The sequence below is a fragment of the Urocitellus parryii genome, chromosome 10 (genome assembly GCF_045843805.1).
Source record: "Urocitellus parryii isolate mUroPar1 chromosome 10, mUroPar1.hap1, whole genome shotgun sequence".
Taxonomy (NCBI): domain Eukaryota; kingdom Metazoa; phylum Chordata; class Mammalia; order Rodentia; family Sciuridae; genus Urocitellus; species Urocitellus parryii.
In genome coordinates this window covers 29,555,266-29,615,274 of record NC_135540.1, presented here as the reverse complement: position 1 = coordinate 29,615,274, position 60,009 = coordinate 29,555,266, and the positions used below count along the sequence as shown (strand labels likewise).

The 60,009-nt window shown below is 35.1% G+C and overlaps 1 protein-coding gene across 1 annotated transcript; it reads right to left on the bottom strand.

Annotated features, from left to right (window-relative positions):
- Nucleotides 1-6,916: 6,916 nt before the first annotated feature.
- Nucleotides 6,917-49,773, bottom strand: Gucy1b1 (guanylate cyclase 1 soluble subunit beta 1). The gene is made up of 14 exons (XM_026384673.2): nt 49,692-49,773; nt 48,972-49,045; nt 34,047-34,147; nt 32,201-32,319; nt 21,529-21,726; nt 19,100-19,330; nt 18,226-18,342; nt 17,150-17,283; nt 13,751-13,948; nt 11,498-11,735; nt 10,317-10,457; nt 9,621-9,775; nt 9,159-9,285; nt 6,917-8,059 (listed from the first exon to the last, which is right to left on the bottom strand). The coding sequence occupies exons 1-14, from the start codon at nt 49,692-49,694 to the stop codon at nt 8,036-8,038; spliced, it is 1,860 nt and encodes a 619-aa protein (XP_026240458.2). The 5' UTR covers nt 49,695-49,773; the 3' UTR covers nt 6,917-8,035.
- Nucleotides 49,774-60,009: the final 10,236 nt, after the last annotated feature.

Here is a 60,009-nt window from a genome sequence, read left to right as displayed (position 1 = left end):
GAATATAAGCCTTTTATACTTATAGGGGCCAGTTAGTGTTGAAATGTCTTTCCTATGGCACATTATTTGGTTTGTTCTGATCTAGCCCTTATGATTGCTGTCATGTGACACATATCTAGTTTCATCATGTTCTTCTCTAATTCAGCTTTGATTCCTGCCATTGCCCTGAGCCTCTAAATCTTGTTCTTCAATGCTAGTCATAAGATGCAGGATAAAGCCACCTGCTATATCTTCTCTGAACTATTTGCTCACCTGTTTGACTTCTGCACCTGAAACATAATCATCTTATATAAAGACATCCACCAGGCATTTACTACTGTTTGCTTGTTTCAGATTCAAGAAGCGTTGACACGTGGTTGGAATCCGAACTCTAGTATCCAGTTGCCAGATACTAACTGGATCAGTTACTGATTCTGTTTGACTTTGCAAATTACCCCAAGTTCATACACTCCAGTAATATGAAGACGATAATGATAGTTTCTATGCAATGAGTTGCTACAAGGATTAAACACATGCAAAATATGCAAAACTGCATTTGGCACATAGTGACTATAGCTTTGTTTCCTGATCATCAATTTTGCTGCTGATCTAGAATTTCCTAAGAGCTTAAAGGGCAAGAGGGATTCTGTCCCCATTTATTGCAACTCACTCATGTCTATTAATTTTGATTATACATTACAATACAGTCTAATATTTAAGGATATGTATATTTTTAAAAAGGAGCTCTGTGACTTTTATTATGGTATTAACATTATTTTTTATAAATTATTTTTAAAAGGACTTTAAATGTCAAAAAATACAATGAACAGTATTCCATGAATTTGGAATCTTAAGCATTCACGAATCAGGAACAAATATTGGTTAAGGGTCCCAACAGGCATGTGGTCCCTGAGGTAGGGGCACTTGCTCCCTCTGAAGTCTAAAGAATTTCTATAACTCTGGAACATTTTGTTGGGTGCAAATCAAGAAGTGTGTAAATGTTCTAATATTCACCTTTTGTATAATGCTCTCTCAGCTAACACTTTGGTAATATTCCTCCTGTCAAGTGCAGAAAGAGTAGGTTGGGTTGACAGGGAAAGGACAACCTTTAACAGGAATACAAATGAAAAGAATAAATGTAATGTGGGTGGTAATTGAATGATGAACTAGATCTTTATAAAGAGCCTTCACTTTGTCAAAAGATAATAGGTGTCGTTTAGTGCTTTGTAATTGCTTCTCATTAAAAAATTGCAAAAGAATTGTCAAGTGAAAATTTAAGATCTTTTATTATCTCAAAATATTAAGTTGCTAAAGTTAGAAACCCATAAAAAGATCCAATTTCTTTTTCTTAAATATTTTCCTAAAATCTCCCCTATAGAACCATTTTTTTAAAATATTATTCTTATCACCATTTATATTACGTTGAGGAATATGGAGTTGAAATATTCAAAGTAAATGTTCAATTTGGAGCTACATATTATAAGTCAAAATAAAAAGTGCAAATATGTGTATATATTTTTCCTTTATGCAATGATCATTTTCCCTTTCAATTACTCAGGTAATTTTCTCCTTTTGTTTTCATAAATAACAAAATTGGCTCAATTTGTTGGCACGAGGAAACAAAACAATAATATATGTAAGATGTCTTTGTTTCTTATGGAAGATCTGAACAGTTGCCTGTATTACATCTAGTCCAATATGATGACGCCTAGATTTGTGTGACCATTAGGCATGTGGAATGTAATTGGTCTGAATTTATATATGCTGAAAATGTAAAATACACAATGCATTTAGAAAACTTACAGCAAAATAAAGAATTTAAAATACCCAGTTACTAATTTGAAATGTATTGCATGCTGAAATGATATTTTGTTTATATTGTGCTAAATAAAATATGTTATTAAAATAAATTTCTTTCCTTCCTTTCTGTTTTTTGAAGTGTAGCTACTAGAGATTTTTAAATTTAAAAACTCACCATGTCATAGGTGACTCTTTGTACCTTACCTTTTATTTATATTAGACTATTTGGATAGAAACTACCCTTATAATTTTCTAGACAGACTTAAAAATTATTGTGATTTGAAAAAAAATTATACTAGTGTATCAAGGAATGATATCCACCCTGTTATTTAATATCATATCTCATATTTACAGTGGAAAACATAAAATTAGTAAACAGATGTTAACCAAGAACATCACTGCACATGCAAATTGTCACTGTCTAAACAATTTTAAATGCCATACACCTGAGTTCCAAATTTCTGCCTGCCTCTAGCACTCTAAGCTAATGACATCCTTTGATAGGTTATTAGGCTTTCTTGTCAGATCCTGAACCCCAATTCTTCATATTCCCTAATAATTGTTTTCTTCAGGTCTTATTCTCATCTTCTCTCAGATTTCAGGGCATAAACATCTCATGGGCCACAAGTTCCATGTCTATGTAATGATTTTTGCATAAAAATAAAGGAACTCTCTTCAGCTGTGTTATTTGTGCTAATACATTCAAACTTAGATGTACAATGTTGGGTGTGCTGTTGTCCAAAACTTTATGATTATATTTTCTCTATGGCTATATGTGAATTCTATTGAAGTGTATTCATGTGTTGAAGAAAGCCACAAAAGGGACGGTATTTATTCATCTTTTTCAGGGATGTGTTTTGTGAGTTAATACTTGACTTTCATAAGACTCTTTTCCCCCAATGACTCAAAAATATTTGGTAGACAACTTCAGTCATCACTCTCCAAAATAGGCAATCTATTTCATTAATCATAGTAGTGACGATGCCCAACCTTTATGTAATACTCACTGACACTTCCCATCCCCAATTTTTAAGAGGTAGTTTCCAATTCAGAAGGATGATTAAAATTTGAATACTTGAGCTCTGTCTGGGATATAGACTGTACCACATACACCATATGGACTGGAAAAGAATGATTGAATAAAAGGACATTTTATCTTTCTATATAATTAAAAAACAAAAACCTTCATTAAAGAATTTGAACTTAGGTAACATAATTAGGTCAATCTCATAGGATACACTTTTAGCAAAAACACCTATATTAATACTCATACACTAATCTAGTCACTCTGAATTTAGCTTGAATACAAAGTCCTCACCAGATTTATTTATTTTGTTTATTTCTTAGAAGCCGGCTTTCAAACCCTTCAGTAGATCTACTCGGTATTTCAAGTCTGCTAAAATTAGTATAGTCAAAACTTAAGATTTTATTATGAAAGGGTCAGACCAAAGTCATAGCACAAGTGCACTGTCATTTTTACTGCCTATCCTCAACCCCCACACACAAAGAAGGAATTTTGGAGCAGCAGTTACTCTACATACTATCTGGACTGGAAATATTTTTATAGATTAGAAAACTGAGTGATAAGGAATTAAAAGACTCAGGGCTGGCCTTGCTACATTGAATTCAGGATCTTGCATCCTGTCCATTGTTTTGTTTTGTTTATCTTGCTACATTTCTTCTCTTCAATATAGTAAAAGTAGTAAGAACTAGAAGTACAGTTTTTATTAATGCAAAATAGGAGTTTTTCAATTTTATTCTTGTAAATGAGCAGTAATTTTTACCGGCGTTTGATAGCAGATATGACCTATCAGCAACTTAATTTGCTTATAATAATACTGTACAGATCTACTACTTCTGTTATAGGTTACTTGTTCTAGAAAATTTATACAACTTCCTTCAGAATTAGCTAAGACTATTTGGTTGAAGTTTCTGAACAAGTTGTGTGAATGGATTTGATGTAACACAAATAGACATAATGGGTGGAAATAATTATTTTTGAACCCATTAGGGAGTTAGGAGTGAATTCAAGTCTGCACACAGAAAGTGACAGTTGACAGTTAAGATGGTGAACTTTCCTATCAGAAAACCTGTTCTTTCTGAACTTTGATTCCAAATAGCATTATCTGCTGCCCTCTGGTGGTCCCATGAACCATTGTCTGGGACTTCGAAAAAAGTAATTATCACCCCTTCACAAAGAAAATATGAACAAAGAAAATATGAACGTACCATTTCATAAATCAGTAATATATTTTTTAAAATGAAGCAAATGCTTAGTTCTTAAATTTTATATATATACACATATTTAATACACTTATCATGTGTATTAAGTATACTATATATGTGTGTGTGCATTCAATTATGAAAGCATAGAAATACACACATTTCAAAAAAAATTTTTTTAGTTGTAGACGGACACAATACCTTTATTTATTTATTTTTATCTGGCACTGAGGATCAAAGCCAGTGCTTCACACAAGCTAGGCAAGTGCTTTACCCCTGAGCCACAACCCTAGCCCCCCTGCCCACCCACCCCACATACCTTTTTAATTCAAACCAATAAACTTCTGTCTTTCATCACATTTGATTTTAGTTCTGGGCAGAGTTTCACTGAGTTTGTTTCAGGATTCAGCAAACTTAAAAACATATTCCCTGTTTTTTCTCATTGACCCTCTTGTTTTCTCATGACACCTGCTGTCCCTGATTTAGCTTTAACAACATCTTTTCTCAATGATTTGTAAATTTACGTTTCTTCTAATAACTCCCAAAATGGTAAGCCAAAGTTCTAACTCTTCTGATTTCTCTACATGTTAATTAGACCTAACAAGAAACCTGGTGAGTGTTTACTGTAATTCCATTTTGAAGAAAAGATCTGAGACTTTAGGAGAGATTATAGGGCTGGTAACTGGCTGTTTGGAAATTTGAGTTGATGCAATTGGAACAAAATATGCTCTTTTCTCTCTACACATGTTAATGCCACCTACAGAGAATAGCCATTTCTCTCTTAAAAATATTCACAAGAACTTCAAACCCATTTGTAATGTTCTATCTTTCCCATAAACTCATTTCCCCATCTTTATTCTCCATCCTGTTTAATGGGTACCATCATTTACTTACTAACCAAGCCAGCAGTCCTCTACTTGACTCTTACCTTCCCCTCAGCCCCATTAACCCATAGGTATTATGTCCTTTTAATTTTGAGCCTTGATCACTCCTCAGTTAGCTTCCTCCCCTGCTGTCACCTTAAAGCAGGCCCATACGCAAAGTACAAACAGCACCTTAAATACACACTTGCTCCTTCCCTTTAAACCCTACACCAATGACAGCATGATTCTTTGCATACACTAATAAAATAATGGAATTTTAAAGTCTCCTCTTGTTTCCAACAACACTTGTTATTCCTCGCCCCCTTCACATCTACTCTTTAGCTCCACTGCTCAGAATAATCCCTCCTTCCCTTCACTCAACAAAAGTTTGTCAAGTGCTATTTTTGTGACAGATTCAAGGGATATTAAGGGAAAGAGCCTTAAGAAACTTACAGCCTAATAGAGAAACAGATGATGTGTTAACCATTCTAGGTATTTCAGGACAACAGGGTACGCAGAATCTAAACTTGCTTTAGAGAGTTTGGAAAATCTCCAATGAAACGTTAATGAGCTAAGGGTTTAAAGAGAAATAAGAGTTTATCATCAGAGTATGGACATAGCATTTCCAAACAGAACAAATCATGCTTGCAAAGGTAGCAATGATCAGAACAGGCTGTTAAAGGTGATGATTTTTGTATCATTGCTAAGTGGAACAGCAATGAATAACAATTATGTGACTTTAGGTAACAGGACAATTTGGATTTGTGAAAGATTACTTTCTCAGCGATTTGGGAGTGTGGAGTGGAGAAGGTGAAAACAGGAAAAAGGGAGTTTATAAGGAAGATCTGGCAATTGTTTGGGAGATGATGAGTGCCTGAACTAGGAATCTGTAGGCATAATAAGCAGATGTTAAGATACTTCCAAGGGACCAAAATTGCAATGTTGCTTCCTCAAAGGTAGCAATGATTTACTCATCAATACACTCTGTTAATCATACTTGAGATAATTAATAAAGGAAAAAACATTATTTTGGATTATGGTTTCAGGGGTTTCAGTTTGTGATCTCTTGTCCCTTTTACTTTGGGCCTATAAGAGCACATACATCATGGCAGGAGCACATAGCACAGAAGATCTGTTTACCTCATGTCATTCAGAACACAAAACAGAGTACAAGGAAGGGGCTGGGGCCCTAATATCCTCTTCAAAAAAAAAAAAACTTCCTCCCACTAGGCTCCACCTCCTAATGGTCCCAGGCCTCCAGATGGCACCAAGCTGAGAGTGTAATACATGAGCTTCTGGAGACACTCCAGATCCATACTATGGCATGACCTAACTGCCACAATGCCAGCCTCAAGTAAATGCTCAATAAATACACATTGGATTCTGGGAAGACAGAAGTATCACTGGAGTTGTTTTAATCCTCCTTAATCTCTCTTCCAAACAGACATAATGTGCATTTTCATCTCACCCATCTTCTCTCAAGTTATTCATTCCCTCAGTATTCATTCTTTACGTTGAAGACACCTCATGATTATGAATATTAAATATCTTAATTATTTGTACACATCTGTTAACCTTAAAAGTTTGTGAGCTCTTTAAGTATGCTGATGCCATTTCATATTTATGTGTGTTTGGCTTCTGGGACTAGCCTTTTTCTTTTTTTTCCTGTCACTTTGTTGATACTAAAGAAAAATAGCATTTAAGGCTATTTCTTCCCAAGATGAGCCATTAAAAATTTATGTGTACAATGAACCAAAATGCATTCTGCTGTCATATATACTTGATTAGAATTAATCAATTAATTAAAAAATTTCATAACTAAAAACATACACTGTGTTCAGAGTATGCACCTACCTAGCAGCAAAAAAATTTAAAGTTATGACAATAGTAAATACAAATTAAACTTTAAAATAAATAAAGTTATAAAATAACTCCAAAAATAACACAAATAATGCACATGGTGACATTGATATCATCCAACTGAAATAAAAACAGTCTAGAGAGAAGTGGAAAAAATAATTTATTGCAGATCTTTTACACAATAACATTGAACATTTATACATATATTGAGTGTGCTGATATGAAAGACTAAAGTTAAAGATATTTTTACACAAAAGTAGTTGCACTGTATTTTATAAAGATAGATATTAATAAATTATCAGACACATTTTAAGAGTAACAGGCCAGTTATTCCAACAGGAATGCATTCTAGGTTGAAATCAGACTAACAATTCTGAACATAGTGCCCTGGATAAAATCACATCCTTCTGAGTAAAAAACAACAAAAAAAAGCAAGCTCATTTCTGGAAGTGAAAGGTTAAGAACAGCTCTATAGCAGTACCCATCAGTGTATTTCCAGCTTTATTCCTGGACACAGCTAGAGTCCCTGACCTGTAGCCCAAGCCAATGTGACATCTCAATGTGAAAAAACAGCTTTTTATAACAGCTGCAAGTGGATAATGTGATTTTATATAAGGGATACAGGAGAAATGGGAGCACTTTAGAAGAATTATGATTGCCATGTGATCTGAATGGCCAACCAAACACTTTAATAGCAGAAATGTATATTTTGTATTTCCAAAAGGAAATTACCATACTTCAAAATAGTCACTCTTAGCGTGGTATATTCATTCTTACTTTGGAAGTCTGAAAAATAAATGGCATTTTTTCCTAAAACCTAGAATTCAGTCCTTTAGAAAATGATTTCTATAATGACATACACTGACATGATATAAACTTTGTTCTATGTTATAGTCATTAAAATATACATATAGATGTGGAGTATTGAACAGATTTGGTAAATAATTATATATATATCTCCAAATACTGCTCTGTTTCATTTAATTAAATTCAACAACTATTTATTAGGTGCCTACTACTTGCAGATCACCAGTAGGTAATGCTCACAGTAGATTTTGAGACACATGAAGCTCACATCATCCACATCAAAAGCCAAACTTTAGATAGTATACTAAAACCTTAAAAATAATCAAAAGCAGAGCTAAAGTTGAATAACAGAGCGAGATATATCTAGGAGAAGTGCTTGGGATAATCAGATAAGACAGTGACATCTGTGTCCATCCATAGGGAAGCATGGCTCCTTGGCTTGGCACATATTAGGAGACAATGGGAACTTGATCTGCCGTTCTTTTCATCTCCCAATCTGAGATTCAGTTATCATCCTGATTAGTTTCCTTTAAAAAGTGAAAGAAATGCAGAATTAATTTGTAGTGACAATAAATCTTGCAGCATCCCTCTAAATACATTTTTGTGTCTCTGGAAGTATGCTTTGCATTCATATCTACAGTGTCTATAAACCATTTACAATACGATTCAGAGAAGAATTATTCTTAGGGTCACCCAGCTAAGAAGACTAACACTTGAGATATAGTTTATTTTTCAGAAAAAAATAAAAATGTTCATTATCATGCCAACCTCATAGGCAAATTATTCAAAAGCAAAAACAGCTAAAAAATAAATATTTAAACACTTGGCATTCCATTCGGTTTGAGACTTGCTATACTCTAAAAGGCAGTTTACATACACAGAAATAAATACGATTAAGTAGTCTCACCCGCTCTGAAGAACCAATAACGTAACAGGGGAACAGAATGTCACACTTGCTTCTGATGCTCTACCTCGTGAGGTGGAAGAGGCTAGATGTACCCCTGGGATGAACTAGGCCACTGCAAGGGGCATGATTCCACCTTGGGTATGCTCAAGTCCAAGGGCTCTGGTTAGAGTACAACCACAGTACTTGCAAACTCCTAAAACTTCCCTACAGAATTATTTAGAGTCTGGCAAAACATAAGTCATTCATTCCACTGGAAGAAATTCAAAATGGACTTGAACTTCAAAAAAAATCTCCAAATGCCCCACAGGGAGATACTTTGGACCTTAAGCTTCATGGTTAAGAAACCTCCCAGGAACTGTAGCCCTTACTTAGTCCTGGTGGTGATCTTAGAACTAGCCCAGCTCTGAGGGGACCTAGTATGGAGGGTGTCCCTTCACAGCCCACTCAGTCACATCTGAACTAAATTAGGAAAAGCAAAAAAGGCAGTCCTTCTCCAGCTGGTGCTTTGGTTTTAATTTCATTGGAGAACAACCATAAAATATCACCTACAAGTTACCAGTTGATCTAACTGGCTCATATAATGTTTCAGTTTTTTAACCCTGTCTTACTTAAGAGTTAATTTCTATAAACAAAAATTCTTTTCCAATGAAACACACTTCTAGGGATTATGATTGAACTCCCCATTTTATACTCTGTCTTAAAAATCAGGTTCGTCGTACCTCTGTCCCTGTATTTTTTCTGGAGAGGAACCAAACTTGCATTGGTTCTTTTTTGCCCTTCATGGACACTGGGCCTCTGTGCTCCAAATGGAATTGTGGATCTGAGTTTTCTGGAGACATAAGACATCTAAAAGAGAGGGAAGAGAGAGTAAAGAGAGAAGTAGATAAAGATTCTTGGGAGAGGGGTCATGTACCCAAGTTTACAAATAAAGACAGCAAAAGTTTCTAAAGTTGTATTTCAAGACACTCCAGTTTTTTAGTAATAATGATCATGTTAGGAGTTCCTAAGATGGTGTAGAATCATTTCAAATGGGAACAATGACATAATCTTCTTAAATGAAAAATAATCCCAAAGCAGGGGAAAGAAGTGGAGGTGATAACCACTTGAAGATTAAAAAAAAAAAATCACTGAGTTAACACATATGCAAGAAACTCAGTGAATACCAAGGCTTTTCCCCTTACCTGTAAGTGTATTCAGAAACATTTATTTTCCCCTTTTCGCCTGTAGTTTCTGTTCTGCTTGTGAGGTTGACAGTGTTTCCAAAGAGACAATATCGGGGCATCCTCTGTCCTATGACACCTGTCACTACTTCTCCAGTGTGTATCCCTATTGTTATCTGCAGAAACCAAAGCTTTGCTTTAATAACTTTGATCAGTAATATGTGCATTTTTGCTTATTTTGTGTTATGGAATGCAGAATCATCATATAAAATCATAATAATTCTCTATAAGAACTTCAAGCACATTACAAGCAACTTCAAAAACTGTCACCAAATCTTGTGTCCCAAGAGAAACATTCTGCTCCAAAAGAATCATTTGAAGTCTGAAGATTGCAAAGATGTGAACAGGGCCACTTGCAAGACACACAGTAAAGAGATTTTAAGCAATAAAACAAAAGAGATGAGAAGTTTAATCTCATTGTCATGACTTTTCAGTACATGGGACAAATGAGATAATTTCCAATATGAGAGAATGTAATACAATGGGTTTAATAAAAATACTCTGGAATTTATTGTCAAGATGCCCTTCTTTGCACATAGTAATGATCTCTTGCACAAGAATATAAATTCATTTCTCTCAAAGGTCTACTACCAATATTACACACACACACACACACACACACACACACACACACACGTCTTTTTTTTTTTCACTAACCTGAACAGATTCACCATCTACTTGAACCTGGCCAGCAATTTCCATCATGTCCAAGGCCAGGTGGCAAATGGATCGTGCATGGTGGATGCAGGGCTCTGGTAAGCCACTCACTGTCATGTACTTATCACCAACGGTCTCCACCTGACACAGCACACATAGTCAGATGTCCACTGGTTAGCATAAAAATGATACTTTCATTTGTTACTATAATAAAAGACAAAAATCTCCCCAGAGTTCTCAATAACTTTAAGCTCTCCTTCCTCTTAATTATATTAAAATCCTAATAGATTAAATTCTAACAAGAAGAAATCTTGGAATTATTTGGAATTTATGCACTCGGTACTTGGAGTTATGAATGAGCAGAGAAACAATTAGTTTCCTCTAGTAAGCAATTAGTTTCCCACATGAGATCCCCTTCTAATTCAGTAGAATAATGTATTACCTTATTTCTCCCTGAAATGTGAGACATTTTGATGTCATAAGTGCTCCACCTGAAGTTCAGTGATTTATTATGGTCCTTAACTATTTATTCTTATGATATGCTCAACAAGTGCTACATTGTGCCTCAGAAAATGACTATAAAATAAATAGTCCCTGTGAACTTATGTTACCCTGGATGCCTAGAGATGGTTTAGTTAACATTCTTGCCTTTATAAAGCACTATTCCACTGACTTTCATTTTTCCAATATTTTATTTGTTTTTAGTTGAAATAAATGGCAGAAACACTGAATAAATGTTTATCTTCAAATTGATATTATCTGAAAGCAAATCTGAGTCCCAAGGTCCTGTCTAAAGCTCCCCGACTTCTTTACAATGCAAGGCATTTATATAATTCAGTAAAAAATGTCTTTTACAGAGTATTAAAATGAATGCTATTATTTCTACTAAATGTGATAAATGATCTGCATGGTTTTGTTACTCAAGTGCAAATGAACTGCTGAAGATTTTCTTTTAACCAGGGAATCTTCTGCTCCATAAAACATTGAGCTTGGTTACATGAAACAGAAAGTTTTATAACAAGAAATAATTATTTAAGAAAACAGTAAATAGTGACTACGTGGAGGCTTACTGACCCAAGACTGCAGCTATGGTCTAAGAATAGGGATAGTAGTGCTTCTGAGGGGGAAGTTCAGAGCTCAGATTCTGAACAGCACTGCAGTGGGTTCTGATGAAGACTTGCCTTATAAACAAAGGGATTTTTCCGTGAATCTGTCAGTGTGTCAAATCTGGTGTAGAGGTCGTTGAGAAGGTTGACAATCTTCATGGCCCCTTCTCCAGATGCATGCTTGCTACAGAAAGCATTGAAGCCCACGATTCCACTGAAGAGGATGGTCACGTTGTCATATCTTTTGGCAGGCACTGGACGCTTATGCCTCAGTTCATTGGCAACGGATGGAGGAAGGACAGAATACAGCAATCTGTTTGTCAGGGTTAGGAGAAAGCCACTGTGAGAAATGCTGATAATACTTTAGTGTTTTTGCTGGTCTTTCAGAGAGCACCAATGCCATTTGCACAGGGTTTTGATAAGAAACTTCAAAATTAGTATCACACACTTTCTCTGTATGTATATACATATATAACACACATATACATATGTGTAAGTATATATATGCATATATGTAATATATGTATATGTATGTGCATATATGTATATATACATATAAATGTACGTGTGTATACATACATATATATGCAGAGACAGGAAATATAGAACATATTATATCATTTGTTATTCTAATCACATATATTCCTAAATCCAAGCCTATTCAAACCAAATCAAAATAAGACAAACAAATTAGCAGGCAAAACAAAGGATTGGCAATGGAAACTCAGTTTTCATATATATCCTGTTCCTGCTATTATGACATTCACAGTTTGAAAGTGGCCACTATCAGTGCCTAAAACATTGTATGTAAAACACAATAATAGAAACATGTTTACTTCTCATGAACAAGCAATTAATCTCAATCTTTGTAAAGTAATAAATGAAACAGCACTATTCTGCAGTCTCATTCACACCTCACTTCTTCAAAGAGGACATTGACAAAACAGGTGGAAATTGGTTTAGACAAGAAAACATCTTCTTTCTGTAAGCAACACTGAAAATACCACCAAGGCATTGGGGATTGTCCCTTTAGGGACAATTGTGGTGAGCACACAGGTGGAGGAGGAGAGGTGATAGATTAAGGAGATGAGCAGAGACTTGTGGGCTCTTAATAAAAAGAAACAGGAACAAATGAGGTCACCTCATCTTTTCCCTGCCCAAAGCCAAAGGTGAAGTTTAAATATGCAAAACAGAGCTGAGCTCTCAATGTTTCTTCTAGCCATAGTGGAATGTCTCCAGTCTTGTATTTTAACATCTAAACAGATAACACCTTATAAAATATTAAAGCTATCTTTGAATAGTAAATGCAAACAGAGTAGAATTATTTAGCTTTAAAGGAAATTAATAGTGACTGGTTTATAACAAAATCACCTTGGAAACCCAACATTTTGTAATCTAATCTAATCTAATCTAATCTAATCTAATCTAATCTAATGGAAGGATTCTTGAAGCAAAAGAACTCTAAAAATAAAAAAAATAATAATTTCAGAAAGTCAAACCCACCTTGGGGAAACAAAACAAAGAAATCACCCTGTGATTAGTACTTATCAGCTACACAATTCAAAGACAAGCCCTTGTTACAGTTCCCCAAACTCTCTGGTTTGGACTCCAGGTCTAGTGTGGGAATTGAACGCTCTATTCAAATTGACAATTTAGGGGGAAGTGAGTTAAGAACTTTTTTCAATATATTATATAGGATATATGGACATTACCTCAGTTTAAATATACATTCTTTGGATTATTAGTTATCTATGTTACTGCTATTGTTTGGAACTAACATTACAATCTTTCAGATTCATCATTCCCAGTCCCTACACTAATTTAGAATACAAGAAAAGACATCTTTGAAATAAAACAATTAATTCAAAGTTCATTGTTCAGCACCCACCCAACCCTTGGACCAATGAATGTGGTCAGGATACAACTTTTGCATGAATTCAGAATTTGATTTCGATAATTTTTACACTTTTCTGAGAGATATTCTGACCTCTATCCTTTACCTTGATTTCTAAAAATAGAAGACATATTCCTCTTATCTTTGAGACTGATATATTTTCTTATTCATATTTTCTTTTTACAGCAAACTATGGCTGGGAATGTAGCTCAGTGGTAGAGCAATTGTATGGTAGCCATGAGACACTGGGTTCCAGCCCCAGCATTTAAATAAATAAATAAATATTAAGTAAATAAATAAGAGCAAAGTAGAAGATTTTACCTACTGTTCTAGATATACATCAGTCCCATGATTTTTAAGCCTTGTTAGCAATCTTAACTATAGTATCATCATAATATGAGTAAAACTTTGTCCTTATTTAATCATATTCTTACGTGTCTGTCTTTTTCTTTTCATCTTCCAGGGCTCTTAATGTGAGCTGCAGTCTGTCCGTGAGAATTTCCAGTTCTTGGGTTAGTTTGTATTCCTCCCTGAATTGTTCTCCCAAGAGAACAAGGTCGCGGGTGGCATCGTGCAGAGGGATGTCACTCAGATACAGACCTCTCCTTGTCAAATCATCCAGGTTCATCACACTGTCATACAGAGAAATAAGACAAACTCACTCCCAACTCGTTCCCGTGACAAGATCAGCCCTGATTACTGTCACGGAGCATCGTCCTGATAACTCCTACCATTCAAAGGCAGGCTGAAGAAAAAAATGATGGAGAATTGAATTAATAATATGACTTTAGTAACTTAGATATTTAAAGATCTATCAAAAGACAGTGAGCTCGAGATGCATTTTCATCAAGTTGTATTTTTTGGAATCAAAGAGTGTGCAGAAAATGGGTCTATGGAATATGCTTAATATGTACTTAATAAAAAGTTGCTATTTATAATTTTCTAGAATTTTTCCTTATTATAAACAAAGGAGGAAAAAATCTATCTTAGCAGAAATGATGCTTCTTTTGAGAAACTAGTTCATTTTTTACCTATGGGTTCTATGAATCTTATAACTGGCTGTATTTATCATTTGAACACAACTTTTAAAAGTTTACAATATTTATTACCCATATTCAACATATATTTTATGTACTTAAGAGCCCTTTTGTGCTATTCTTACTTTTGGTTTTCAGTTCTTCTTCTGTGCTTATTCTCTTCGACTAATGTTTCTCATTTTTTGAAGCATTATTTGACCTTGCTGAATCCTACTGCACTCTTTGTAACTTGTTATTTTTGGAATGACTTAATAATGTTTATTGAGTCAGCCAATATCTGGTAAGTGAAAAGTACATGGCTCTTAAAAATTCAACTCACAAATCTTAAGGTTACACTATTGGTTTTAATTCTGTAAATGCAAAGGAATTCTGGTTACTATGAATAATAATTTCTCTAAAATGACAAAATCAGGTTATGACTTTACTAAACAACTTTAAATTAACAGAAGTTTCCCTTGCAATAAATTATCAGCATAAATGTCCATAAATCTAAGCAAAAATTAGCATCACAATATACAAAATAAAATAAAGATCTTATTAATGAAGTAGAGTCTCTTTAGATATTTTGTTAAATGGAATAGGTAAGCTGAAGCCCACTTGTAGAAATAAACCTATTTAGAAAAAGGCATTGGCCAAATGGTATGTAAGACCTGCCTACAAGCAGAGAAAAAAAATGGATTATTATAAGTTTAAAATGGAAATGATTGGTAAAAAAAGCTCAGAATGAGTTAGAAAATTTAATCAAATTATAAGTATCTCATTGTTTTAAAAAAGTTACTTTAGGGCTGGGGATGTGGCTCAAGTGGTAGCGCACTTGCCTGGCATGCGTGCTGCCTGGGTTCAATCCTCAGCACCACATACAAACAAAGATGTTGTGTCTGCCGAGAACTAAAAAATAAATATTAAAAAATTCTCTCTCTCTCTCTCTCTCTCTCTCTCTTAAAAAATTACTTTAATGAGCTAGCAAAACATTGTTCCTCAATTTAAACCAATCATTCAGAAATTATTTATCGTACAAATAAGACTGCTTTTACTTGATCTCTTGGTTTATATAATGTGAGAACAATCTTTCTGTACACATGAGCAGGTCAAAGAATGTCTCACTATAGGACAAATTTCTAGATATGGCAGTGAACAAATATACTTCAAGCTGGCTGTAAATTTGGTGCAAGCCTATAAATCCCAGCCCCTTGGGAGGCTATGTCAGCAGGATTGTGAGATCAAAGCCAGCCTTAGCAATTTAGTGAAGGTCCTAAGGTCCTTTTTATACTTTGTCTCTAAACAAAGTATAAAAAAAGGTCTGGAGATGTGGTTCAGCATTTAAGCACCCCCAGGTCCAATCTCCAGCACAAAACAAAAATAAACAACAACAAAAAAAAAAACCACAGTACACTCCAAAATTTCTGCTTCTGCTTTTCAAGATACCTTTCTTTCCATGAATAGAAATTGTATCTATTCGTGAGCTGTTGTTCTACTGAAGCTCAACATAGAAAGAGGCAAAGGAGGAAAAATGTGGATGTGTAACCGATGTGATTCTGCAATCTGTATTTGGGGTAAAAATGGGAGTTCATAACCCACTTGAATCTAATGTATGAAATATGATATGTCAACAGCTTTGTAATGTTTTGAACAACCAATAAAAAAAAGAAAAAAGAAAGAAAGGTCCATCAACAACTAATAAAAATTTAAAAACAACAACAACAACAACAACAAACTAATACGTATTGATAGCAGGTGAGATACTATTAGATCAATTTAGTTTATTTACATCCCATAATTTTGCCTCTTTTATTTCCATAACATGTAATTTCTAGAAAATATCTTCATTATTCTTATATTGTCATATATATTAACATTTGATTGAATAATATGTAATTAATATTTAATACACTTAATTATTTAATAATATATTGTTCTTATATGTTAATACTACAGTTATAATATTAAGAGAGGTTTTTACTAAGTTTGTTAGATTTTTCAGAAATTATAATGTAGTATCTTTTAACAGAAAGAGATCATGGTGAAGTTAAATTAAAAATTTAACCAATAATCCACCAAAAAGTGCTTTCTCAAATGTGTTAGTAGAGAATACACATGTATTTTAGTTTTACAAAGTTAGAAATATACAAAATATCACCTAATAGCAACCCCCCACAGTTATCTTTTCCTGTTGTTCTAAAGCAAATTTAGATATATTTTTTATATTCTGAATTCCCATGCATCTTTTAGTAAAATATTTCTCAAACTGTAAAAATACCAATGCATATATTTGTTCCCTTTTGATGTTTATTACAAACAACATATTCTACATAAATTTCAATTTAACAATATATGTTGAGTAGTGTATCCTATAAAATGGTTACATAATTTTAATATGAAATAACTGAAATCCAAAAATCATTAGCATCCTTCTACAATTTTTGCCCACATAGTATAGAAAGGTTCATTTCTGGGTGCCAAATGTACCCATGCCTTTATGCCATCATATTGGATGCTTTTATTTTTATCAAATCTCTTGAATATACAAAAATATATAATTAGCTAACTACAGATTAGATATTCCATGATACAGTGGCATATAGAACTTTGCAAACGGATTTAGACATGACACATAGATTGTGTGACTTCTTCTGAGTGCAACAAATGTGTAATGAGATCATTTTTGTTAGAGAGAAGTTATAACAAAGGTTACATTACACTTTAACATAGGTAAACATGATGGACTATAATGTTATTGGACTCCTGTTAGCTAAAGATGGTACTTATATCCATAACGATCAATCAAAAAAGTATTACCTTGGTGAACACAGAAAAAGTATGCTATCTGCTTCAGGTAAGTAGATCATTTGACCCTTGAGACGTAAGCAGCTGATCTCAGTCCCAGTCAGTTCATCCTCACATTCTAATTTCTCTACATCCAGTAATCCTTCCTTAAAAAGGCAAGATATAACCATTAACTAGTGCCTTTTTCCCTACCATGCAATTCAGCAACAAGGACACACATTCCTCATTTCCCCCCATGCATAAAGAAGAGTGAGTGCCTCAGAGCAGGAGAAGGCATTTCAATAGGTGATAAGCATAAGTGGTGACATTATGATAGACACTACAGAAAAGTGAATGGATGGTCTCTTCTGAACTCACAAAAGTGGTATCTACTGCTCATATATTTAAAGTTTTCATGAATCTTGTTTTCCCTTATTTTTCCAGTATGGCTACAACATGTATTACCAGGTTCTACTAAAGAATAAACCAAGCCAATCCTGTATTCACAGAGTAGCTGAAAGCAGTCAGTTCCAAATATATAAAATATGTATAGGTATGGCCTTAGGGAGAGATTTAAGAAGGATGAAATGTATCCTAGGTAAACTACCTTTGCTATAATTATCCCCAAAACACAAAATGTGAGATCTGGACACTATCTTAATTATGAACCACATGATATTTTATCACTTTTATTTTCCCACAAAATGGCACCAAGAAAAATAAACAAGTAAGAATAAAAGGCTTAGGGTGAACTTCAAAAAAAATCAAAAACAGTTCTTCTCATTTCTAAAATAAGTTGTCAACACTGCATAGGGAGTAGAAGATGATGGTTTTACTATGATATGACACTGGACTATCCCAGTGAAACTTCTAAAACTCAGTTCCATAAATTTTGATCAGATAATAGAGCACATGTTTCTCAGCCACACTTTAAATCACTAACATCACCTTTTAGATAACCATGTTTTTGAGGTTTGGCTTTTATCTTGCTATAACTTCTCCATCTCACAGAATGTCACAGTAGATAATTTTCTCTTCTGATCATGTCTAATTAGTAACACAACAGACTTATACTCAACAATGTCTTTGATGCAATAAGATCTTATTACCTTGCTTCTCAATACAAAAACGGTATTGATATGTGAAAGGATCCCATGGAAACTAATATCAATATGAGGACGAACCAGAGAGAAGACAGACAGAAGGCTGCAGTTCCCAGGCTGGAGCTAGAAAGTAGATAAAGAGCAAAGGTTACTTCAGTAATTGAAATCAATTTTATGATTTTGCATTAATAACTGCATTAAACCAGCTCAATTATTTTTAAAAATAAAATATTGGAACTATTCTATAAGAAACATACCTCATCATGGACTCAAATCCCCCTGTATGCAACTCAGTGGTCAAGTGGACAACAAATAGTTGCATTAACATAAACCCTAGTGTAGATTCAGGCAACTAATATCCAAATATAAGCTGATGCAAATAAAATAAGCATTTTCAGAGGGAAAAATAAGGAAAATTGTCTTCAAAATGTAGTATGATATGTTAAATGCCCGGTTAAATGCCCATGTCCTTTGATGCTTTTTCTTCTAAACCCCATGATAATCTTTGTTCTTTTTTTTAAGTTTCCTTCTTTTATCTGAATATGTTAATGGTTGATTTTCAAAGCTGTGTAGAAGGTAAATATGCAATAAATATTTACTCAATAAATGAAAAAATAAATGAAAGCTGTTAACAGCAAGTTCCCCATTTTGTTATTAAAACTAGTATATTATTCTCACAGATATTTCCTGTTGCCCCATAAGTGATCAAAGCAGAAACAAATAAACAAATGTCCTAAGGAAAGTTGCAGTATTTCAACTATATTGTTGATAAAAATTTATGGGATATGCTTCATTACTTGATATATTCAAAGGGTTAAATGAATGAAGGGCCACATGTATCAAAGCTACCAGGCTCCAAGGCAGTAAGCCATCATTTTACCTGGGGGAGCACTCTGTATATGGCATTGCCACATTGAGTGACCACTAGGTCCCGGTCAAATATTATGTGAAAAGGAAAAGCTTTGCAGAAGGTATACGGGCTGATGCGTGATTCCTGGGTACCATTTTCTTCAAATCTGTCAAGATCTTCATAAAAATCTTCTTCTTTTGACTCTTTTTCCTCAATTAAGAATTGAGTATGATCACATTCTTCATTTCTCTGCTGAATAACCTAGATGCCAAAGAGGGGGAATGATGTTAACTGTCTGCATTTCAGTTAAGATAGCACCTCTAAATATAAGAAACTGGTTATGAGAATTACATATAGAAGGTTAGTTGCAAAATATTAAAATATATGCAAATATACACATGTTTAAAACAGAAACTATTTCTGAGCATTGATGTATGAAATTTGATGTTTGAATAATTATTATTCACAAATATGGTATCTGCTTCCCCCACCCTGTGACTCATATGGCCTCTTGGGGGTATAATTAGGGGAAAACACACTCCTCAGACAGACCCATAAGGAAAACCCACAAGGAAACACTACTTGATATGATAAAAATAATATTTAAAGACAGTGAAAAATTAATACAGAGAGATGTATATTTTAAAGTATATGCAATGTCCTTTTTTATTTGTCAATTAGCAAGTAAAAAAATCACAACAATCTAGGTAGGGTCCTAAAAAGGAAGCAACAGTAAAGACATCTGCATTAAGCCCCAGGTACAGGCTCACTTGGGCTAGATGTATTCATTTGATATCAAGATTTAAAAAAGGGGATCTCGTGAAAATAGAGAAAATAGACAGCAGACTAACAAAATAGAAGAAGATCATCAGGAAAGAGGGAGAAGAAGGAAAGAGGGAATGAAATCTGCCAAAGTATGCTATTTTCATGAGTATACCACAGTAAAACATGCTTATATATATATAATTATAATGCATAAATTACAATGATAATAATAATAATAATAATAATAATAATAAAAGAGAGATCAGTAGAGCAAGTAGATCAGGAGAGAAAAGAGGAAAGGAAAAGGAAAGGTACTGGGGAATGAAATTAATCAAATTTTGTTATGTGCATATATGGATATGGTTAATGAATCCAAGTATTATATATAATTATAATGCACCAATAAAAAGTAAAGTAAATATATGAAGTATCTAAGAATAAATCTGATAAAAGATGTGAAGGATCTGTACAGAGAAAGAAAACTGTATAATCTTACTGAGAGAAAGTAAAGAAGACCTAAATAAATGCAGTGAAATGCCATATTTGCATATCTGAAAAAAAAGAAGATTGGAAATGAGATGCATATACTATTTTAATTGAATTCCAGTAAGATTTCCATTCATGGATGTATTTCAAACCTCTATGCAAGGTTTTAAGTTTTAAGTGTCTCTGGATTTGATAATGTCACATTACACATAGTACACATTCTAAATGGATAAAACTAAAGATGCACCCGCAAATCACCAACAGGTAAGAACTGACAAGTGCCAAAAGAAAATCATACATTTTAACATGACATGGCTAGATAAAATACATGAGACACTTTTCTAACATAATCAATTTAAATGTTGCAGTTTTATTTTGTATAATACTGTACTTTGAAAGTTTGGGACTTTCCATGGTGTTAGAACATAACTATGATAGCTAAGAAAGTATTGCCCATTAGATGGTCATTAAAGACAGTCAAAATAGGATATCTCTGTCTCCACGTGGTTCAAATGTAGGCTCACTACAAAATGCCACTTGAACTTGAATATGCTGAACACATAAAAAGAAGCTCACTGGGGAGAGACTATACTGACAGAAAAACAACGATTCCCTTTACAGTTGCTCTATTAGTGCCTTGAAATTAGCACTCAAAACTAGTGAAGTATATTATCAATAGTAGTTCAAGTTTTGAAGTTCCAGATCTGGCTTCTTTGACCAAAGACTTTTTTAAAAAAAATGCCAAAATTTTAGTTGAAAAGAAGAATAAAACATTGCAACTACATTTCAAAGCAAAAAAAAATAATAAATAAATAAATAAAGAATCACCCAGAAAAAAAGATCTGTAAAATAATATCTAATTTTACACTATGGATATCTTGCAGGCTGAAATCCACAACTCGGTTAGTTACACAATCTCCTGCTTCCCAGCTGGTGTGTGCTCACAGGGAATGCAAAGAAATTTCTTCTTGCCTTCAGCAATGTATATTCAGAAAGAAACTCTGCTGGCACAAGCAATAAAAAAATACCCAGTATAATGCATTCCAAGGCCAAATATAGAAGATTACTGGTGTTTTCACAGTTCTAGGTGACACATATTTCTAGTAAAGTCATAAGCTGCAATCACAATAGGTAAATTCAGAATATCATTTTTAATATATTTACAAGTGTCATCTGTGTTAAGAAGAGTCTCCAGCATGGCACATTACCTTCATGTCTATTTCGGTTCCATGTATTTGCTGAGCTACTGTTTTGATGATTCCAATGACAATATCCTGAAGTCCTTCTCTCTCTGAGTAGTAGTGAAGAATGAGTCCCTTGCCCTTTTCTGCATCAGTGCACCTGAAGGAAGGTGCCCGCATACCTGGGTAGATGGTAGCAAGATGGTCATGCAGAGCATCAAGATTCTGCAGGGAAGAGGAAAGAGGGATGGATAAAAGGCACTTCCACAATGACAGTGAACTTCAGAAGAGCAAGATATGAGAAAAGGGCTCAAAGTTGAGTTTATTTGGCAGCTCGGCAGAACAAACATTCAGATGGCACATTTTTCACTGAGAAATCTCCAGGGTAAGTGCCACAGGAAATTGAAACTAAAAGAGTACAATTAAAAAATATATCTATGGCCACTAATAGCACACTTTAAGAATGGATAAAGAAGTGGCATGTAAAGAAAACGCCTGACATTGTCACATTGTCTTTTTTCACATTTCAAAAATTTCCCTCTGCTGTGATGATTGTGGTGAGGATTACATGTTGACTAATCCTTAAAAAAAAAAAAAGAAAATGCCTGAGCCAGATAAAAGATAGAATTTGAGGATTAAAGCAAAGATAGGCATATTTTTAGGAGTTTTAGGTAGTTGTATATGCATCTTGTAATAAGCAATAGGGAATACCCTTCAGTTTATACTATGATCCTCAGACTTAGTTTTCATTTTAATACCAATCTTAGAGTGGTAAGGTTATGAAAATATAAGTATATTATTTTATGGAGTAATAGTTTAGAAGTTTAAAGCACATTTTAGAAATTAAAGGAGCATATTTCTCCACATTCATTAACAGTCTTCAATAAAGGTAAAAATTCATGAAGAGCTTGTGAAATCATTAACTTTTGGAATTGAGGTCTTGGAAAACTGATAAATTGGCTAGTAAATATTTTCTATTCTTGTAGACCTACATTAATTTAGAACATGTTAAATTTCCTAGAGTCTTATATTAGTCATATACAAAACTGGTTCCTATAAATATTATCACAATAAGTGATGCAAACTATACTTTTAACTTGGTCCAATGTGACTTTCAAAATAACAATTCACAATTCATGTGTAAGTGTGTGTGTGTTGCCTATAATATACACACACAGCCAACATGGTCATGAAGGCTGACACTCTAATGCTCAAATAGGTAAATCTGGTGTCTTTTTGTATTGCCTCATCTATACAGTGCTTTCTCTTTTCTTCCTCAATATTACATCTGTTAAAATCAAGTCAGGCTAGTTCTTAACAAAAGCATCAATTCATTCTAATTGCTTCTAGAGGCTGCAGTGGCTGTGTAAAGATAATCCAATGTGGCAGACAACAAGTGTTCCACAGCTGATATTACTTACAAACCCTTGAATCTTAAATTTATATTTTGTTCAGTTGAATGGTACAAGGCGTTCCTCCTATGACAAGTTCTTCTCCTGGGGATTCTTCCCTGCCTGAGAAGGGACAGCTTGAGGGCTGTGCTTCCTGACCCTTGAGATCCTTTTCACTTATATTGATGCTGGGAAAAATCTCATGAAAGATAATGTGCTGAGGAGAAAAAAATCGCCAAAATATGTTTTTCCTTTTAGCTTCATGTGCCACAAATTCCTTCTAAATCAAAATTGAGTTTGTGGTTGAATTAAGGGCATTTGTCTAAGATAGTCAGGCTTAGAGCTATGGTTTATTTGAAAGAAAAAAAAAAGACTCAAGCAAGCATTTATTTTTTTTCAATTTTTCTTTATTTCATAAGTCAATAGGCCCATACCACTTTCATACCCACCTATTTTCATCTTGTGTAATATGTATTATTAGCACATTTTTACACAAAGTTAATGCCAATATAAGAAATGGTACCATTTCTGTTAGCAGTAACCCTGATGCTCAGGCATGTCAGAGACTGGATACAATCACCCACACCTGGTATTTGATGGGTCACTAAAGATAGGTACTACACCATGTATATGGGTTGAGCCATTTTAATCTAAATAGAGTTACTGATAATATTAAGACATTAATATTGGTAATAAAATCTACTTCAATTTATCACTTAAGGCAAATAGAATACCGAAAAAAAAAAAAACTGAGTGAAAATGTTCACATATTAAGTAACCAGCTTTTCTGTGGTAACAAACTCTCTGGAGATTTGCTGTTTTATTGAATTTACTATTAATTAAATGGACAAGTAAAGTGCTTTCCTGGAGCATAAAAGATTTAACACCACTTTGTAATATTGATTTTCTTTAGATAGTATCTAACATAAAAAATACTCCTGGGACTTCTTTAGTTACAGCTTTCCTTACTTGGTTTTACTTTCAAAATTAAAGTGATTTCCACAGCCAGCCTACTTGAAGAAACAGGATTAATGATTATAAATTAAATTATTTTATTTGAGTGTTATTATATTGCTAATATATGTACCATCTTCATCTTTAGGACCACAATTATTGTGGCAGTCTCAAAAAGCTACAAAAACAGTTTCTTAGAATAGCTGAGAGAAAACCTTTCCTATATTTGATATTCTATCTAAATGAAGCTGATATTCCTGTATGGTTACGTTGTATTCTGAAGAAAAACAATTTCATCTCAAAACTGATAATCTGTATCATTTCTAAATATACCCATGAAAGCAAGTACATGAAGAAAAGAGCTGTGTAGTCTAATACAAAAGATACACACACATACACACACATACATATATATGAATGAATTACACAGACATATATGAATGAAACCCAAAGAGAAATACACACACATACACACACACACACACACACACACACACACACACACACACACACACACACTGCAGTACAGGTAGGTTTCCAGGACATGAAAAGTATGATTATATTGATTCTTCCTGCTTTTGTGAAATAAATGAGAGAAAGAGAGTGAGAGAGAGAAGACAGGAGAGGATAGAGAGTAGGTCCGTGCACCTATTTTATGTTGAGATAATGAAAGGTTAGTCTGAGAATTCAATTTCATTTCAAAATGTTTTGATATCATTTTGCTGTTCATTCTACATCCAAAGTGAATGTACTTTTTTCTACTCAGGAATGCTTCTACCTGGAAGTTCATATCACCCTGTCACCTGACATTTATCATTTGTAAAAGAAAAATTAGTTTCTGGTATCCTGGGAAACTATACTGGAGTTCCAGATTTAGTATGCTCCACCGATTTAGGAAACAAAAGACAATTTATTATTTCTTTGATAAATGCATTAAAGTTAAATGTTTTTAAAGATCTCAGAATATTGCAAAATATGTATAAACTTCTTTTTTTAAAATATGCTTGCCAAAATAAGCTCAGACATAATTACATGGTATGAAGAAATTCACTACTTCATTTTCTTGCTTCCTTTACATATAATTCAGAATTCCTAAATGATCAACAAAAATGAATTTAATAAGACCTTGCCTTGAAATTTTTGAAAAAAAAAAGATTTTTTTTTTTTAGTCTTCAAGAATGGTAATCTAGCAGATGAGGAAAAGGTAATTGTCTATATTGAGATTAGTGAAGTTGAGATCTGAAAGAAACTTAAAAATCAATAATTACAAATCTCTCTGTTTCTATCTCTCTCTGAAGGAGGATGAAACACATTTCCTTTGTTTTTATTCCTCAGACCTCTGAAAAATAGGACCAGCACCAACCTTTTAAAATGAGAATCCTGGGGTGAGGAGCAGGTAGGGGGGCAGGAAAGATGGGGGAATAAGATGGACATCATTACCCTAGTACATGTATGACTGCATATACGGTGCGATGCTACATCATGTACAACTAGAGAAATAAAAAGTCATGCTGCAATTGTGTACAATGAATCAAAATGTCTGCTGTCAAATATACCTATTTATTAAAATAAATTATTTAATTAATAAAAAATAAAATGAGAATCCTGTACCTTAAAAATCATTGTTTAGGTTTTCTAAGAAAGAAGTCATTTTGGAAATTGAAGATGAAAATTTTCAACAAACAAGACCTAAATAAAATGGCAAACCCAATCCTGGATAAAGGAAATTGCAAAGGATACAGAATAAGATGAAAGCAAGTAAGAGGTTAATGCTTTAATGACACTTTTCTGAGTTTTTTCCAGCAAGTTTTAAAAGAAATATTTCCTTAAGGAATAGGCTTCTACCTGAAAAATTAACAAAGTAAAAATCCCTATCTGAAAGAAATTGTTCCAATCATTAAAATTATTTAAATTGGAATAGGTTTGCATTAAAAATAATTATCATTACCACCCTTGACATAAATATTTCAATTCAAGAAAAATGAAAATAGTCAAAGATCTATACATATGTAAGATATTCCACTTACTCTTGTGCTTTTAAACCCATGTTTTAAAAAGATCCTGCATATATAATATGACATTTGACAGTTAATTGATGGTCTGTGAAAGTATACAAAAGATATTCAAAGACCAATGTCTTCTAGTTCTAAATTATTTCTTTTTCTTCCTTCACAAGCCTCTTAAAAGAAAACTAAATCCTCTTGTGTCAATTTTAAAATTGCAGACTGTAGAAATTGACATTTTGGATACTAATTTGGATGCTAAGAAAACAGTTTCTTTTAAAATTTAAAAGTTAAAAATAAAGTGAATAATGCATTCTTTTCTAAGAAATATAAATAATTTAGGGAAGTATTAGAATTTTACAGCTGTTCAGGAAAATCCTCATATTTCCCAAAATAGCCTTTAGCACAAACATTTAAGAATTAGATCAGTCATCAATCCCAGATTGTTGCTGGTGGGCTGGCCAAATCACAATGTTGTATTTTCTAAGCCAAAACTTGGAGCCAACTGGATATGAAGAAAATCCTTTTGCAGGCTGAACAGAGGCACTGAATGAAGAACTTGAATATTGGTTAGCTGAGAGAATCAGTGAAACTGTCAAATGGTCACTATAACCAAGATCCATTTAAGGACCCAGTATCTCCAGCCAACAATGAAAGAATGTTTAAATGTTCAGTTGAGACCCTTATGCATATTTAAACAGGACCATAATTTAAATCCAGACTGGCCTCTAAAATTGCATTTTGCCTGTTTAATTTTCAATAATTAACCTGGCAGCCTTTGACGCTTATTTTAATTTCATCTTAACTGTGTAGAATTCTTGGGGAAGTAAAGAATCTACAATGGATTTGAGCAACACCACTGAAATTGAATTGGTCATCCTGTTTAAGATTGTTTGGAGTCCCATTCTCAGAGGTCATATATTATCCTAGCAAACATGGCTTATTCAAAGAAGTTGGCTCATTGTACAAATGCACACACACACACACACACACACACACACACACTGTTTCAGTTATATATTGTTTTATATCAAACCACTGCAAAACTTACTGGCTAAAACAACAATTTATTATTGTTTTGTATGGTTCTGTGGGACATCTGAGAACAAAAGTTCTTGCACTGGTTTGGAGTCAGTTGGAAAGTGGGGCTGGGGTTATCAGAGTGCTGTAGCTGGCTACTTTTTCAAAACAGATTACTCAAATGGCTAGTAGTTATGGCTGGCTATTTGCTTCAGCTCAGCCAGGTCATGGCCTGTCTATGTGGCTTGTGCTTCTCATTTCATGTGCCTGGGTTCCTACAGGGATCATCCCATGAGCAACTCTTCCCAAATATCCAGGAGGCAACCTCAAGATTTCTTCTCCTGTAAACTAGAAAGTTTCAAAATGACACTTTGGTCATATTCCATGGGTCAAACAATAAGTAAAGCCAACTCAGATTGATGGGAAAGGGAATCACACCCCTTGATAGGGGATAGCAAAAATCATAACTGTAGAAGTGCAGATGTGGTGAGAAATGTTGCAGTGATTTTTGAAAAATATAATCTCCCAATATGCAATGAAACATTTGAAACCATGGATTTAAAGTGGAAATACCATCAAAGTGGACATTTCTTAATGACTACTTTCTTATGGAGACTTCAAATCCCATATATTCTCTGCAGTGTTTTAAACAACATACTAGAAGCTTCAAATAGAAATTTATATAGCAAAAGCATGGGACCACATAATTCATTGCTTATTTAAGCATAAGAAAATGGAAAAATAGACAAAATTTCCTGTTGAATATGATCTTACCTTTAAAAGAATACATAAAATTAAATATTTAAAATTTAATATAAATTAATATATAAAATTCAAACATCAAAATAAAAAACATTATTTCTTTCTCATCTGGATATATCTATCTATCTATCTATCTATCTATCTATATATATATATATCATGTTATAATTACTGTCAACAAAAATAAAAAAAATTATTACTTTGCTCAATGGTCCAAAATTAATGACTTCACAGAAGGTAAGTAAAATCAGTTCTAAACTATTTAATGTATCTAGAGCAATGTATCTAAAAAGTTTCCTCTAAAATATTTCTCAAGTTTATTACTGTATTCATTTATAGTTTTAGCTATATTTTTAAAGTGAAAATGGTAAAATAAGTCAATTTAAAAAATTGAATATAGATGCACAAGAATGACTGTATACACAAGGTCATGAATTTGATGTTGGAAGCAAAGTCTTTCAAAGAGATAAAATATATATTAGTTTCCATTGTTTCAACCAAGAAACCAAAGGAAATCATAAAATACATGTGAAAAAAAATTTTTTCTGGAACTTAACCACAAATACTACCTTTACTTTTTGTCTTTCAATATAAACTTTGCATAAAGGAACTGAGGTATTATTACAATATAATAGCCATATTAAGAGAAAACTATAAATCCTTCAGGATTAACTCTTTGGTAGAATGCATGAGTCCGTATTGCCCAGCTAAAATATGGTCAAATATTCTCATGTGTTATGATTTCAGTTACTATTTTATTATTCTGTGAAGACTTCAAATGGAAATATTAGAATGAATATTTAAAACACCAACAGATACAAATAATGAACCTTGAAAATTTTATATTGAACAGTAATCTCCCTTGTGTCATTCCTTTTATGACACAATGTATGCTTCATCTCTAGATAAAGCTCTGTAGTCTCATTCCAAATTGATTGTCCTTAATAAAATAATTCATTTTGAACTATTAGTGAGTTTGCTTAATAGTGTTCCCTTACTATATACTCAAATAATGAATATCCTTTTTTTCCCCCCTAAAAGATATTCCTTCATCCTTAGACACACAGATTGAATCTGTGGAGATATAGTCATTAACAGGTTATACATGGTCTTTGGTCTCCTGAAGTTTACATTCCAGTTCAACAAACAGGAAATAATAATGCAGCGTGAGAACAACTGTGGCTGGGAAATAGAGCGTGCTATGCAAGCATGAGAAAGCCAATCACCCTGACTTGGATAGCTTAGAGATTGGAGAGAGGAGGAAAGTCATCCAGGGAGAAGAAATCTGATCTCAGGATAAAGAAGATTTGTCTAGATGAAGAGGAACCAGTGTAACCTTCCATGCAGAGGGAAAAGCATGTGCCAAAGCTCAGAGGACAGAGAGAACAAAATAAGGATTCGAGAACAGGTTAAGTTTGGCCAGACTGAGAGAAAGGAAGACGAGGAATAGAAAGAGGATGGAAGTACTTTCAATTATCTTAAATGTTTGACTTTTCCAATGAGCAATGAAAAATTACTCAAGGTTTAAGCAGGAAAATGGGATGAGATAGATTTGTATCTCAGGTGAATCGCTAGGGTTATAGAGGGGAGAAGACATTGCAGTTGTTAAGAAGCAAGAAAGACACTTGATCTCTAGATGAGGTTAGACTCTCCAAAGAGAATTAACTCTTTGGTAGAATGCATGAGTATTGCCCAGCTAAAACATGGTCAAATATTCTCTTGTGTTATGATTTTAGTTACTATTTTATTATTTTGTGAGGACTTCAAATGGAAATATCAGAAGTGTGTGGTTGATGTTCACAGACTAAAGAATGTTTTATCACTGTGTCTAATGCAAATACCAATTTTTATATCTGAGCTAGGTTCTTAAAACACCTCATGAAAATTGTTCAATTTATAGTCACATACAGAAAAAGCTCCATTTAATTTCTCTGTAATAAACCTAATGATAATAAAAATATTTACTTCTAAAAATATCAGAACTCTAACATAATCTATTTGTCATGAAGACATACCATTTCAGAACTAGAAAAAACAATGGATGAAAAGTGGGTAATATCAATGAAAACTCTATAGTATTCTAAATATCTAGCTTCCTCATTAATCATTGGGGTAAAATAAAATTTGGTATAATCTAAAATCTTGTTTAATTGCATTTTAATATAAAATTATTCACAAACTGGGTGTAGTGGTACATGCCTGTAATCCCAGAAATGGGAGGCTGAGACAGGAGGATCTCAACTTGGGATAGTGAGGCAGGAGAATAACAGGCTTGAGACCAGCCTCAGCAACTTAGGGAGACCCTATCTCAAAGCAAAAAATAAAAAGGGATAAGGATAATGTTCAGTGGAGGTGCACCACTGAGTTCAACCCCCAGTACATATATATATATATATATATATATATATATATATATATATGTATATATATGACCCCAGTACATATATATATATATATATATACACAAGATATATAGATACTATATATGTTTATTATATATATTTATATGCGTGTAAATTTATATTCTTTCATACTGTCTTTGAAATCTGCTGTATATTTTACTCTTATGCCAAATCCAGTTTCCAAGCTCAGCAGCGGCATGTGGCTAGGGGACTCTCCTACAGGACAATGCAGCTCTGGAACACAGAGAAACACACCTAAACAACTGCTTACTCTCTCACAATGCCATAAGAAGATCAGCAGATGGTCATAATGAATGGAGGTTAAAAATAGAATTATTAAAACTTTGTGGCATTGCTATGATCATTGAGAGACAATGTTAATATTAAGAGAACAACTGAAATTTGCAAGTTTACTAATGAAGTGAAAATTATCAACAAAAATATTAAAAATGGTACATGTATTTCAATATTTTAAACCCCCAAATACTTGAAAGTACCAAACTTTAATCCATTCAAAATGACCCATTTAAATGCTGCCTGTTTGATTTTATAATTTTAATTTAAATATCTTCCTGCAACTACTTTGTTTGGAAACAGTAACTTTTTTTTTTTTTTTGACACTGGTGGTTTAGTAAATCCACAGCAGGAGATTGCAAACCAGTTTCCATCTTGATTTAATGCTGTTTTAAGTTTATAAGAAAAATGTCCCTATGTAAACAACAGACATTTTTGATTAAACACTAAAGTTCTTATTTTGGCTGTTAAATCAATAAGGCAGCTGGGCTGAGAGTAGTTTACATTCCCTCAAAGCTGGGCTTCAGTTCAGTGGGTGTGCACTGACATCATTTTCCAGCAAGGTCTGGCTGCTCTCAGCAGCCAGCTTAGAAATATTCTTTGCGAACAACTACATAATTTTTTATGTTAACACATTTCAAGATGAGGGTCTCACAAAGGCCTGTGCTTAAAATAGCACAGTCCATCCAGAAATAGACTTTCATCTAATGGGGTAATTTACTAGTAAAAAAAACTTGTAAATTTTAACAAGACTATAAGATAAAGGCCTTTGGTGACATTATTTATCTTTTTCACTCGACACTGACTTTGAAAGGTTTCCAACTTTCCTCTTACTAATAGACTTATTAAAAGGTAATTCTACAGCAAGTATGCTCAGTATTTTGGGGGAGGTAGATACCTAAGAGCCCTGATCCTTTTTCCTAAATGACAAGTTCTAGGTAGGACTTTGTAAATACTGATATACTGTTTAACTAGACTCTACTAACTGGAACTATCTTACAAAATGAAAATAGAACAATATTATATGTCAAAAACTTTAAAGCAGATTATGCTAAGTGAAGCTAGCCAAGCCCTGAAAAACAAATGCCAAATGTCTCCTTTGATATAAAGAGAGCAACTAAGAACAAAACAGGAAGGAAGAGCATGAGGAAAAGACTAACTGTAAACAAAGACAAATGGGGGGAGAGAAAGGGAGAGAGAAGGGAAAGGATTTGCAAATGGTAGGAGACCTTCAATGATACACAAAAGTATAAGAGGTTATGATGGGCAAGGGGGAGGGGGGAAAAAAGGGAGAGAATTGAACAACAGCAGAAGAGGCAGAGAGGGAAGGTGGGAGGGGAGGGGAGGGGGGATAGTAGCTGTTAGGAAAGGTAGCAGATCAAGACAGTCACTAATATGTCATTATGTAAAAATGTGAGTATGTAACAGATGTGATTCTGCTATCTGTATTTGGGGTAGAAATGGGAGTTCAAAACCCAATAGAGTCAAATGTATGAAAGATGATTTATCAAGAGCTCTGTAATGTTTGGAACAATCAATAATAAAAAAAAAAAACAACTTTAAACTACAAACTTTAGCATGTATAATAACTAAGAAGCTGTTGAATAGATCATAATAGGCCCTGTGAAGTTTAAACAATATTAATTTATGACTTGCATACTAGAAATGATCAGCAACAAGAAATTAAGAAAAAATATGAAGTAAAAGTGCTAAAATATGTTCAAGACCACCCAATAAACGTGGGAAAGCCCACTATGATTCCATTTTAGCAGCATGAGACTCTTGTACAGATGGCTGAACAAAAGCATTCTAGAACCTCTGTTTAAGAAACACAAACTCATAACTTTTACTGATAGAATATGAAATTGCTTACCTGTAGAAATTCTCTGACATTAGATCCCAGGACACGCAAAATGGTATCATAACCAGATTCTTGACAAAAGACAAAAAACATCTTCCCAAACATTTGGAGGATTTCACCAGCATTGAGATCTGTTTTACGGTTTGAAAGAGGTACAAAATACATACATATATATATTACAGGTAGAATACTGTTAACGAGAAGAAGGAGGCTAAAGGTATATTAAAATGATTTAAAATAGCTATAATTTTTGTGCAGAATGAACACAGTTCAAAAGAAAAACATCTGGCCAAGACAATTCAATGCATTCTGAAAAGACAATATTAACATATTATTTAATATGTATTAATACATTAACAGACAGTAGAATCTATTTTGACATATTTACATAAACATAGAGGATATCTTATTCTAATTAGGATCCCAGTCTTGGGGTATGCACAGTGGTGAGACTCACTGTGGTGTATTCATATATGTACAGAGGAAAGTCATGTCAGATTCATTCTACTGTCTTTGCTTTTCCTCTTCCTGCTCCCTTCCCTTCAGTCTAATACCTTCCCTTTGTCTAATCCAATAAACTTCTATTCTCCCCTACCCCTTGTTGTGTATTAGCATTCACCCTTTGGTTTGGGGGACTCACTTATTTCACTTAGCATGATAGTCACCAGATTCAGACATTTACTGGTGAACATAATAAAGTCATTCTTCTTTATGGCTGAGTAATAGTCTATTGTTTATATAAACCATATTTTCTTTATCCATTCCTCTATTGATGGCCACCTAAATTGATTCCATAGCTTAGCTATTATGAATTGTGAATTGTGTGTAAACGTTGATGTGACTGCATCACTATTGTATCCTGATTTTAAATTATTTGGGTATATACTGAGGAGTAGGATAAATGGGTCAAATGGTGTTCCATTCCCAATTTTTACTGCTTTCCAGAGGGGTTGAACTAATTTGTAGTCCCATCTGCAGTGTATGAGTGTACCTTTTTGCTCATATCCTCACCAACATTTATTGTTACTTGTATTCTTTTTCTTTTATTTAATACCAGGGATTGAACTCAGGGGCACTTGACCCCCAAGCCACATCTCCAGCCCTATTTTGTATTTTACTTAGATACAAGGTCTCACTTGTTACTTCCATTCCTGATTGTTGCCATTCTGACTGAATTGAAATGAAATCTCAGTGTAGTTTTAATTTGCATTTCTCTGATTGCTAGAGACATTGAACATTTTAAAAAGTCATCTTGATTTATCATCAGATCAAAAATGTGAAGTGATTTCTTTCTCCTTTAATGCTACTCTTGACTGCATAGATATTACATTTTTTAATAACTACCAAGTTTCAATTTTAAGTTATTTCATATTTTGTTTCAATTTTGATTACTAATGAGGCTATATAGTTTTCTTATTATAAACCACTTACTATTTTTTTTCTAATCCTGATGTGCTGTTGATCAAAGCTACACACTTTATTCTATTTTATGCAAACTACAGCTAAAGTTATGCTGTGGGAATAACAGATATTACCTCGAGTGTAACTTTCTCCATGAAACTCTTTGCCTTTGAAGAACATATGGATATCAATGGTCTTTGCCTATAAGTCACAGTTTCCTTTTTCTTTTATCAGTAGCTAGCATAACTTGTGATTGTAAAAAGAGATTTGGGAATAGTATTTTCTGCATACACTTGTTAATTATGCTATTGATGACATCATAATTAAAATTATGATAGCCTGACCCTATCATTACATACGAATGGGCTCCCCATCAGGGTTGTGATACTGAAACATACATTCCCTTGGGCTTCTATGTGTATCTGAACCAAAGAAAAAAAAATTGCATTCAACTTACTGAGAACTTTGCTTGCAGCAGCAACCAAATCATAAGTTTTGGAATCATCATATATTATTCTGACAAGAAATTGTCCTTCTTCATCTAACTGTGCCTCTTTTCTGGAAAACAAAAATGAGTGAGCAATGTGGGGGAGAAGTTGAAATAACAAAGTAGCTACCATAGTCATTCTATAAGCAATGGTTTTATATCTGAAATAGGATTTGTTTTATTTAAATTTATTTAAATCAAGATATTATATCTAAAAGTTTAGTTATAAAGAGAAATTGTCACATCCCTTTTCCCAAATTAAAATATTTTAACTATGTTTTCATACAATTGACATTTAAATGGTACTCTAATACATGTAATTATAAAGCACCAGTAAAAAATGAATAAAACATTTATATAGTACTCTAATGCCCAATATAATGCTTGACACTGAACATAATCAAGAAGCAACTTTTGGTTTAATAAAGATTCATCAAACCTGCATTGTGTCCCTGTATGTGCTTAATATTGTTCTAGACAACAGGGATAAAATCTTCAGTGAAATTGACAAAAATCCCCAATCCCTTAGAATACATATATTCTAGTAAAGGAGATAGACAAGGCATAAAGCTAATATGTAATATAGAAAATGAAAATACAGGGGAAAATAAAGCAGAGTAGAGGAATGGATGTTCAAGCACAGTGGCAAGGCCTTGCTAAAGCTAGAGAATTAGTGAAGTCTAAGTGATCATGAGCCATCTGGGGGAACTGTGGTCAGGGCAGAGGGAATGGTAAGTGCCAAGGACTGGGGAGCATCCTCAGGAATTACAGATGCCAGTGTAGATGGAACAGAGCAGAGGACCAAGAGAATGGGTCAGGGAGGTCACAACAGGCCACCATATTTGGATCCAGTTGGTCATTGGGGTGACAAACATAACTTGAAAGAGATGAAGAGGTTCTGGCCCTTGCTATGTGAGAGGCTAAAGAACTGACATAGGTTCAATGAATGAGGCTAGCTGCTGCATTGAGGATGGAACAGAAGCTTGTAGGACACATTGAGCAGGCCAGTTAGAAGGCTACTGCAAACATTCAGGTAAGAAAGACTTCAGGGTGGGAGCAGGGGAGTGGATGGGCAGTGGTTCAAATCTCCATGCTTGTTCCACAGGATTTGCTGATGGACTGGATGCAGAGTGTGAGAGGGAGAAGTCTAAGGGATGATACCAAGGTTTTTGGACTGAGCAACTAGAAGGATGTTGTCATCAGTAGCTGACTTGAGAGAGACTACTGGAGGTAGACTGGTGGTTAAGATCAAGAGTTATGTTGTCAACATATTAAGTTTGAGATGCCAAGTGGACTGATAAAATCCTCAAATATATCCTTTGCTTATTAAACACAGTAGCTCGAAATGTACACAGTATTAGTGGAAGAAAATTATAGTTATCATTTTTAATAGTCATCACAATTCTATAAATACATTTATTTTGATATTTGGATTACTTTTCTCAAACAAATGTCCAAATGAGAGGGGGAAGCCATCCTTCACAACACTGTGAGGTGGAGAAAGGAGCTGACAAGCTCCCATATATCTTTTCCAGTGTTAAATTCATAAAAATACACGGAACTTGGATATCAATCTCTGACTCTTAATCCAACAGATCCAAGTCACTGTCTGTTGCCAGGAGAATACAAGGAAAGCTAGACACCGTACCAGGGGAAATTCAAGGCAGGACAAATCACTTTCTCTCCTCTGAAGCTTCCTCATTGCAGATGCATCTCAAGAGAAAGTTTAAAATGGCAGTACAGCCTATGCCACCTTTAGCTTGGAGATATTCCTGAGAACACCCAATGTTCTTCAAAGCATATCATTTCCTGGCCACAGACATGCATTCAATTTCTTTGAAACACACCCCAATCCGTAATAAGCCTTGAGTTTAGAACGAGATCCAAGTAGAAAACACAGTTCTTTTATATAAAATGGAGGAATACCCATTTCCCCAGAAATCCCTTAACCATGAGTCAAAGCATTCCTTCTTTTCTTTCTTATTTAAAAAAAAAAAATAAGATGATAAGGTGAGAGAGAGGGAGAGAGGGAGAGAGGGGGATGGGGAACAAGGGGAGGGGGGAGAGGGGGCAGGAAAGAGGGGAGGGGGGAGAGGGGGAGGAGAGAGGGGGAGGGGTAGAGGGGGGAAAGAGAGAGAGAGAAGAGGGGAAGGGAGGGAATAATGGACTGTAGAGGCAGCTAAGTGGTAAAGTGCTTGTCTATCATGTGTGAGGTTCTAGGTTCTATCTTCAGAACTGTAAAAATAACAACAAAATGATTTTGGTAAGCATGGTGAAGTATGGTGTTCTGAATTTCAGAATCCAGAATTTACTAGCTAAATAAATTTGAAGAAACAATATACATAAGTATGAGCATTAACCTTTGTTTTCTAAAGTGGGAACAAATATATAGCTCACTTTCCACAACTGTAAAAAGAACATGTGCAAAATTATGTTCTAAGTAGTTGAAGCATTAATGCACATTACTAATAACTACAATGCTTCCTTTGCCTGCATATTCAGTGTAGAGCTATATGTAAAATGTGATCTTCTCCTTTCCTCCAAACATAGGTAGCTATTATATTAAAGGGACAGAGCTATTCAAAGACTTGACTCTTTTATATCAAACTTCAGTAGATATCCAAAACTCATGAATAGAGAATGTACAAGCACCAATTTATCCTTTGAGAAATGCTATTGTATATTAATGCATTTCTAATTTCTAATTGTAAAAATAAATAAAGTACAGGAAAGGAAAAACTAAAAAGAAAAACAATCCTCTCCTATCCTGAGATAACCACTGCTAATATTATATTTAAATTACTCATGCTTCAATATCATATATATATATATATATATATATATATATATATTATATATATATAACTGCTTTTAAATTTCCTTTCTTAACTTACTATTTGATGGATATATTTTCATATTAATAAATATATTTTTGTGCCATGACTGAATAAAATTGCATTGTATATAGGCATATTGCAGTCTTGGTAAAAAATTAGATGGCTTTTATTTTTTTCCATATGTATGAACAATGCTTTGCTGACCATTTTGTCGTTAACTGTATTTCTACATAAAAATAAAATCCTAGAAATGGAATTTCCAGTTTAAAGGTCATAAATATCCTGATTCTTATTTTTGTCATTTTGCCATTAAACATTTTATTATGAAACAACACTAGTCTACAAATTATAGTTTTGGAGCCCCTGATTTAGTCCATGCTGATAAAATATAAGTGAATGCTAATTTAACATATGATAAAATTAATTAATTAATTCAAGTTTTCACCATGCTCCATTCTCTTTCTTCCAACCCAAAGAAATAAAAGTCACCAATTTCTATAATAAACACAGTTTCTCTGAAACACACATAACTCCGTAACAAGCCTTAAGATACAAGCAGAACACGCAGAACCTGTGCATAAAATGTAACAGCCATTTCCCCAGAAATCCCCTAACCACAAGTCAGTGCATTTCTTTCTGTCTGTCTTTTTATCAAAGACCTTTATCTTTCAAGCTTTAGCTTCTGAAATGGCCCACCCAAACATGTTTCCTAGTGAACAGTAGTATAATGGCAAGAAATAATCACCTTCTCTTACTAATTTCACACCAAATTCTACTGAGTTCTTCAAAATTACTTAGAGCTCTTTCATTACATTTCTCTTAGAAACCTGTGGGAATATCAGGTCACCCTTCCTTCCTTCCTTTTTTTTTTTTTTTCCCCTAGAGGGGTTTTACTACACATATTTAGACTTTGTTTAAATCATTGCATTACACAAAGAAATTATGTAATTTCTTCGTCATTTAAACTACACTTAGTATACACGTGAGGAAAACCATGGTTTCTCTGAGAACCTTGATTAAAATGTTCTCGCTAATGAAAGATTTTGGATGTGCTTTTATGTTTCAGTTGTTAGGTGACAAAAATATCCTAGGTAATATGTAATAGGCAAAGGTAAATGGGATTAAAGTGCATTATACACCTTTTCATCTATCACATAACTACCAACAGAAGTGCTATCTTCATATGTAGTCATTTCTTGTATTTTGATGTTTTTGATGATGATGATGATGATGATTACTATTTAAGTCTCTTGAGTAACCCCAAATGAACAGTTTCTACTGTGTTCAAACAGTATGATTTTCAGGGCTTTCTGTTATCTTTACCTTATGTACCCAATGACTCTGCTTGGGGTAAGCATCAAATTCTTCTACTCAGTGCATAACTCCAGGAAAGCAGTCAACAAACATTTACAAATATTGAGAGAAGGTTTATTTTTAATGTGGCCTAAAGTTTGATTTTAAAGTGGTCTAGGATGAGGTGAAAAGGGCATTTTCTTTGGTTCACAAGTAAACCTAGATAGAGAAACTCACTTGGTTTCACCCATAAGTCACACTCCAAATAAGTAACTAAACTAACCCCATATGCAGTCACACTGAATCTGGACAGTTTGCCCCTTGGTGTTTAATTTTCTCCTCTGTAAAACAAAGAAATAGCACTATTTACCTCCATTCATTGGGTCAGCTGACAATTTCAATCTATGTAAAGAGCTTAGAATAGTGCTTCTCACAAGGTGCCCAATATGTCTGTTATGGTTTGAATGTTAAGTGTCCCCTAAAAGTTCATGTGTGAGACAATGCAAGCAGGCTTAGAGGTGAAATGATTGGGTTATGAAAGTCTTAACTCAATCAGTGAATTAATCCCTGATAGGATTAACTGGGTAGTAACTGAAGGCAGGTAGGGTGTGGCTGGACAACGTAGATCATTAGAGGTGTGGGGTATATATTTTATATCTAGTGAGTAGAGTGTGTGCATCTCTCTCTCTCTCTCTCTCTCTCTCTCTCTCTCTCTCTCTCCCTCTCCCTCCCTCCCTCCCTCCCCTTCCCTTCCTCCCTCCCTCTCTCCCTCCCTCCCTCTCTCCCTCCCCTTCTTGGTGCAATGCCCCAAGCCATGTTCTTCCACCCTACTCTTCTGCCATGATTTCTCCCTTATCTTGAGACCTGAGGAATACAGCTGGCCTTCTATGGATTGAGACCTCTGAAACTGTGGGCTCCAAAATAAAGTTTTCCTCCTCTAATTGTTCTTCTCAGGTCTTTTGGTAACTTCAATTAAAAAGCTGACTAAATCAACATCTAACAGGTGACCATCATAGTACTGAAGAAAAAGATGAAGGAAGAGGAAGAAAGGATAAGAGGAGAGGAATGAAGATAAAAATCTTATTAATTCTCATCCAGCATCAGAATAACTTAACCAAACATTTACTTTGTTGATTAAATGATACAATTTATGAACTAAACTTGCCAAACCAAGCTCTATCTCCCCTATCTTAAAATCATGACCAAATGATAACCAAATTCTATGCATTATAGCTACGATTACTCAATAACTACTTAAAAATGAAGTATTTTTAAATGAATAATTTTCCCAGTAGAGATAAGTGTCACAGTAGTATGGGTAGACAATAGGGATGGGAGGGGAGGGAGGGGAGGGGGGATAGGGAGAGCAGCAGAATACAACTGACACTAGGATTGCTGTATGTATACACATGGATGAATAACCAATGTAATCCTGCAATCTGTACACGTGGAAAAATGAGAATTCATACCTTATTTTAATCAAATGTATGATATGTCAAGATCATTGTATTGTCTTGAACAACTAATAAAAAAATAAGTATATAAAAAAGAAATTAATTTCCTACACTGTTAGAGACTATTGGAACTTAAACCAATATTTTGTTTTTTCTTATTACCTTTCCCCCAAAAAAGGTGGTGTTTTTGGATTGGGATTTTTGGATTTTAATTGACAACTGGTATCTAACCCAAATGTGTGAAACAATCTTGTGCTAAATAAATGTGTGCATGTTTTATTTATTTATTTTTTTAAAAGAGAGAGTGAGAGAGGAGAGAGAGAGAGAGAGAGAGAGAATTTTTAATATTTATTTTTTAGTTCTCGGCAGACACAACATCTTTGTTGGTATGTGGTGCTGAGGATCGAACCCGGGCCGCACGCATGCCAGGCGAGCGTGCTACCGCTTGAGCCACATCCCCAGCCCCTATGTGTGCATGTTTTAAAATGAGGAAACGAAATAAATATATTTCCCCACATGTTTCCAAACACCTTACAAGCAATCAAACATAACTGGCAAAAGTCCACCGCATATTTTGAAAATTCACATTATTTTGTGATATTCATTTTTTTAAAATATACAATTTGTCAAAAATGTCCAAGCAACATTTCTCATAAATCTGTACTTAAGGAGATATTCCTTAATTACCATATGTGAACCTAAAAACAAACTGAATCCATATCCTGACACTGAGTTCCTGCTACTCTCTACTTTTTCCAACAAGCACACTTCAAGGATTGCTCATCTTGAGATAAAGAAATTATTGTGGAGGTATGAAAACAGGTGTTCTGCAATTGGAAACCCTAAATATAGGTGTTAGAAAACAGAGTCTCAAATGAGTAAGTTCTTGTCTTGGACAGTTCCAAGGAATGCTGATCCTGTAAGCATTATTGGAGCTGAGTGGTATTAAAAGACAATACACAGAAGTCTGGATAATAGTTCCTTGGATGGTTCACTGGAAAGAGCTAGGATACCATAATATTGTGTGGTGTCCAATCATTATTAAAATTAAAATGTCCCATTATAAACCACAGATAATAACTGTACCTTGCATCTAAAAATTAAAAATTTTATATTTCTTGTTTTCTAACTGCCTGGGATGCATGAGTATCCTCTGTATTATTACTGTTTCTAATAAGTCTGAACTCCCAAAGAGAGAATTTAGCTCAAGGAGGCTGCCCAGGGGGAGAAGTGCCCTTCAAATCCATGAATAGCTTCAAGATCTATCACTAGAGGTCAATCCCTGTGAGTCTTGTGTTCATCCTTCTACACTTTCATGAGGGACACTCATATCTTAAGGTTTTTTTTTTTTTTTCCTGTGACTAGTCTGGCATTGGAGACCCTGAATAGCAACTTCCTCATTTTTTAAAACATACAACTTCATTCTTAACCCTGGGAGTGCATCAATTCATAGTTCTTCTCTAAATAAATAAATAAATAAATAAATAACTTCCTCAAAAGTTTGGAGGTTGAAATTTCCTTGAGTGCCTGTGATGGTTGATAAAATAAAACTGCCTTTAAAAATATTATAATTAAAATAATCTGTGCAAGTGCCAGAACATTCCAGAAAAAGCAAAAGCAGGCAGTACTAACACACATGTACATCACCCATATCCTTCCTAAATTGATTGGCTTTGGGAACAAGAAGGTTGCAGGTCCTGCTCATTGGGAGAAAGCACATAGTAGATGGTCACAAGCCCACCTATATCCAAATCCCTGATCTGATCAGTAGAGCTCCATGGCTTAAAGCAGTTTTTGCTAAGGTTTCACAGTATCAATTCTCCTATTTATAAAATGAGAATAATGAGTGCATCTGCTTTCTACGGTGGGATGAAGATTAAGTGAAATGAGGATGAAGCACTTAGGACTGTGACTGCAGATCCATATGGTAACAGTCTAATATAAGTGAGATATTACATTCAAAACAGAATGAAACTCTGAGCATTCCCATCTGGTTTTCAAATTTAATTTCAGTAGTACAGACATTTATCTACTGTCTATGACATTGACTTGAAGCAGCATCACACATACCTGCCTTTGAGATGCATGCTAAAGGATTCTGTCATGTCCTGAATTCAATTCAGTAACTGCCTTTTCTCATAGGAATTTGGAAAATCCAACAACAGCATTAGTAAACCTTCCAAAATGTCCATAAGACAACATAAAGAACTCCCACCCTTCCAAATGGATATGTTATCATTAATTAGCATATATTTTGCTTTTACTGATATAAGAATGATCTATTTTGTAAAGTGATACTAGTTAACATTATAATGCATATTTGCAATTTGCTAAAAGGGTGGATCTTAAGTGTTCTTATTACTATAAAGGAATAACCATAAGAGGTGAGGGGTATGTTAGTTTGTCTATAGTGATTATTCCTCAGTATGTACAATCAAATCATCAAGTTGTATACACTAAACACACACAATTTTAATTTGTCAATTATATCGATAAAGGTGGGTGGAAAATGTCTATTTCAATAGAATATTGAAATAGGGTTAAGATGTTATTATTCCAACATTATAAATTTCGGTTGCAGAAAAACATCTGTGACAAATGTGTGTTCTGTGTTCTCTGGAAATGAAGAATGTAAAAGGTAATTCATATGTAAGAATTTATACATATTATATTTACAGAGAGTGGCTGGTAAAAGTATTGAAAAAAAGAAACACATAACATTTTATTGACCTTTCTCCTAGGGGTAGTTAAGGAGGATAGACAGACATAATTATAAAGTCTTACATATACTATGAAGGGAAACTACAATTTTGAATATGAGATGTTCCTTTACCAAGTAACATTTGTTGTGACCATTCAAAGCTGATACCTATATATTTTTACAGGAGGAGGTAAAGAGAGTGAAGAAAAGAAGCCCATTCCAAGTGCAGATGTTACTGGGACACATCTAAAAATTCAGAATGTTTGAGGAACTGAACATGGGCAGGAGTGCTAAGAGTAAATGTGACATATAGACTGAGAGGTAGCCATGATTAGGTAATTTGAAGATGGACTAGTAAGGATTTCAACAATTCAATATTTAATGATTCAGCATGAATGGCAAGTAGATCAGAATTTGTAATAATGACCAATGAAATAGTCTCAAAATATCAAAATATCAAAAACTTCAGAATGTTTAACCTCGTCTAGAAATCTCTTTGACCTCAATATCTTTTGATATAGTTCATATAGAAAGAGGTGCTACATTTTGCTAGACACAAACAACAAAGACACCATTTTCCTTCCTGTTTCCTCTTCACTAGACAAGGAGACAAAGAAGCAAATGCAAAAGCTCCAGGTATTGTTGTCTTCTGAGTTGTCACCATGTGAATTAGGCCAGTTGAGGTTTCTTTATGGTGTTCATTTACTTATGTGTGTTTTCCTATTGGGTCTGTGAGACTGCACAGTATCAACCCATAACTACTGCTGTCCAACACATTAAAGAGAAACATTTGCCAGAGTCCCTTATTCTGGAGAAAAGGAAGACGGTAGAAAGGACATTGTTCTTGTAAACAGCAGCCATCTCTACTTAATGTTTGCCATCACCATAACTGGATATATAAAGAAGGAAAACATAGATCTCATTTTTTCTTCTGGTGCTCATTGTAATGTGTGGAGTTCCTTTTCTGACACACTAAATTAAACACTATAGTTCTATGATTTTCTTTTAATTTCCAAAAATTGCAGAATACAAAGAAAATAAATATTTTATATGGATTCTTCAAATCATAAAAAAATAAAGATGCAAAACAAATCAAAGCACTTGAGATAAAGTTCTGACTAGCCTTATCACCAAGGGCCACGTTGCTCCCCAACATAGTCCATGTTCTGGGAGAGCCTCATGCAAAGAGCTCACTGGCAATATGAAATGGTTTATATTTAGACATCTAGTTCCCAAAAATTGCTCCAGACATAAGTAAGTTTCTTCAGAAAAAAAATCCTGATCCTAACAAGGACCTGGTTTTCCTATTTTTCTGTCTGTTAGGAAGTCTTTCACAGTTCAAATAGATATTGTAACACTCAAACTGAAATGGTAGAGAAGAAAGGATTTTGGACATTTTAAATAGCTTTATAATATAAAGAACAATTAACATTTGAAAATATACATAGGTTTATTCCTACTTGAGAACAGATATGAAGAGGTATAACTTAACTCATGTCTTCATAAATATGAAAATCTAATCAAAGCATGGCAAAACATGATGACATACTTGGATAGACAAATACAAAGGATTGTAACTAGTTCATAGCAAAGCATGGGCTTCTTTGAACCATAATGTTTGAATTTGTCTCAATAAAATGAACACTAGAGCATACATGGTGTTTTCTGACAATAAATAAGCACTAGGAGCATGGAAGTGGTTTGAAGAGTATAACATGAGATTGACTCCAAAGTAGAACTTCAGCTGGAAAACAGAATAATGCAAATAATATTTTTTCCATAATCCACAGGATGTATAGAAAGAGAACTAAACAGACTGAGAAGAGCTAAAGAAGGACTTTTTGAGGAATGCAAGGGAAGGTAATATGAACCAGAAGTAAAGAACAGAGGTGTCTAAGAGGCACTTCAGATTCAAAGTTTCTGGTACCAGTTACAGGAAATGGATAAGAGAGGGAGAACAGACAAACAAATAAATAAATAAACACACATTGTAGTTACCACTTATCCTAGAGTGATATGGAAACATTTAGATGAATATATAGTTTGTAGACTGCAACAGGCATGTGTGTGTGTGTGTGTGTGTGTGTGTGTGTGTGTGTGTGTGTAGACAGATAGATACATAGATACATGCTTAGATATTTTTAAAATCGTTCTGGGGATTAAACCCAGGGCCTTGATCATACTAGGCAAGCACTCTGCCACCAAGTTAAATCCCCAACCACTCCAGGTTGCTACTATTAAAAGGAAATTTCATATCTTTCAGATGAGCTGGGGAAAAGTAATATTGAAAAGCACTGATTTTACAATAAAGTGATTAAAAAGCTACCATTAATTAAGCTGCTATATAAAAATTGCACTAAGCATTTTGCAGACATTATTATTACAACAACCCTATTATATATATACATATATATATATTTTTTTTTCCTTTTGAAGTTGAGACTGAGAAAGTGTAAGCAACTTGAGAACCACATAATCATTTTATAACAAAATGTTTGTTTATTTGAACCGCAATGTTGAATTCATGATTAACAAATTCAACTGGAAATGTTAATTTAAACACTGGAATATCAGTATATGTTGTCTAACATGTAAAATGTTTCCATATTTGAGTTTCAGACAGGAAAAGTAGAGGGAGAAAAAGACCAAAAATATCCTGATATCTCTAGACTCTCTGAAAGCAATGGATTACATCATTTGCTTTTCTATCCTCAGTGCTTGAAACACTAAACTATGCTCACTAAAGATAAGCTTAACAATATATGAAAGAGAAAATGAATCAATGCATGAAAAAGTATTAGGCCCTGCTATAAGGAAATCAGATAAAACCATACGAAACAATTATGTATTCTTAACAGAAGGGAAAATAATTGACAACCCTCTAGAGGAATTAACTACAATATTTGTCAAATAGCAATGTCATTAAATTATTATCAAACTTATTTTCCTCATATCAAAATCTTGATCCAACTGTTTATCTCAGATCTTTTAGTAAAACAGAGTAAGGCTTATCAATACTTTGTGTAGCACTTCATAGTTAAAAAGATATTCAGTAGCCTGCTCAATTCTAGGTAAATGATTATCAGTTTTAGAAAGGTGCTATTTCTTATTAAAATTTTGTGCAGTTTGGGGGATTGAAATCAGGGTCTTGTGTGTCTAAGCATGTGCTTTACCACTAAGCTAAATCTGTAGAACGTGTTATTTGTTTTTTAATAGATTTTTAATCATCATAGGTTTTTTAATTTTTTGAAACCATCCTTAAAATCCATATGTTCCAGTGAAGTTAGAAAAATCTAAAATTGAACTCAATGAAATAATTAGTTTATCCAGTGCTGATGCAAGGTTTAGATAGATGGTTAAAACAAGTATTTAGATGCACTTTTAATATAAATAAATCCCGACTTTATGTGTTTTCTAGATTAATCATTGATTTTTCTCCTTATTTAGGAAGCATGGCCTCTTAAAAGGACCATAGGAAAAATGGATATCAACAAAACAGGATTTGAAGTAGATTTAAAGGTCTCTTTTGTTTTTTCGTGCTATTTAATGTGTAGATCAGAGGTAAGCAATCTGTAGCCAGTGGGTTGAGCCTGGCCCAGTGCATTTTTCTTTTTTGGTCCAGGACGTAAGAATGGTTGTTACACCTTTAAAGAGTTATATTTTAATATTTTGTAGATTCTACACAATGTCTTCAATTTTTATTTGGTCCATAGACCTAAGACATTTAGTATGTTGTCCTTCAAGACAAAGTTTGCTGGCCTTTGGTTTGGACAATTTTTCATTTTCCTAAAAAGGGGAATTTAATGCCCCTGTGAAATGGTTATACTGTTGGTAAGAGTAAAGTGGATGCTGAGTTTACAATGAAGCATTTTTGGTTTTATCCACTAAGAATTTTCTGTCTGGAATCTGTTACTTAGGGTTTTATTTGTCATTAAATGTTTGGCATCCTTTCTCATGAAGATGGATGGCCATTTCCTACTAAAACGAAAAAAAACTATTGTATAAAATATTTGAACATCTACTTAGTTTTTCACGGGCCAAAGAAGAAGATAGAGCAGTTTGTTACTTATTGAGACAAAGAAAAATGTTTTCTTACATATTACATTTCTCCTTAAAAAAAGTTCAAGCTGAAAGTATCTTCAACCAATAAATGCCATGATTTTCCTTGGAGTGGAAGGTGGAATAGGGAGGAAGGATCAGAATCATTTTAGCAGCATTTTTCAATTATACTCCTCTAATTTCTCCTCCTCTCTCCCCAGGCAGTGAAAATTTCTGCTGAGGTAAGCAAATAATCTTCCAGTGGGCATTTAACAATCCCTCAGGGGAACTGGGTAGGAGACCAATTCCCTCAGCGCAGAGCTAAACCAGGGTCACTGGCATTGATATTAAACTGCATCCCCTAATACATGCTAGGATCCACCAAAAGAATGCTTCAGAAAAAGGAGGAGGAGAGGAGGAAGAAGAGAAGGGGAAAGAGAATGAAAATTAATGTCTGGATTGCCCATACTAGTTCAACCAACAGTATTCTCCTTGCTGGAAAATAATCCTTTAAGGTATTTTATATGAAAAAAAATAATACCCTATGACCTGTTTCATTTTTACAAAAACAATGTTGTTTTGATGACTGTTATTACCACTTGTCGCTTGTCACAAAATAAAAACTAAAAAGAGCTGAGGAGGTGGAGCAGCAATAGAATGTCCCTGGGTTCAATCCCCAGTGTTGAAAATAAATGAATAAATAAAAATTAATAAATAGTTTTTTAAAGTTGCACATAACTTATTATTCTTATCATAATTTGAAAATTCTCATCAATGAAATTTGTTTGTTTTTAGATTTTCATCCCCTCTGAAATGTGATCAATATTGATAATTGTTTTGATCATTTAAATTTTTTAAAAGTTTTGGAAGTATAAGTTTTCATCTCTATATTTACCAGTTATCTGAACTGATGATGGTAATAGATAGGACATACATTCTAAATGTGGTTAAATTCTGTATATACTGTTTAATCATCATAGTCATCTTTTATTATGCTCTTGAAATTATAAACATTCATTGTCATAGTATAGCCACCAGAAAATCTGGAAATTTCTGTTTTACACATGAGAAAACATTATATGTAAGTTGCTTTTATAAATTTACCTAGAAAGTAGCTTACAAATAATCCTGTATTTAAATTACACTGTTTAAAACCTTGTTCTGTGTGTTTGCTGTTCTATAACTGTCTACCAACCACTGTAAACGTATAAATATATTTAAAAGGTGGAAAGAAAATCAAAGTCTCAAAGTAAGCCTTAGGGCCTAGATTATTGTTTGATTTATACTAGCCAAATCTCAACATCTTTTTTGTAATATATAGATGCATTCTGTGAGTAATGTAAATGACGCATGAAATAAGCAAAAGTGCTTAATGATTGCAGATCCAGGGAAAGATATTGCATTCTAGGGATGAATTTATAACCTCTGTCATTTCCATGGAAGTATATAATTCTAAGAAGACACTATCCTATCATTGCTTAATAAGACCTGTTAGAAATGATTGATAATATTCACAATGTGCTTACCAAACAATAGCAAGGAGCTGTTACCTACATGAGATAACAAAATAAATTCAGTGACTAAGGGAAATCAGAGTATATAAAAATGTTTTTATCTACTTACAGAGGTAACCTTTCTCTCCACCACCATTAGAATGTGTTAGGCTGATTAATACTCTAAGATTATAATCTACAATATGCTTTGGTACAGCTAGTTGGTGGTGATCAGTTATACGACTAGATGCAAATTTCTTAAGTGTGGGAGAGACAGGTAACTTTGGTAGACTGAAATGATTCAGGGTCTGAGATGATGACTCATCATTATAACAGGTTCAGAATCACAGGTGTGTGATATTTCAGTTCATATCCTCAGTCCTGGGCTCCAGGCTCTAGATTGAAAACAGGATGCCCACCCAGAACTGTCAAGCTTCATCACAAAACACAAATAAATTAGGTCCCAAGGGAATTGTGGGGAAATTAAAAAGAAAGTATTCCAATTACACATTATTTCAGAGGAATAAGTACATTTGATGCACTTGCTCAAGAAATTGAGTGCATTTTAGCATACAAAAAAAAAAAACCTCTTAATTTTATGTGTCTACGCCATGTGTAAATCATAAAGGAGCTCAGGTCTTCCGTTTATTTTTAAGGCCTCTGGTAACATTTGCCTCGAAGAGAGGCCTGTGCAGTCCCTTGGGCCCCCTCTCTGCGTGGGAGCTGACCAGCCTGCTGGGCCTGGGAGCCATAGGCTGTCTTACAGTGTTCCCACGCTCTGGCTGGGTCTGGAGGCCGCATTGACCCCAAGGAGCTCCTTTCGGTGGCTCTAGTCCTCCCAGCCCCGCCCTGGCCACCCCTCCTCTCCGGGTCCCAGTTGGGGGCGTGGGAGCGCAGCTGCAGCCAGGAGAGGAGCTTAAGGGCGGGTGGAGACAGCTCCGAGGATGCGCACCCGCCACCCCTCCAGGAGGCAGGCAAAGAAGTCGTTAAGTGCGGGGGACAATGCTAGGGGCCTCTCAAGAGGATCCCCCACGCAGGGCTCCAACGCGCGATCCCTGATAGAAAAGCCGGTCACTTACTTGATGTCTTCCCACACTTCGGGGCCATAATTGCGGATCACCAGCAGTTCCAGGGCATGATTCACAAATCCGTACTGTAGGGAGAAACCGGAGTGTCAGGGGCCCGCGGGCTGTAGGTGGAAGGAGCTTGGGAGCCAGGCCGCTGCATCTGCGTCCACTGCGCCCTTTAACCTTTTACCCAGCCCTCTACCCTCTATTAGGGGTGCCCTATTATACCAACGGAGGTGGATCGTCGCTGGCAACTCCCCTCCCCCCCATCAGGGGCAGATTCTCCCCTTTACCACCCGCCCTTTCCCCACGCCATCTTCTCACCCCCACTCACCTGTCAACTCGGGAGACAAGCTGAAGACCCGGCACAGAATGCGAAAGGCACCCGGAGCCTCCCTCTCTCGGGCGCTCAGCCTTCCCCACTCGCGGGCCCTGCGGGAGCCGGGAACCACCCGCACCTCGGCCGCACCTTCCTTTCCAGAGCTCGGGAAGCTGGGGCGCCGCTCAGAGGACCGGCTCGGGAAGCAGAGGCACCGATCGCTCCCGAAACTACCCCCGGCATTCCCGTCTCCCCGCTGGAATGCGGGCAAACGGAGGCTTCCCCCGCGGCGCGGCGGGTGGTGAGCTCCTCCCGACCCGCATCACGCTCCAGCAGCGGGCCGGTTCCCTAGACAGCCAGAGAGCCTCCGACAAAGCGCGAGGTTCCTACCTGACCTGGCTGAAAGTACTCACCATCGTGTCTGCGCCCGGAGCCCAAGAGACAGCCTCCAGGCAGAGACGGCGGGAGGAACCCAGGCAGCGGCTGCAGCGGCGACAGCGCAACCGGACCGCGGTGGCAGCATCGAGCTGAAGCGAGCGCATCAGCCTTGGCCCGCCCTGATTGCCACCTCTTTCCAGCCAATGGCTAATCGAGCTGCAGGGGGCCGGTCGCTGCTTCCCAGTTCTTTACCAATCAGTCATAGAGGGGGGAATTCAGATGCTCTCAGTGCTGCTGCGCTCCAGTGCCTTCCCGCCCCCGTCTGGTGACAAGACCTTCATTTGAGGCCGTAACAATGAGGATGAAGAAGATCCAGCTTTGCTCTTTGCATGAATTTCAGGGTAGAAGGGGGGAAAACAGCTTTTATAATCCCAGAGATCACCCCTCAAGAATAATAAAAACTAGGGTGAGGAGGGGACTGTTTGAATGTGGCTGTGCTTATGCATGTGTTTGCAGGGGACAATCCTTAAACGGAATATACACTCCTGGAGCTCAGTATCTTCATGTATATTAGAGTCTTGAAGATAAACATTTCCTTTGTGGTTTGGTCCCACAGTAGTTTATGGCAGATCGAAAGCTAATAAAACGGAGCTAAACATATTTTATTCTCAGTTAAAGAGACTGAATGAAATGTTGGGTGGCATAAGGATACTTTGGTGAGCAACCTGTTAAAACCATCTCTGGCCCTTAATAACCTGTTCAAGATCCAGCCATGTTCTGGGCTTGATCCCAGGGGAACTCCTGACCCTACAACCATGGCCAGGAATCATGATTACAGGAAGTTTTGAAGTCTCTAAAATTGGCCTTTGTTGCTGTTTCTCAGGGATAATTGATGAACTGAAAAGGCCCAGTACAAAATGCACAAGCTTTTAATTAATCTAATGCTTCCAGCCTCAGCACAGGCAGAAGGTGAGAACAACAGGGCTGTCTGTTGCCTGAAGCTATTGTGCTTTAGGTGCATGGGTACCAGTTTACACAGTACGGTCCAAAGTGAGGTTATCAGTCTCCAGTGGACTTAAGAAGCCAGGATGGCATTCTAAGGTGTGAATAGTTTGCTGTGAGAGCAATTTCAATACGAAGAGAGAAAATGTAAAACAATACAATTGTACTTGAAGATATATGTTGATGTATAATTGATACAGAAATAATGATCTAGCACACAAAACAACCAAGAACCTAAAAAATTTTCATCAATGAAGTTATGATTAAATAGTCTTTCGTAAAATGGAACACCTTACTTTGTACACTTACTAAAATATTGAGCCATTATTTAATACTAGTTTTTTTTTAATTTTATTGGTGCATTATAATTATACATTATAGTAGGATTCATTATGCTGTAGTTGTATATGCAAATAATTGTTATAACCTTTATGTTTTAAATCATTTAAATGGCACATTAAATTATGAAAATGCATGAAGGAGACTTGATACATAATGATAAAGAAAGATACATTGTTAGGTAAGCAAAAGACACATGAATGGAGTCAACACCAATTTTTAAATGGATTGTGTAGAATAATGTGCTCTTTTGGTGAAAAAAGCACACATGCATATGCTATGTTGTAAACATAACCTGCAAGAAGGAAGCATAGGAAAGTGTTGGTCTAACCATCATCTAATTCCTGGAGAGACCAAGACACTTTTTACATTATAGTTTTCAACATAGATGTAAAAGTGTTTTTAACTTGTTAAAAAACTTTTTCTTAACCATGTCTTTTTTTTTTTTTCCTACTTTGAACAGCAGTGTATTCATGGTGTCTCAGTCTAAATTATGCTATGGTCTCCTCCATCTTACACTTTATATAGATGAAGAAGGAGAGAAAATTGTCCTCTGGGGATGAGGAACAGGGAAAGTTCACCTGGAAAAGTTATGAGGGGAATTGAAAACTGGTGTTCTTACTAATCTGTTTTTGTCTCCAATTCAAATTTCCACCCTCATTGTTTCTTTTGTCCGGTATATTTTTGCACTTACTTTCCTTTGGCCCAACATATATTTGCATTTGTAAATATTTACACTGTTCTGTTTTCTGTCTCATATTCACTATGAGTCTAAAGAAAGTTCTGTTCACTAAACCATTGTTGACTTTTATTTGGCTTACTAGATACCACAAAGGATGTAACATGAAGAAGGGTTCCTGCCAGCCATGGAAGAGCTCAACAGGGGGTCACCATGCTTCTTCAAGTGACCTATCTAATGTCACTTCTGCTGATCAAGGAGCATAGGAATAATATCATGAATTGGATTATGCCATATTCTCGGGAAACAATACATTTCATTATTCTAGGTGTGTCTCCAGTCAAGGAGAATCAATTAAAGAGGAAAAGGAGGAGCTTAGGGAATGGCTCAACCAGCACTAACGTCAACACTGACTATTTGAAGATCAGTCTAATGAATGAAAAACAAATAAATATAAGGCAATATGTGGCTTTCGGAAATGTCAGATGAAATGACTCACATTTGCAGCTAATAAAAAATTGTATGAGTTACATATTAAAGTATAGTGACTATTGTTTTTAAAACTTTCCCAGTCAATATAATAATAATAAATCTTAGATTGGAAATAAAGAGGGGCAAGATTATAAGGTGCTTTCAGGTCCATGCAAATGTTTTTCAAAGCTTGACATTTTCTCCATTTTTTTTCAATCATGCCAGGTTTCTGTTATGGATTATTTTTTTAGAGTGGCATGTTTTTTAATTTCAATAATTTTTAAACAAGAATTTGCTCTCAGTTCACATGCTTCTTAAATCTGCATTGCTCAGAGCTCAATTATCACTTAACTTGAAGCTTCTGGTGCTCGTATTTCATGGGTACACAATAATCATTCCTCTTGTCATTTTTTTTCTGAAACAATTACTCAATACTTGAAGCAAAGAATTTAGGATGCAATGAGCAAAGAGAAAAGCACAATCAAAATGTCATTCTATATTATGGTTCTGGATATATGGGGAAAAATTCAATAAGTCTTATTCCTAATCAAATTTATTTTTTTTCTTCTTATTCTCTTCCTCCTTCTTATTTTTCTATATTAACTGTAATCTTTGTCACACAAACAGGGGATTATGAATATTTTTAAAATGTCTTGCTAAAGTGACTTTTTTTTCTATACCAAATTTTTTTAATTGTTTATTTTTCCACCAAATTTATCTACTTTAAGTCTGCTAGGCATGCACTCTACCACTGAGCTACATCCCTAATCCAGGAAACCTCTTTAATGTACCTTACCTGTTGATAAATAACAAAAATAAAATAAAATAAAACCTTCACCAAGAAGTAATATAATGAATTGTTTTTCTCACAATCCTGAAGGATTTTGAGATTTTAGTCAAGTTAAAAATGAAATATGGTCTTACCTATTGGTAGTCAGAATCTAGCACTTGAGCTACATGGATGTTTCAAAAGCAGTCTATAACTCTTAAAAACCTCTAGATATTACACTATAATATTGTTCTTCTGAAATGAAAATTCAGTCATATATTATTATGGATATAAAGAGAAATTCAAGCAGGAACCACAAATTCAAGTATTTGTTTATTTCTCTTTTTATCTTGTCTCCATTGAAAGAACAAAGAATAAAGTTAGCTAAGGGGATAGCATAGTGTAATGGTTAATTGCAGATTTTTGGACAAGTTACTTAGTTTATTTTCAACTACAGTTTTCTAACTTGTAAAATAAAGTGATAAATATTATTTGTGAAAATAACAGGTCAGCTCTGCTCAATGGTGCACACCTATAATCCCAGTGGCTTGAGAGGCTGAAGCAGGAGGATCATAAATTCAAGGCCAGCCTCAGTAAGTTACTGAGTCCCTGAGCAACTTAGTGAGACCCTGTCTCAAAATACAAAATAACAATGGTAAAATGCCCCTGGGTTCAATCCCCAATCCAGAGAGAGAGAGAGAGAGAGAGAGAGAGAGAGAGAGAGAAGAAGAAGAAGAAGAAGAAGAAGAAGAAGAAGAAGAGGAGGAGGAGGAGGAGGAGGAGGAGGAGGAGGAGGAGGAGGAGGAGGAGGAGGAGGAGGAGGAGGAGGAGGAGGAGGAGGAGGAGGAGGAGGAGAAAAAGAAAATAATGGGTCAATATGCTCTAGTGCTGAGAAGATTAAAAACTGTACCTAGCTCTCATGTTGGTTGTGAACAGTGACTGTTTTAATGCAACTATGATGCTTAAGGCTGTAAGTGGAAAATATTAAATACTCAGAAATTGTTATCTAATTTTGTTTTTGAGATTGTTACTATTGCTGCTATTTTGGGGATCAACAATTAATGTGACTAAATCCTTTTTGTCTACTTTATAGAGCTGGGATCTGTCTCCTGGTAGTACATGCACAGTGAAAAGAGCTGAAACATGGTGACTAGATCAGCCTTGTAAGTTACTTGCTTGGCCAATCAATGGAACATCTCATTTTAATGCAATAACTGCCTGACTCAACTTCTTCCATTAAGGTACTATGAGGATCAAAGAAAACAGCACACTTGACACTTTTCATGAGGACTACACAATTCTGTCACTGATTGCATTGGGATTACTAACTGAATAAGCCAATGACTCACATATGAAGGGATGGAGACACTTTGCTCGGCCAAACACTAGAAAGCCTTCTGGATTTTCAGTTAATTCCATCTGTGCATTTTCTTGTAAAATGGAGTTTTGTGAAGAACCTGCTGAGTAGTTTAGAATCCCTGCCTTCTCTATATGAACACTCTATATATTCAATCACATTCCTTCTCCTCCACCTTTGCCTGGGTGATTTCTGGTCATGCTGGTCTGTCTTCAGCAGAAATTTGGTTAGGTCAGTTTAGCCAGAATCCCCATTATCCCTGATGTTTCCTCTTAGTCATTTTTAATTATCTGACCCCCTGCAGGTCTTCTTGGCCAATTTCCACTTTGCTCTGCTTTATGCAGAGTTGAACCCCAGCTATCTTCCCCACTGCAGGACCCCACTTAGTGGTTCCTAACCTATAAATTACTGAAACTCTCTATATCTCAGTTTCCTCTCCTAAAAATAAACAATGGTGGAGATTAAATGTGATAACACTTGTAAAGGACACATGTTACAGTGCTTGACACATGGTAGATATTTGTCAGATGTGATCTTTATAATCCAGTTAAACAATGTGTTTATGAAATATATAGTTCCTTTTCACATGTGTCATGTTTGAGTTAAAATAACTTGCTTAAATCCAATGCTCACATTATAGAGAATATAAGACATGATTCCTGATCCCTTCTCTAATTATCATTCCAGCCACACAGATGGGCACCAAAGTCAACAGAATAAAGCAGCCCCAGATGTTTTCCATTTTATTATTCCAAAAGAATGAAAATCAGGCCATCCTGGAGTATCTTATTATGTTCTATCTTCTAAAATAATAAGCCTTTAGTTCATTGAAATGTTCTTATTTCTTTCTTCTGTGTACTTTGTTACTTTCACTCTCATCCCTGCCAAGAGAATAATAAAAAAGTCTGCAAATAATTGGCCATAATTTCCAAGGCAATTCAGACCTATTTTTTTGGTCTGCTATGGAAAACTGTGGTTTCTTCAGTCCGATCCTAGGTAAAGCTGATTTTAGTAACTCTAAGGTTTTCTCACATGAAAAAAATAGCATTATAGTGTGAAATGAGTTAAGAAATCCTGATTTTTGATCTGGATGTTCCCACAGATATAACCTTATGAATGCTATGGTAGACAGAATAATACTGTCTCCCTTAACAAGATTTCAACATCCTAACCCCCAGAATCCATAAATCTGTCACCTTATGCAGCAAAAGGGACTTTGTAAATGTGATTCAGGGAGTGATATGGGGAGATTACACTGAATTATCTGAATGGACTTAATTTTATCACCAGGGGTCCTTATGAAAGAGAAGCAAGAGAATCAAATCCAAAGAAGCAGAGTTTAAAAGATGTAAGGGAGTGGCCATTGAGCCAAAAAATGCTAATGGCCTCTGGTTGTAGGAAAGGGAAGGAAGTGAATTATCTTTTAGAACTTTTAGAAGGAAGGTAGCCCTGCTGGCACCTTGGTTTTAGGACTTCTGGACTCCAGAACTGTAAGATGAAAAATTCCCATTGTCTTAAGCCACTAAGTTTATGGAAATTTGTTACAGCAGCAATAGGATACTAATACAGTACACCAATCTTTTCTAAACCAAATTCTGAGATCTCCCAGATACCTTTTTATGGTCTGAGTATTTGTGTCCCTCTAAAATGCATATGTTGAAGCCCTCACTGCCAGTGTGATAGCATTTGCAGTTTCTGGGAGGAAATTTGACTTAGATGAAGACATGCATATTGGGCCTCCAAGATGGGATTAGTATCCTCAAAACAATAGCAAGAGAGACCAGACCATCCCCACTATCATGTAAGTACACAACAAGTAGGCAGCCATCAGCAAGTCAGAAAGACGGTCACCAAAGGAACTGAATTGAATCTCTCAGCACTTGATCTTAGTCTTCCCAGCCTCAAGAACTGTGAGAAATAAAAGTCTATTGTTTAAGCCACCTGGTCTATGTGATTTTGTCATATTGCTCCAAGCTGACTAAGACATATCTACAAGTTCCATTTCTATGTTAACTTTTTAGAGATGTCAATATGATAGTAGGAAGTCTCCCCATGTGCCTCCACACATATCTTATTACTATCTATCAATCTCCTGTTCTCCTGGGGGCCAAGTTGTATTTCATTGTTAAAATGACCATATTGCTGTAACCAGTACCTAAGAGAGGACCCTCTTATCACAGACAGCCATACTCTTTCTTGAAAGTAAGCATGTCTCCCAGGATTGTCAGGAAAGTATTGATGTTTCCACCACAATTCTGCCTTGCAAACAATAGACACCAGCTGTGATTAACTTAAACAAAAAAGAAACTTGTGAATTTTGAGTAGCTCACAAAATCATGAAGAAAACTGAAAAGATAGTGAGTAAAGCATAAACTATATAAATTCTACACATTTCCTCCAAGAAAAGGGATGCAAAAGTAAAGAACGTGGATTGGTTGTTCTGTCCATCTTATAAAGTATTAAAATATTGGAAGTGAATTTTTACAAGGAAATAATGTTATTTGAGAACTTTTTTTAATTTGGGAAGTTTTAAAAAAGTATTTTTGATGTTCATTATAGGTAGATGCATTACAAATTTAAAGATTTTTCCTGCCTGTATTCTCTTTTCATGGCAAGAAAACCACTTTCAATCACCATCAAAATCCTTGATCTAGTAAATGCATTGAATTGGAGATCATCGTGCTAAGTAAAATAAGTCAGACCTAGAAAAAATTTTAAAAAGTCAAGGGTCAAATGCTTTCTATCATATGTGGAAGCTAGACCAGAATAAGGGAAAAAAATAAAAAGACCAAGACAAAGAAAAAGAGGAAAATCCCATGAAAATAGAAGAGTTCACCGGAAGAGGGGAAGGGGATTGAGGGAGAGGGAGGAGGCACAGAAAAATGAAGGAACTATAGAATAAAATTGGTCAAATTAAGCTATGCACATATACGACTATACCAGAGTAAATTCCACCTTTACATATATCCATAATATGCTAACAAAAAATTATAAATGAACAGAAGAAAGAGGGAATGAAGTAGGAAGGAGGAGAGGGAAAGGGGAAGCAACATAGAATGAATTGGAGAAAATTATATCCCATGCTTGTATAATTATATCAAATGAAACTGAATATTATTTATATATAATATATAAAATGAACTAATAAAATTGTGTGTGTACACATGCATGCATAGACATATATATAATAAACTAATCAAAAAAAGATTCTTGACCTATTTCCCAGCATTCTTTATTTCTTTTTTTATTTTCTCTTTACATTTAGATACGAAAGTGGGTAGACAGATGTGGTTCTTCCTGGGAATTGAGATTTGGGGTTGAGAAAACGAAGTTATAAGGCTGGGAAAGAAGAGGGGAATGCCATATGTTACTTCTTATCTCTGGACTAGGGGAAAATATTCAAAGTAGGAAAATTCCATTTCTGTAATAAGCCTGTGAATGAAAATCAAATCTGGTATTTGTCATGTCTTGCTATTAAATATTATTAATTATACAATTGAGTATAAATGCAATAAAACCACCATAAGCCAATGATTGGCTTTTCTATATTCTATCTTTACCATTCTTCTTCTAGTCAAAGTCTTTTCTATTATACTTTGACATAGATTCCTGATAAGAATTCTTTATCTTTGATCTCAAACGATATATTCTATACTCTAGCCTCAGTATATTGAACCACACAAATCATCACCCTAACCTACTGGACCATCTTAGGATGGAAGGAATCCTAATAAACAATACTACTTGGCCCTTATCTGTATGCCCATGGTTCAGGAAACAAGGAAACAGTAGACTGAAATGCTTACCTAGAAATACTCAGAGCTGTTAGCAGAACTTGCCATCCAGGTTGTAATGAGGAATAGAGTTACCCCAATCCTTTGAGAGTGACCAGAGTAGTCTCCCGGGATTGAAAACTCTGATGAAAATCTCTTGTGGAAATTCTTTTTAAATGCAAATTCTTATTTTCTAACACTGTTATTATAATTGCTAAAAATGTAGTTTTATTCAGGAATTTGCACTATAATTCTCATCCCTCTTCCTCAAATGATTCTTAGGCAGGTGGGCCATAATTAAAGGTACTCTGTTTGATTTCTAGGTGAAGTCTAGTGCATAATACTCTTTATTTACTTTCACTTGATCTCAAGTTTGAGAAATGAAGGGTACCTTGTGTGCAGGGAACTCCTCTGAAAAATGTACAAGAAAATCCTAAGTAGGTTGCATCAGCTACAAGAAGATTCTGTACAGACTATTTCGAGTTCTCACAGTAATGAATTTCTCTTAGCAACTGCTTGGCCATGCTTTTGCTCTTTGTGCAAAAATCTTCCTGGATAGAAGCTACCTTCAGTGTGTAATTGACTGTGTGGGAGATAACCAAACTTTAAGAATTGATTGTCAAGAATCGTTCTCCCTCAAACAGTTGTGAAAGAGGATAGAAGGAGCCCTGAATTCCTTTCTAGGCCCACCCTGCACACATTATTAAAAAGAGAGCTGGCACTCGCATCCATCCTAAAAACCTGCAGGAGAAGATAGCATCCTGCCTTTGCCAGGTGATAACAATCTTCTTTGTTTGGGTATGATCTCTTGGGAATGGCTCACCTTCCCTCTGAGAGCAGCCCAAGTATGTAATAGGGAATTTCTTGTTCTCAAATCAGGTGTCTCTTATTCTTCCCTGGTGCTGAAGAATTGTAGGCTATCGTCCAATAGGCACAGAAAATGAGAGACAAAACCTAGAGAGCACCATCAATGGTTTTCCTGATTTGGGAGAGGAAAGAATTTCAGACTTTCCCCATGAAGGCTTACGTGTGTCACCACATTAGGATTCTTCCTTTGTTATCACTTATCCTCAGTGCTACTTTGTTTACAGGCTTAAAGATGGGCACCTTCTGGACAAAACTCATCAGTCTTCTGATTATGTGGGAATCTGAAATAATGAGTAGCACAAAGTATAGAACACTGTCTTGCAATGAGTAGGTCCTCAAAAAATATTATAGCAGGGATTGTGTTGATCATTCAAATCATTCTCATTTCTTCCTAGCATCCCTTGCAGTAAGCTTGGTCATGTCATTGGAGTGTGGCAACCCATTTGGAAACTGCTTACCCAGCGAAGAGTCATCAGTAACCAAACATCTGTCCATGAAGCTCTCTGTGAACCCTTCTTTTCCTCACCTCTCTTTCCTCTTTCTCTTCTTCACCCCCCCCCTCTTTAAAATGCTGGGGATTGAAGCTATGGTCTTGTACATGTTAAACAAACTACCATGGAACTATACTCCAATCATCTTTATTTGATTTTGAGTCAGGGTCTCATAAAGTTGCTCAGGCTGTACTTGTGATGGCCCTGCCTTAGCTTTCCAAGTAGCTGGAATTACATGTGTGCACCATTGCACCTGCCTTCCTACTTTCTGATACTTGACTTGCAACTCTCTTCATTATTCTTCACTAGTGGAAACAAATGGAGAACTATTCCTAACTCTGTTAAACATACAATCTGGTCACCACATTTTCTAACAATTGCATAGACTTTTTCCTCAAACACTATGTATGAGCCCACTAGACCTTCTGGAAAGCCAGGTTTCTATCCTCATTGCAGGAATAAATGTGAAGGGTCTGAGATTTTCCCAGTTAGCAAATTAGAGTGACACAGCTTCATGGTTGCTCACAGAAGATGTAAATCTCCTGGATCAATGAAAAAAGATTAACTCACCATAATATCACCAGGAAGAGGGCATCAGTGTGATC

Excerpts from the sequence above, each read along its gene's own strand:
- Gucy1b1 (XM_026384673.2), bottom strand. Across the intron at positions 10,458-11,497 it reads AAAATCCCTTTGTTTATAAG|GTGGAGACCGTTGGTGATAA; the intron begins GCAAGTCTTCAT and ends GTGCTGTGTCAG. Across the intron at positions 9,286-9,620 it reads GTTTCTGAATACACTTACAG|ATGTCTTATGTCTCCAGAAA; the intron begins GTAAGGGGAAAA and ends CCTCTCTTTTAG.